Raw genomic sequence first — 60948 nt, 5'->3', positions numbered from 1 at the left:
TTGACTTTGGTCTCTGATGTACCCCCCACCTTCTCCAAAAAAAAAAAGCCAGGGCACAACCACCTTCCTTAGGAATCGCCCGAATCCCCCATAGCCCTGCAGCTCTATTCTTACTGCCCCTTGGGCACCTTCATACTCACAAGCTCCTGCTGCTTCTCACTGAAACGGCAGTGCTGTACAATTGTCAGTGCAGGGGAGGGGGTGGGACTCTAGGGCCAGGTCCCAGGTGGGTGCTCAAGTCGGGGCTGCACAGCCCTCAGCTGGGGGCCCTCAGGGAAGTCATGTCACCCGTTGCCTCGGCTCCTCCAGATTCTCCATATCAGTGCACGAGAATCACCAGACGTGTATGTGCATGCTGAGTCACTCAGTCGTGTCGGACTCTTTGCAGCTCCGTGGATTGTAGCTCACCAGGCTCCTCTGTTCATGGATTCTCCAGGCAGGAATACTGGAATGGGTTGCCATGCCCTTCTCCACCAGGAAGAGTCATGAAAACACAGGCTGCTAGGCCTGGGTATGGCCTGAGAATCTGCCTTTTTGGCAGGTGCCCAGGTAAGGCTGATGCTGGTAGTGCCAGGACCCCACTTGGAGAACCATTGTCAGAGTCGTCAGGGAAGGCGGATGGAGATTAATTCATGTAAACCAGGTAGAATCATGGGGCACATAGTAAGCACTCGGCAAAAATGTTAGTTGTTGATACCAATTCATGCCAGAAAGTCTGGCCTTCTTTAACTTCAAGAAGACTTGAGTCCAGGGTCTGGCCACACCATTTCCTGGCTCTGAGACCCTGGGAAAAATCACGGGGCTTCTCGGAGCCCCAGAGTTCTCACAGGGTTGTCCACCAAGAGGTGGGGGTTCCCTTCCCAGGATAGCCTGAGCTTCCTAAAGGGGTTCAATACACAGCTGGTGCCTGATGGATATTTCTTGATTCAAATGAGGTTTGAGAGATTGAGAATTTCCTGGTGGTCCAGTGGTTAAGAAGCAGGGCTTTCACTTCTGGGGCTAGAATTTGATCCCTGGTGGGGGAAACTAAGATCTCACAAACGACATGGCACAACCAAAATAAATACCTCATTTAAAAAGAAAGATTGAAGCTGCAGAATGCAGTATAAATGTGAGGCATGGCAGTCAAGCTGACACAGGCTCAGGAAACACTGAGACCCGGGGTCCCCCTGGGACCCACAGGGGGCCGGGGGAAAGTCAGTGAGTGAAGCCAACCGGGTGGGGACAACAGGGCATGGTGGGCACTGTGGCAAATCAGGAGCCAGGCTCCTTCTGAAGAAGCAGCCGCCATCTCTGTCAGTGAGACACGGTGGTATGGAAGTGGGAGCCTTGGGCTATTGGTCACTCTGACTGTGGCACAAGCAGGAATGAGGGTTGTTAGGTGAAATCACCCAGCAGTCAAACATGACCTCCCGTGGACCAAACCCAGCCCACAGCTGCCAGATCAGAGGAGCAACAACTTAAGAATGGCTGGCCTGGGTGCCGGGCTAGAATCCCAGAGGACCCAGGGGGAGGGCAAGGAGGTGAGTGGCAGGCTTCCCAAGGATGGGTCAGAAATCATCAGGAACTAGGTGGGTATTTGGTTTCAGGGCATTTATTTCACATCCCTCCGTACAGGTCCTGGGGCCAGGTGTGGGGGCAGGAGACCAGGCAAGGGGTAGCAATAAATAACATGGACAGACAGAGCTCCCCTCCAGACAGATGAGGTTAAAGGAGGTTAGAGGGAAGCCACAAGGTGGAGGCGGGGTGCTGGCGGGGTGAGGCAGCTGGGAAGGAGAGGGAGGCCAGGCCCCCAGAGCTCTCCGTCACCTGCCCCGGCCCTTCCCTGCCCCAGCCCCCACGACTTTGGGGAGGAAGGGAGCCCACAGCCAGTGGGGGCCAGTGAGGGTCTTGGAGGGGGTGGGTGACCGCACAGGGTGCCCCCAGCTCCCTCACTTGACGCGGATTTCAGCATACTCAGCTAGCTCCTCCGTCAGGGTATAGCTGTCCTTGGTGGGTCGTTTTCCCAGGTCCGAGTGAGAATAGCTCAGGTCCAGCTCCGGGGGTTCTCCCCGAAGACCCAGCAGCCTCCTCTCTGATCCCAGGCGCCTCTCACTCTATGAAGGGAGCCAACCCATTAGGCGGTCCTGTCCCACCTTTCCCAGCTGCAGATGCTGGGGTTGCTGGCACACCCATGGCTCTAGAGCATGTGTGAGCCTCCTTCCTCAAGGACCACCCACCCAGCCGACCCCATGGTCCTGGGTCGCCCTTGGGAGCCCTGCCCGCACCAGTGCCCCCTACACAAAACAACCTCCTCGCTGCTAAGCCTGAAAGCTGCCCACAAATTCATTGTCTCCGAGAAAACTTCATCAACCTGGGAATTTGAGGGGCACCCAATTCAACCCATAATGCCTTTCTAGATGGAAGCCACCTGGTCGGGAAGCCACTTTTCCCAGTTGTTGTAAGTGCCTGGCTCAGCAGGTTTGGGTCTGGTGTGGTCCCTCCTCAATCTGGGACATCCTCCAGGTGCAACTTCAGCTTCCCCATCACACCTGCCATCCTTGACCTCCCTCCTTCAAACACACACACACACAGGACAGTGGCCACAGACATACAGACGGGAGCAGTAGTGGGACAGAATAGACAAGGCCAGGGGCTGCTGGGCAAGGCCACACTGAACTGGGGACCAACCTGGACACCTGACGGGGACGCACACACATGCACGCCAACCCCAAGGCCCAACACGGGCCCAGTGGTGGGCACACTGAGTCCCCCGGAACCTACCTCCTGGGGTGCTCATTCCAGGGTAGAGACCTCTCTGGACTATTGGAGAAGGAAATGCAGTCATAGACCCAGGCGGGGAGGGTCAGGGCTTCTCATGGGCCCCGAACTCTACAGCCCCGCTCGCAGCCTCAGCCTGAGCGCCCTGTCCCAGCCCAGGGCCGAGCCAGTCTCAGCAGATCTTTCCTCCCTTTCTTTGGGGCCAGCTCCCCCTCCACCCAGAGCCTCCCAGGCCCTCAGTGTCCCTGGCACCCAGGATCTCCAGCCAGCTTGGCGCCACGGGGCTCTGGCCTCACCTCATATTTCTCCGGCGCCCCGGAGATGCGGAAGTCGCTGCTGAACACCACGGGGGGGTTGTCTCCCCCCGAGAAGCTGGGGCTTTCCGTCACGTTCTTTCTGCAGGGCAGGACATGTCAGCCCCAGTGCGACTTTTGGGTTCCCTACTCCTCTCTCTGCAATCCCTTCTACCTTAGGAGTTTGGCCCCATCCCTATGTGTAGTTGTTGGAGTTTATGGAACCCACTGTGATTGATGCTGTGCCCGCAAGCCAGGGTACTGGCTCTCCACATCACAAGGGAGGGGCAGGAGGAGACAGCAGAGAATGTGGGGCACCCGTGATGACTGGTGGGAAGGGTCCCGTCCAGGCACCGACACCTGTGACCCGACCACGGCGGCTCCTGTTGGCCAGAGTCCACTGTCCTCCACCCGGCTGAATTCTCACAGCGGAACCTGCCCTCTCTTACCCACGCCCAGCCTCCAACTGGTCTGCCCTGCCCTGTCCCTGGAGGCTTCCTGCACCCACCCCCTGCCCTTCCACCCCACCACACTCCAGCTCAGCCCACTCACTTTCTGCGCGTCTGGGTGATGTAGCACACGATGGCGATTAGGATGGCAAAGGCCACCACAGCTCCCACAGGCCCGATCTTGGCCCACATGAGGCGGTCTGAGGAAAGAGAAGACCCAGGCGCCCTCAGGGCTGCTGGTGGGAGGAGGACACCAGGGTTCTTAGGAGACGGGCTGGGGCAGGGGCGGGAGTGAATGTGTTTACACAGTAGGCACACCCTTGCACTGACTGGTTAGTTGAGCTATTGGAGGGGCCCGTGAAGTGTCAGCAAGCTTGGGGCAGCCTCTCCTAACTGGCTGGGAAGCGCATCTTGACCATTTGATCAACAGCATAGCAGGACCATCGCTCAGTGGCCGATAATCAGCCTCGGCGAGGGGAGCTTAGATCCAACGGGGGTCCCATCTGTCTCCTGACTCCCAGCCCCCGGCCACATCACTCACAGGCTCCCTGGAAGGGCAGCTCCAGGCTCTTGGTGCCGTAGAGGTTGTGGGAGGTGCAGATGACCCGGGGTGGGGCCTGGGCCTGCCCCCGCAGCGTCAGGATGCTGGTGAGCAGGAGGCCGCTGCGCTCTGAGTACACGAACTCGCGCTCCGTCTCGTTCACCGTCACGTTGCGCAAGGGCAGCTCGAAGGCCACGGAGGGCTCTGGGTTGGCTTTCACCACGCACAGGCACTGCACCGTGTCATGGGCTGCCGCACAGTGGGACTCCAACAGGATCACAGGAGCGACTGTGGGGGCGAGACCAAGACCTGGTAGGCTGGAGATGGGGACTTAGGGGCTTCTGGGCTGAGATGAGCTACCTGTGCCCCCTGCACTCTCTCTTGTGCATGCTTGCTCAGTCATTTCAGTCACGTCCGACTCTTTGCAACCCCGTGGACTGAAGCCCGCCAGGCTCCTCTGTCCATGGGATTCTCCAGGCAAGAATCCTGGAGTGGGTAGCCGTGCCCTCCTCCAGGGGATCTTCCCGACCCAGGGACTGAACCTATGTCTCCTGCATTTTCTGCATTGCCAGCAGATTCTTTACCACTGAGCCACCAGGGACGCCCCACACTCTCTCTAATGCCCTCTCCAATGCTGCTCACCTTGTATAATATAAATCAGATCATAGAGACTTCCCTGGTGGTCCAGTGGCTAAGACCCTGCACTCACAGTGCAGGGGGCCAGGTTCAATCCCTGGTTAGGGAGCTAGATCCCATGTGCTGCAACGAAAACATCTCCCATGCCGCAGTGAAGATCTCGAGTGTTGCAACTAAGACCTGGCCCAGCCAAATAAATAAATATATATTTTAAAAACATGAGGGGCTTCCCTGGTGGCTCAATGGTAAATAATCCACCTGCCAACACAGGAAACACAGGTTCGATCCCTCACCCGGGAAGATCCCGCATGCCACGGAGCAACTAAGCCTGTGCTCCACAGCTACTGTGTGCTCTAGAGCCCGGGACCTGCAACTACAAAGCTCATGTGCTGTAGCTACTGAAGCCTGTGCGCCCTAGAGCCTGTGGTCCTGCAACAAGAGAAGCCACCTCCGTGAGAAGCCCAGGCACCGCAACTAGAGAAAAGCCCATGCAGCAACTGAAGCCCAGCACAACCAAAAATAAATACAATTTAAACAAAAAAAACCTGAAATAAAATCTTTAAAAGTGATCATTATAATATAAATAAATAAATCAGATCACGGCACTCCCTGCTTAAACTCACCCCCTCCAACTGCTCCCCGCGTCACTTAGAATAAAACCCCAATACTTTGCCTTGGTCTGCAAGGCCCTGCAGGACTTGGCCACACTCAGATCTTCTGCTTTCACTCTGGCTCACTCTCTTCTGGCCACACCAGCCTCCTTGCTGTTTCTCATACTCGTGGAACTTTTTCCCACACCCAGAGTCTTCCGTTTCTCCCTCAGCCTTGAGCACTTCCCTGACACCTGCCGTGCTCACACCCTCACTCCAGGCAGCTTCTGTGCAGACCACGCTCTTTCTCTGACCACACCATGTAAGCGGCACCTTGCTGCACTAACCATTCACTCGGGTTTGCTCCTCAGCACTTACGTCTACTGGGGTCACATACTGATGTGACTGCTCTCTTATTTCCATCCAGACAAGTACTTGCTCTGTCTCCACTCTGTCCCCACTGTTAGAATATCCTTTTCTTTTTTCTTTTTGCCACACTGAGAAGCATGCGGGAACTTAATCCCCTGACCAGGTATCAAACCCATGCTCCTTGCAGTGGAAGCTCAGAGTCTTAACCACTGGAAGGTTTCCAGAACATCCCTTTCACCTGGCAGGAGCTCTGGGAAGACTCATGGGATGAGTGGCTGAGTTCAGCCAGCTCCGCCTCCTGGCCATCCTGCAGATGCCCCCACTCACTCCCCAGAGACCCTGCATCCTGACCCTCCCTCCCTCATAGGACACACCAGACACCACCCTCCACTCAAGATAATTTTGTTGACCTTTGCTGCCATTTGAATTACAAAAGTGATACTGGATAAATTTAAATTAAAAAAGAAAAAAGAAGTGATACCGGGATGGTTTTTCCCCTTTCATTTCCCAATATGAAATTATAATAGAACATTGAATGTTGCTTTTTAATCTATGTTCTCTTTCCTTCTGAGAGTTTGGCACTCACCTCTGCTCACTCTAGTCTGACCTTCAATTTCCATCCAAAAAGAATATGCAGGTAACAGTGATGGGGCAGGGAGCCATGAGACTTGGGTATTTGCAATAGGGATCATTCCATTTGGAATGGGTACATATCTCTAAGTCTAGTAAATCAAAAGTTAAATAGTCCAAATTCTGCTTAGGTAGACATGTATATGCTTGCTATGTTGTTGTTTAGTTATTAAGTCATGTCCAAATCTTTTGGGACCCCATGGACTATAGCCTGCCTGCCTGTCTCCTCCCTCCATGGGATTTCCCAGGCAAGAATATTGTAGTGGGTTGCCACGTCCTTCTCCAGGGGATCTTTCCAACCCAGGGATTGAACCTACGTCTCCTGCATTAGCAGGGGGATTCTTTACCACTTAGCCACCAGGGAAGCCCGATGCTTACTATAGTATTAACGAATTAAAACACCACAGAGTAAATTAGTAATGACCATCCTGAACTGACAGTGATTATTTTAAAAAGTAAAAACCTTTTCATTCTAGACTGTACCGCCAGTACAGCTGTGGCAGGGCTGCGGGAATGCTGACACCTTGCGGTGTGCTCAGCATCTTTGCAGAGTTGCCGGCAGCCCCGAGACCTGTGAAGCCCTGACTGATACTAGACAAACCCCAGGTCTCACAAAAGATGGGAGGTTTGGGGCGTGAGACAGCTTTGGCTTGAATTCCAGCTCTGCCATCTACTGGCTGGTGGCCCGAACCAGGCCACCCAGCTTCCTGGACCTGCAAGACGGACTTCTCTTCTGTGCAAACAGGGGTAATGGTTGCTTGACTTGCCAGGGGCTACAGAGAATACACTCTGAAGTGGGAGTACGAGTGTATTGAAAAGAAAGCTTAACATCCCACCTAGGGATTTAGGATTAGATAAAGCGACTGAGCCGGGCACGACTGAGCGACTTCACTTTCACTTTTCACTTTCATGCATTGGAGAAGGAAATGGCAACTCACTCCAGTATTCTTGCCTGGAGAATCCCAGGGACGGGGGAGCTTGGTGGGCTGCCGTCTATGGGGTCGCACAGAGTCGGACACGACTGAAGCGACTTAGCAGCAGCAGCAAAGGGACTGAACACGCACGCATGCACATAGAACTATTCCAGCAGAGGGCGCACGTGAGCAATGCCTTGGCAGCAGGAAGGCAGCGGATATCCATCCAGCTAGGAGTTCAGGGAGATGAGTGGGAAATTAATAGGGTGTCTAAGACTTACAGGGCACGTGGGCTCCTTGGTGTAAGATACTGTCATACCCATTTTTCAGAGAAGAGAATCAGAGCTCAGCAAAGGTGAAGCCACTCGTCTGGGATCACACAGCAAGACGGAAACAGAGCTTGGATTCAGACCCAAGTCCATTCAGTTCTGTCGGGAGCTGGACACTAGTAACACTTCCACTTCTTCATATCAAACTGGGGTGACAAGCGATCCCTACCCCCAGTCACATTGTTGTGAGAACGAAACAGGTCAATATGTGCAAAGGGCTCGGACCTGCTCGTCACAAGATCTCAGTGAGGGTGAGCGCCCTGCAGGTCCCCTGCTGGGACCCCCTCCTCAGGAGCACCCACCGTTGTCAGTGAGCATGGAAGCCCCAGTACTAGGAGACACAGACTTTGGGGACAGAAAGGGGACTGAGGGATGGCTCTGCCCAGCAACCTGGGGCTGGACTCCCAGAGCGCAAGCACTGTGACCCAGACCTCGGAGCCCAGCGATGGGCTCAGCAGGGGTGGGGGTGGGAGCACAGCTGCTTGTCCCCTTTGGCACATTGAAGGCCTTGAGTCTTGGGTACCAGGGACTTCAGGGGAACTGAAACAGCCAGAGGTTTATGAACTGGACAGACAGGGTCCAGAAGAGTCTTGACACTGGCCAGCCTCCCAGCTGCATGGCCTTGGGGAATTTTGTCCTTCCGTTTCTCCTCCGTGAAGGGAGATGATGACAATATGCAGCTGCTTCAAGAGGTGACCAGGGAGGGGGATGGGGACTTAGTGTTTAATGGGGACAGAGCTTCAGTTTAGTAAGGTGAAAAATTGGGGAGATGGGTGATGGTGAGAGTTGCACAACAGTATGGATGGACTTAGTGCCACTGAGCTGTACTGTTAAATATGGTTAAGATAGTGTGTTTTATATTATGTGACTTTTACAACAATTAAAAAAAAAATTAAAAGAAAAGAAAGAGGCCACCACAATAACACGTGCTGGGGATGCAGTCCTGGCTCAGGGTAGGCCCTTCAGCGATGTTTGCTGCTGCCACTCTTATTGTGCTTCTCTGGTGGCTCAGGTGGTAGAGAATCTGCCTGAAATGCAGGAGACCAGGGTTCAAACCCTGTTGGGAAGATCCCCTGGAGAAGGAAATGGCGGCCTACTCCAGTATTCTTGTCTGGAGAATTCCATGGACAGATGAGCCTGATGGGCTACAGTCCATGGGACAGGATGGTCTGTGACTGAAAATGTACATGAGGTAGAATTGTGTGTACATTCAGGGGCTTCCATCAGGTTCTCGAGGGGTTCTCTGGCTCTTACACCTAAGAAGCTCTGATTAAGGAAGTAGATATAATGGGGAAGACCAAGAGGAAGAAGGAGGGGCATGTATGAAGAATGCAGAGTATACACAACCCATACACATATCACATATTGATGCTGGGAGGGAGCAAACTGGGAGGAAAGATGTCCCCAAGATGAAAGGTCAGCAGAGCAGTGATGGCCATCACGTTGCCCTGGAATAATCTATCTCCACTTTGCTGACAAAGCCATAGTCAAAGCAATGGTTTATCCAGTAGTCATGTATGGATGTGAGAGTTGGACCATAAAGAAGGCTGAGCACCAAAGAACTGATGTTTTGGAAATGTGGTGCTGGAGAAGACTCTTGAGAGTCCCTTGGACTGCAAGGAGATCAAATCAGTCAATCCTAAAGGAAATCAATCCTGAATATTCACTGGAAGGACTGATGCTGAAGCTGAAGCTCCAATACTTGGGTCACCTGATGTGAAGAGCTGACTCATTGGAAAAGACCCTGATGCTGGGAAAGATGGAAGGCAGGAGAAGAAGGGGGCAACAGAGGATGAGATGGTTGGATGGCATCATTGACTCAATGGACTTGAGCTTGAGCAAACTCCAGGAGTTAGTGAAGGACAGGGAAGCCTGAAGTGCTGCAGTCCATGGGGTTGCAGGGTCAGACTCGACTTCGCAACTGAACAACAATTGACTGTGGCCACTTGCAGACTGTTGAGTATGGACTGTGCTCAACACCTTCTAACAGACTTGTGTGTGGGGACCACAGTAGGTGGAATAAGTCAGTCTGGAAGTGGTGACTTTGGAGACAAGTGCCAGAGGCCAGGCTGGGGTTGGGGAGGAAGCAGAGAGAATGGAAATATGGAGGTGACATTCCAGAAGGAGGTGCTGGAGGAGGGGAAGTGGAAACCATGACTTCGGAGCTATGACCTGAATGATGGCTGGGGTGGGAGCGGGGTGTTGCCAGTGCTGTCCAGAGAAGGGAGGTCAGGAAGGGGACTGGTTGGCAGTGGAACAATGAGCTCCATTCCCGAGACAGTTAGCTTTTTATCTGCACCCGTCTCATCTCTCTCGCTGTGCTATATCTGTTAACATGCTTGGCGTCCTCTCGGTCCTATCCCCCACCTCCCACTGAACCACACAGCTCGTGCACATAACAACGGCTTGACCAATGTATTCTGATGTCATAACACAGGATGAGGTCAGCTTTGGGCATTATAGAAGAGTGGAACCAGACTCCTGCATCTGAATCTCAGTTCTGCCTGGGTGACCTGGGGTGAGTGACATAACCCTTAAGGGCCTCAGTTTCCTTCTCTGGAAACTGGGGACAGTAATAGAATCTCCCTCACTGGGATGTCAAAGAAGTGAAAGAGTAGGTTCCTGTCAAGAGCTTCCAGCAGGGCCTGATTCCTAGCGATGCTCCACAGGGTTAGAGGTTGCGGTTTTTGTTTTAGTTAACGCATGTATGCTTCCCTGGTGGCTCAGACAGAAAAGAATCTGCCTGCAGTGTGGGAGACCCGAGTTTGATCACTGGGTCAGGAAAATCCCCTGGAGAAGGGAATGGAAACCCACTCTGGTATTCTTGCCTGGGAAATCCCACGGACAGAGGAGCCTGGTGGGCTACAGTCCATGGGGTCGCAAAGAGTTGGACATGACTGAAGGACTAACACTTCTACACTTCAGAGAAGCAGTGGCCACAGGATTCAGAAATATCCGTGGTCAAAAGCCCATCCCAGGGTGTGGGAATATTATATTCTCAGGTGGGACTTTTTTTTTTTTTTGGCCAACCTGCACGGCATGTGAGATTTTAGTTCCCCAACCAGGGATTGAATCCATGCCCCTGCATTGGAAGTGTGGAGTCTTAACCACTGGATTGCCAGGGAAGTCCCTTAGGTGGGCCTTTTCTTGCTGTGGATTTAGCTTCCCCACCCCCATCTGCTGGAGCAAAGCTGACCCTTGGTTGGGATGCTGAGTGTCCCCCATTGAGCTCTGCCACAGGGGTGGGTGGGCAGGAATCAAGCCCACCTGCTCTCATCAGGGGAAGAGGGTCGAGGAGGGGGGTACTCACACTCCACAGACAGGTTGAAGGCGGTGGCCCTCTGGCCGTACTGGTTCTCAGCCACACACCAGTACTCTCCGTCGTCCTCGGGGGTGACGGCCGGCAGCTCCAGCTGCAGCTCACTCTCATAGATAACCGTGGCCAGAATCTGCTTCTCCTTGAAGATGGTGAGAATAGGATCCGGGTTGCTCTGTGTGGAGCACAAGATGGAGACTGTCTCGCCCTCCACGGCCACCACTGTCCCGTTCACTGTCGGCTTCCAGGGTGCATCTAGGGGGCAGGACAGGGGGCCAGTGGTCAGAAGCCAGGGGGGCCTCTTCTGCCAGCCAACTCTCACCCCTAAATGTGACCCTCAACACCCCAACTGGAACACACCATGTCAGGACAGCCCGGGTAACCCCAGGCCTGGCGGTCTCCTTTACAGAGATTCTGCAGACACGGTGCTTGTGTCTGAGTCCCGGCTGTACCCCTTCCCAGCTGTATGTGGACCCATGTCTTAACCCTTCGGGGCCCCATTTTTTAAATCTGGAAACTAGACTTAAAAATATTCCCAACTTCATAGGGGGTCACTGAGAATAGACTATGACATGCGCTGCTTTGGCCTGAACAAGGCAGATGAAGATCTCTGTCCATGTGGACAGGTGCTGTATAAGGAAATCAAGTATATAGTTGGCAAGATGGGGAGGAGCACTTTGGAGAAAAATAAAAGTGGGATGGGAAGTCAGGGTAGTTATGGCTTTAACTAGGATGTGGAGGGAAGGCTCTCTCGAGACTAGAAGGGGGCTGGGAGGAGGCAACCAGCCGTGGGGATGTCTAGGGAAGGACCACTTGCATAGGGCATTCAGAAACTGCTGAGGAAATCAAACGCTGCCTGGTGCTGCCATTTTTATTATCCCCAGTCCTGGGCACTGTGCCTCAATAAATATTTGTGAGCGAATGAATGAATGAATGACCTCTCCTTGGCTCCCAGCCAAGAATCCTGTTTGACCCGCCCCCTCCTCCTGAAGCCCCATAATGTTCCAGGGTGCCCACAGGGGCTGGATCAGGCTTGGGTTCCCCTCAGCCCTCCCACTGGAACTGTAATAGGGCTCATTTTAAAATGCAGATTTCAGGGCTTCCCTGCTGGTTAAGAATCCACCTTGCAATGCAAAGGACATGGGTTTGACCCCTGGTTGTGGAACTAAGATCCCACCTGTGTGTGTTCAGTCGTGTCCGACTCTTTGTGACCCCATGGACTGTAGCCTACCAGGCTCCTCTGTCTGTGGGATTCTCCCAGAAGGAACTGGAGTGGGTTGCCATTTGCTTCTCCAGGGAATCTTCCCAACTTAGGGATCAAACCTATGTCTCCTGCATTGGTGGGCAGATTTTTTATGATTGAGCCGTCTGGGAAGCCCCTGAGATTTTAGGCCCGCATGATACAGCCAAATAAACATATTTTAAAAAATTATAATAATAAAATGCACATTCCTGGGGCCAAGCCCAGCTCTACCCCCCAGGAAACTGAATTTAACAGGCTTTCCTGGGTGCGCAGAGACCACCTCTGATTCTCTCTTCCTATCTCCATCTCCTCCTAGCCAGGAGATAGATGCCCAGTAGGTGTTCAAGAATGAAAGAACTCTTTAACCTGAAACTTCCTCTCCATCTTCATCGCAACTGCAGGCATGGACCTGACCGCCATCGCTACCCTCAGCCCCGGCCCCCCAGATCTGCCCTGGGCGAGGTTGGTTCCCCAGTGCCCGGTGTGTGGGGCGCACAGGGCGGCGACTCACACATGACGCTGAGCTCTACGGTGCGGTTGTCCTGGCCGTAGGTGTTCTCAGCCAGGCAGAGGTAGACGCCGTCTTCGGCAGGGGTCACTTCGTCCACCTCCAGGGATAGGCTCTCGGCCACGGCCTCGCGGAGCACCGTGCCATCCCGCATCCAGGTCAGCAACGGCGGCGGGTTGCTGTCGGCCCCGCAGAACAGGCTGACGTGGGAGCCCTCGATGGCCTCCACCGTGGAGTTTATCTCCACGATCACCGGGGGGTCTGTGGTGCGGTGGGAGGACACAGGACTTCAGGGGGCGCTCGCTCATTCCCCGCCCCCGGCCCTGACCCCGCCCCCTCCCTAACCCTGACCCCACCCCGCCCCGCCCCTGGCCCGCACCCAGGCTCACACTTGATGTCCAGGCTGGCGTAGCCCTCGAACTGCAGGGTAGTGTTGGGGAACGAGGCCTGGCAGCCCAGCCGGTGGCCGTTGGTCTCCCTGGTGGGCACAAAGTGCAGCAGCGACACCTGCACCCAGGTACCCTCCTCCTCGCGCAGCCGCCCCAGCACAGTCGGCTCACCGAGCCCCTCGTGGCCCAGCCAGCTCAGCTCTGGGTGCAGCTCCGGGCAGTTGTCAGGTACCATGCAGCTGACCTCCACTTCTGTGCCAGCCATCACTTCCGGGGGGACCACGATGTTGGGGGTATCTACATGAGCCCGGGAGATGGAGGGTGAGGAAGCAGCGTCGCCCACCAGCCATCCCTCACCCGCAGGCCGCTGTCGGACTCCATTCCTGGCTCCTGGTTCCCTCCCCGCCCTTGGATGCAGAGTTCCCCACAACCGGCTCTTCTCCTGGGTACTGTTCACCAAGAAGCCCTCTGCAGATCCAACGAGGGATGTAATAATAATGGAAACAGCAATATAGTGTTCTGAGTACTTCACTGGTTTTTGGCCTGCCAGTCCTTCCAGCCATGCTGAAACTAGAGGGTGGGTAATGTTATTTTGCTCATTTTACGGATGAGGAAGCTGAGGCCACAGCTGGTACCAGATAAAACTGAGCTTCAAACCCTGTGGCTCTTGCTTCATCATCTGTGCCCTATGTGCGCATGCTCAGTCACTTTCAACTCTTTGCAAGTCCATGGACTATGTAGCCGACTAGGCTCCTCTGTCCATGGAATTTTCCAGGCAACAATACAGGAGTGGGTTGCCATCTCCTCCCCCAGGAGATCTTCCCAACCCAGGGATGGAACCTGAATCTCTTGCATCTTCCTTCATTGACAAGCAGATTCTCTACCAACTTTGCAACCTGGGAAGCTCTGTGCCCCAGACAATATATTATATTCCTCAAGAAACTTTTCTCCTTCTCATGTTTGCTTTGCTTTACCTTCCACGTGTGTGTGCGTGCATGTGTGTGGTGTGTCCTGGAGCTGTGTCTGTCTGTGGCAGTTTGGAGTTGGGAGCGGGGTCTCTTTCTGCATCAGGGCTATAATCTGGCTCCTCACATGGTCTCAGAGCTGATGGGGAACCTGAATCTAAGGATTCCATGCCTCTCAGGGCCTCTCAGAAATGAGGCAGTGGACCCTACTCTGCCCAAACTGGCCCAGAGCTGCATTTTATTTGGCTTAAACTTAAGACATTAAAAAAAATATATCTGAAGTAGCAGCCTATGCTGAAAATACACAGTTCTGATTTCCCTTGAAAATTCAGAGAATTTCCTGGCCATTCAGTGGTTAGGACTCCAAGCTTCCACTGCAGGGGATACGGGTTCTATCCCTAGTCAGGGAACTAGGATCCCCCATGCCACTTGGCATGGCCCAAAACAAAACAAAACAACAAAAACTCAGACTGCCTGAGATCTATGGCCCTGCATTCTCATGCTACCCCATTTAGCTCGAGCCAGGCTCCATGTGCCAGGCACTATTTTGAGCATTTGACAACTATTCCCTTATTGAACTGTAAATGCTGTTCTTATCGCCATTTTACAGAAGAGGATAACAAGGCCCAGAGAATTTCAGCAAACTGCCTACAGTAGCCCAGCTAATACAGGGATGCAGAGGCCTTACCGCAATCCCCGAGCCCCACTGCCTTTCTCCCAGGTGTCTCTGAGGAGTAAGAGCCACTGCTTTCCTCTGGGGAGGACCACACAACTTGGGGCCCTGCTTTGCCCCTTTCTGTCATCTGCCTGGTCATGTGGGCCAGAGGCTTGGCACCCCTCCCTCCAGCCAAACCAGCAAGTCCTTGGTTCTGCCAACCAGACCTTCCCAGAAGGGCACTGGGAGGGCTTCCTGTTTCCCATGGTCCCCGCCCCCGGCACAGCCCCCCGAGACTCACTGATGATGTCCAGGACGCTGTGCTCGGAGAAGGTGTACTGGTTGTAGCCCCCCAGGTCCCCTCGAAAGTAGTATTTGCCGCCCAGCTCGGGGCTTAGGTTGCTGAGCAGGAGGGTGCAGTTGCGCAGGCCCAGGTCCCCCAGGAGGCGGCTGCGTCCCTGGAAGCTTTCGTGCACCACCTGCGTGCGTGACTTGAAGACCACCGGAGGGTAGTTTTTCGGATAGGGGCTATTGAAGTACCAAACGCCATGCACGACGGCCGGCCGCAGCTCATCAGGGAAGCTGAAGCGGCAGGGGATGGAGACGCACGTGCCCTCAAAGGCCGAGATGGACGATGGCATCCAGGCGCCCCACTGACCCCCACGAGAGGCTGTGGGTGAGCAGGACCGCTGAGGCTGAGAGACACATTCTGCCTGGGTGCCCCCAACCCCCACTCCCATCACCTCCCACCACCTGAGGGGTCCAGGGACCCCAGCCTGCTCAGGGGCCAGGACCCACAGACCTCCAGATCCCCATGCATTATTACCTGAAATCATAATCCAAAATAGAGACAGTGCCGTGAGGAATATCATTTTGTACAGCAAGTGAGCAGAGCTGGAGAGGGGAGAGGAGAGTGTTCAAGGCCCAGGGAAGTGAAAAGTAAGACTTCTGGTAAGATTTTGGGAAGCAGCCCATTCAGATGTTAGCTGCTGCTGCTATTAGTATTTATGATCACAGACACATCTATGGCATCAACCATGTACCACCCGTGGTACTCTACAAATTCATTTGAGGTAGGTGCAATTATTATCCTGTTTTTGTAGCTGAGCTCCAGCAAGATTGAGTAACTTGCCCAAGGTCACACAGCCAGCAAGCAGCAGAGCTAGGATTCAAGCCCTGTCTGCCTGTCCAGGGTTGTAGACTTCACCACCAAACTGTCCTGACTCTCCATGTGTTTGTTGTTATTCAGTTGCTCAGTCACATCCAACTCTTTGCAACCCCATGGACTGCAGCACGCTAGGCTTCCCTGTTCTTCACTATTCAGATTCACATCCATTGAGCCAGTGAAGATATCTACATGGTTAGTGATGTGCTAATAATTATCTTCATCACCATCATGCCCTTGGGGATCTCCAGAAAGTAAGGATAGAGCCAAGTTTGGATGAGCAAGAGGAAGCAGGAAAAGCCAGGAGGAAGGGAAGTTGGAACCCTCCCCCCTCACCTCCGACTCCCTGAGCTGGGAATGCCTTCTGGTCCCACTTGCAGCTGTCAGCCGGCCAACCTGGAGCAAGAATCAGACAGGTGCAAGGAAGTGGGGACCCGAACATCCCCACCCCCGTTCACAGGATCCACCATGAGTAGTGGCTGTTGCCAGGCTGCCCACACAGCCTCTGTTGCCCATGGGCTCTGGATGTTTGAGACCCTCCCACACAGCCTCAAAGCTACTCTGTGGTCACCTCCCATGGCAAGCCATGATGGATAACTCCAGGGAAGCAAAGGGGAGCAGCAGTGCTTTGGGGTGGGGGGAGGCGAGGGGTGTGAATGGGGCAAGGGAGCACTTGTCCCATGGCTGAGACCTGGGGGTGGCAGGCAGGGACCCAGCCCCATCAATGACTGGGTTTCACAGCATCAGCATTCCCAACATGCCGCGGGAATTCCTGCCGCCCTCTCCCGCCCCACAGATGGCCCCTGGTGTCCTCACCCTCCAGAGGCCAGAGCCCAGTTACAAAAGAGGCCTGTTCCCTCAGGGTGAGGGCGCCTCGTCCTGGGGGGCTTCTGAGGTAGGTGGGGTCGAAAGAAGAGCTGGGAACGCCTGGCCGGGCTCTGAGTGGAGCCAGGAAGGACCAGGGACTGGGGTTAGTGAGTCCCTGGCACCCGGCTGCTCCGTGGGTCGCCTCGGATTGGAGCCAGAGTTTCCAAGTGGCTGCTTTTTTGGCCTCTGACACTGTCTTCCCACCGACAGATGCACGTAGTCAGACACATGCTGGCATAAAATGTTACAGATCTGGACAAAACCAGAAGGAGCCGGCTCACACCAACAGCACTTGCTCAGGACCCTGCACACACCAACAGGCACCGGGACCCACGTGCAGCAGATACCCACATACACCTCACCCTCCTGCCCACCACACCCCTGCACAGCTACAGGCAGGGCCATCAGGCACACACACTGCGTGCCATGCTCCCAAAGGCACTCGGACCAGCACACACATGGAGGTGTGGCTGTGGCCAGACCCACCCAGACCCATGCCGAAGAACACAAGGCAGATGCCGTCTTTGTACCTGCCACAGGGAGGTACGGCGGGTAGACACAGGTGAGGGCCACGGGCCCAGACTTATGAACCAAGCATGTAGACCATGCATTCTGAATAAGGATGAAAACTGGTTCTTGGGGATGGGGTCCAGATAAGCCTGAGTTATTATGATGGTTTGTGGCTCTTTAAAGGGCTGTGGTACATAAACACAAACAGTCCATCCATTATCTTAAGATTTCATGGAGGAAGTGGGTTTAGGAAAAGCAAGTCTGAAAGGTTTCCTTAGTGAGATGTTAAAAAAAAGATCGAGAAACACTGACGTGGATTAAGGCTCACTCAGAGAGGTGCACCCCTGTCATGTGCTCAGTGCTGGAACTTGCCCACTCAACCCCCCCTCCCCATCCCCTCCCAGATAGCAGGATACAGACCTGTGATTACCTGGGCATCCTTTCGGTCTTCTCCTGGCCCTGGACCACTTCCACCCCAACTGCCACAAACCTAGGAGCCCCAGGGCAGAATCTCCACTGGAGGGGTCCCAAGGAGGGTGCCTCATTCTCTCTCTCTCTGTGGTTTGCTCCCAAAGCCCAGTCAGTGTCCGTGCCATGATCCCAGCCCACGCCCAGCGCGGTCCTGAGCAGCACCCTCCCCCATCCTAAATTAGTGGCAGCTCACAGCCACCATCCATGGCCCAGAACGCCCTGCGTTGCATGCGCCCTGGGTGACCCTGCCCCGTGCTCTCAACCCAGGTCCTCGGCTCTCCTCCCCGTCCCCAGCCCTCTCAGCTGCAGTACTCACTTGATGCTCTTGCTTCTGCACCCTCTGCTCCGCCGGCCCTGCTCGCAGTCCCCTGGCCTCCCAGGGTCTAGGCCCCCACTCGCCAGCCCCTCCCCTCCCCCCGGGTGCCAGGGGCCGCCTGCCTCCAGGGCCCAGCTCCTCCCTGCCCCCGGGGGAGGGGGGCACAAAGGGCCCTTGTCATCACAGAGCGAACTGGGCAGCCTGACGCCTGGGTTCCACGAGCTCCTTCCTGGAGGGGCTGGGGGTGGCTGCCTCACTCGTTCCCCGCTCCATCCCTGCGCACCCTAGTTCTGGGTCCCTGGGAGGAGGGCGGGGGGCGTGTCTCTAACATATCTGGAAGTCTCAGGCTGAGAGGCAGAATGTGTTGTCCTCAGCTTCTGGGGGATCATGGTGGCAATGCTAGTAATAACCTTAGGCCCAGGAGGCCACAGAGGCCAGTGTGACCAGAAGGAGGCAGGCTCTAGAGCTTGCTCTCGGCTTTAGTCCCCTCCATCCTCCCTAGAGGGTGTCATCTTTGGTGCCCACACCCTGGTCTATTCTCTTCCAGGCTCTTCTTGCCATTGGAAATGACTTTATGTGTTAACTGTTTCCTCCTGTGAGAACATGACCTTCAGGAGGACAGGGCTTTGCTTCCTCCCAATCTACCCTGCGGGCAGATGGACTCCTGAGTTAAACTTCCTAACCACAGAGTGGGTGCACGAGTGTGTTCCTCAAATACCCTCACTGGAGGCCTTGGCACTGTTCCTTCCTCCTGGAAATTCCCCTGCCCTATTCCACCTTCCGATCTGCTGCTGACCAGCCCCTATCCGCCAAGCTGAGCCCCGCTGTTTAAAGGCTGCCCCAGGGGCTTCCCTCATGACTTAGTGGAAAAGAATCTGCTTGCCAACACAGGAAACATGGGTTCGATCTCTGGTCCAGGAAGATCCCACACGTCACAGAGCACCCACATCCTTGTACCACAACTACTGAGCCTGTGTTCTGGAGCCCATGCTCTGCAATAAGAGAAGCCACTGGCAAGGAGAAGCCCTCATTCCACAATGAAGAGTAGCCCCCACTCACCTCAAGTAGAGAAAGCCCGCGAGCAGCAGTGAAGACCCAGCACAACCATAAATAAAATATTTAAATGCTGCCCGGTCCTTCCATGGCCCTCAGCACCTCGTTCGCCCACCTGCACCCTCAGTGAGCTGCTTCCCCACTGGTATCTGAGCTCAGGCTTCCGCCTGTCTGTCTGTCTGTCTGTCTTGTTCACCCTTGTGTTCCCTAGCACAGTGCCTGGTGCGCGAGGGTGCCCAACCCGGGCTGTGCTGACTCTCTGAGCTGGGTGGGGACCCTCTGTGTGCAGAATCCATGGGGATCCTCCTGCCGCCCCAGGCCCAGTCATGACCTTTGCCTGGTGTTGGTGTGACTAAGTGTTCAGTTCAGTTCAGTTACTCAGTCATGTCTGACTCTTTGATACCCCATGGACTGCAGCACGCCAGGCCTCCCTGTTCATCATCGACTCCCGGAGTTTACCCAAACTCATGTCCAGTGAGTCGGTGATGCCATCCAATCATCTCATCCTCTGTCGTCTCCTAAGTGTAGTAGTGGCTTGATCGTGAGCTGCTCAGCCACACTAGGGCATCTTCTGTCGTCCTTTGGGCCAGAGCAGCGGGGAGGAAGGGAGGGAGAGAGGGCCCTTTCTCCCAAGGGAGAACCCGGCCCTGAGGCACAGGGATGGGTCGAGGCGGGGAAATCCCCAGACTGGGGAGTGAGGAGTCAGAGAAGCCTGGGGCGGGGGTGGGGGATGAGGAGTCCCACCCCCACCTCAGGCTTCATGATGTCAGACTCTGCCCGTGCCTTTCCCAGGCAGGGACAAAGGCCCATTGAGAGTGGGGTGGGGCCTGAACGCCTGGGTCCCAGAGAAGAGAGGGACCTGGTGCGTGGGCTTTGGGGGAGGACACGGAGATCTTGGAGGACTCAGATGTCACAGCCTTCCACATCAACACCAGCCACGTTGGAGTTGTGCGTCTAGTTTAGGGGGTCCACCATCTCTCTGGGTGTGAACCGAAGGCTGTCCCTGGGGGCGGGCTGCACAGTTGAGTGTGTCCCACAGAGGGTGCTATTGCTGAGATCTGCACCCGGGTCCCCAGCCCACAGGAGGACTCAGGGACCTGAGAGCCTGTGCCCTCAGAAAGGTGAGGTGCCACTCAGATCCAGCTACCAGTGCTGCCCAATCACCAAGTCTTTCCAGGCAAGGCAGGTTTGCTAGGGTGATTGTGACAAAGCCTCATAAATCAGGTGGCTTAAAAAATAGAGTTTATTGTCTCATGACTATGGTTTCACCAGTAGTCATGTATGGATGTGAGAGTTGGACCATAAAGAAGGCTGAGCACCAAAAGACTGATGCTTTTGAACTGTGTGTTGGAGAAGACTCTTGAGAGTCCCTTGGACTGCAAGGAGATCCAACCAGCCCATTCTGAAGGAGATCAGTCCTGGATGTTCATTGAAAGGACTGATGCTGAAGCTCCAATACTTTGGCCACCGATGCTAAAGAGCCATCTCACTGGAAAAGACCCTGATGCTGGGAAAGATTGGGGCAGGATGAGAAGGGGATAACAGAGGATGAGATGATTGGATGGCACCACTGACTCAGTGGACATGAGTTTGAGCAAACTCCAGAAGATAGTGAAGGAGAGGGAAGCCAGAATCAGACACGACTTAGCACTGAACAACAGCAACAAATTGTCTCATGGTGCTGGAGACTAGAGGTCTCCACATCCACGTGGTGCTCTGCTATATGGGGGTCTCTGTGTCCAAATTTCCACTTTTTATTAGCACAACAAAGCTACTGGATTAGGACCCACCTAATGACCTCATTTTAATGTGATTATCCCTATAAAGACTCTATCAAAGGACATCCCTGATGGTCTAGTGATTAAGACTCCACACTTCCAACACAGGGGATGGAGGTTTGATCCCTGGTGCAGGAACTAAGACCCCACATATTGAGCCAAGCAATCAAAAGAATAATAAAAAAAAAAAGACCCTATCACCAAATAAGGTCACAGAATTGCATTGGGGGTTAAGATGCCAACATTTACATTTAATTAATTAATTTATTTATTGGTCATGTGGCTTGCAAGATCTTAGTTTCCCAACCAAGGGTCGAACCCAGGCCCCAGCAGTGAAAGCACTGAGTTGAGTTCTAACTACCAGACTGCCAGAGAGTGAAAGTCACTCAGTCGTGTCCGACTCTTTGCTACCCCATGGACTATACAGTCCATGGAATTCTCCAGGCCAGAATACTGGAGTGGGTAGCCATTCCCTTCTGCAGGGGATCTTCCCAACCCAGGGACTGAACCCAGATCTCCCACATTGCAGGCAGATTCTCTGTATCATCTGATCCACCAGGAAAGCCCTGCCAAGGAAACCCCAGCATATAAATTTCAGAGGGACCTAGTTCAGTCTGCAACAGCAAGAGTTCAGATTTCTATGTGAAATATCTCAGTCTTTAGGTATTTGCCCAATTTTTGCCTAAAATATTGTACAGACTGAGCAAAACTCATCTCAGGATAGAATCAAGCCCTTGCGCCCCCTTGCTCCACATGCTCTTGACTGGGAGCAGGTGCTTGGTCTAACCCAGAGGCGCTCTCTGCCGTCAGCCAACAACAGGAGTCTTCGAAGTGTGGCCCCCAGGCCAGCAGCAGCAGTATCAGCTGGGAGCTTGTTAGAAATGCTCATTCCAGGGCCCCACCCTGGACTTGCCAAGTCTGCCTTTCACTAGGCCTTCTGGGAGATTCAGGTGCACACTGATGTTTGGGTACCTCTGCTTCCCATCACTAGGACCACCTGGAGGACTGGCTAAGCTGAGAGAAGAGCACTGGTGTGGGGATGACTCTGGTGGTCCAGTGGCTAAGACTCTGCTCCCGACACAGGGGGCCCAGGTTCACTTCCTGGTCAGGAGCTAGATCCCACGCGCTGCAACAAAGATTACGCATATTGCAATTAACACCCAGTGCAGCCAAATAAATAAATAAAAATAAATATTCTTTCAAAAAGCCCTGGTGTCATCAAATGCCATCAGCGATTTCAAGTTTCCCACCTCCAGGGTATTTATTTATGAGGAGGGTCTGAGAGGCCTCCACCTCCTGTCAGTACGAATACTTCCCGTTGATGAGGCTTTGGATGGTTTCCAAAACCGCTTCACACTCTTCTGTTGCTGAGCATCATGACAGTCCAAAGAACTGAGGACTCTAGAAGCTTCTCTCCTTTTACAGATGAGGAGGTGGGGTTTCAGAGTGGGGCGAGGATGCCTCAGAAATCCCACAGCTGAGAGGTGCAGCCAAGCTCCCCACACAGCTCTTCCTCTCCCTGTCCTTCCATCTCTGTTTAGGAAAACTTCTGGCAGAGGACGAGCCTCTTGTGGCTTCCAAGGCAGAAGCTGATGGTGTGCAGAACCAATCTGGCTCCCAGCTGGGTTTAGTTTGGCTCCCAGAGTGTTGATTTTTAAAAAATTGGATTCCTTTCATCAGTTGCCAAGATTTTAGGAATCAGGAAATTTCACATAAAAATAAGGATCGCCACCTTCTTTTGAAAAGTAGCTCTAGTGATGTTTGGCTTGCCAGTGGGCGCAGCAGCCCTGCCTGGCAGCCCTCATTGAAGGGGGCCCCCAGCCTCCCCACTCCCTATCTTTACACGACACTGAGGCCAAGTGGCTGAGGCCCTTTATCATCGTGCTAGCGCCGATGTGCTCTCACGGGCTAAGATCATAATGAAATGCATCTTGCATCTCCTCTTCTATCAAAAGTGGGCAAATCACATAAGTTGAGAGGAATGCAGTTTTCAAGAAGAAAGGGAGGGAATTCAAGCCCTGTGGAGGTGAATGGTATTGTCCTATGGGTCCTAGGCCAAGCGTGGCTTAGCTGAGAGCATACAACTGAAGACGCTCCTGTGAAACAAATCCATCAGGCCTCACTCATTTACTGCACCTGTCTGCTCCCTGAAGGCCAGTGGTTCTCAAACTTTTTGGTCTCAGGACCCCTTTATACTCTGAAAACTTGTTGAGAACTTCAAAAATCTTTTGTTCTAGTGAGTCATCGCTATAGTTGCTTTATCTATTAGAAATTGAGACTAGGTATTTTTTATCTTTTATTATTTTTTTGGCTGCACTGGTTCTTTGTTGCTACGAGTGAGCTTTCTCTACTTGCAGCCAGTGGGGGCTACTCTGTAGTTGTGATGTGCAGGCTTCTCATTGCCATGGCTTCTCTTGTTGTGGAGCCTGGGCTTAGTTGCCCCACAGCATGTGGGATCCCAGTTCCTGTAGTAGGGATCGAGCCCGAGACTCCCACATTGGCAGGCAGACTCTTAACCACGGTATCACCAGGGAAGTCCCGAAACTGGGACATTTTTAAAGCACAAGACACAGAGCACACCATCAGCTAGCTGTCAGAAGGATAAGATCAACACATGTCATGGGGCCTCTGGAGAGCTCCACAGTCTGTTCTCAAGAGAATGAGTGTGAGAAAGATAGGTAGCATCTTTAGTTGTCTCCACTATGTGGGGCCCTGGAGGAGTCCCCAGACCTTGGTCTGAGAACCCTTGCTAGGGATCTGAATTTACCCCTGTTTTTAAGAAGATTTCAAAGAGGAAACTTGAACTTTCACTCCCTGCTGTTGCAAAGTAAATTCAAGGTCTTTTGAAGTAGGGGAAGAAGAGAAAACATATCCTTCACCAAGCTTCCTTGTGACCTCCCAGTACACACAGACCCTGCACACCCCACCGAGGAGGACTGGCCCTCCGAGACAGAGCCCAAGACAAGCCTCTGGCCTAGACCTGGGCAGGGAGCAAAGACAACAGAGACTCTGGTTTGGAAAACAGGAGCTGGAACCAGCCATTTTATTTCAAGACTATTCATCGAGTGTTGGAGAGCAGCAGGAATAAATAAGGGAGGAGGGCACGGAGGGTGGGGGTTTGGGGGGGTGGTCTACGTCCTACAGCACATCCCACACGTGCCTTTACGACAGCAGCCACAGCAGAAGATGCAGATGGGAAAGTGGGTGTCTCGTCTCCGTCTCTGGAGCACGGGCTGTGGGAAGGAAGGGCAGTGAGCTGGGCGTAGGGGGCGCAGGCACGGGAAGGCGGGCGAGGCTCAGAGGGGAGTCCCAGGGGCTCTCACCGTCAAGCCAGCTGCCGCTCCAGCTGTGTCCTTGGTTTGCAGGTCTGTGAGCTGTCGTGTCTGTGGAAAGCAAAAGGGGGTACTGAGGACGGCAGGGCACTGGCAGAGCTCTCAGTCTAGCTCCCCGGAGCAGTGCCTCCCCAGGGGTTGGCATCTCCTGGCTCAGCTGGAGTCCCAGGAGTGGCCTCTCGTTCGGACCTTTCCTCTCCTTCCCACGGGCGGTTCTCCTGTCTGCAAACATCCCAGATCTGTCTCCTCCTCTCTCTGCAGCTGCTCACTCTTCTATAGGACACTCCGTGGCCCGGAGGCCCGTCCCCACCCTGTATCTTGCCCCTTACAACCCATTCCCCATGTGTTATCAGTCAGATCTCAGCTTTCTCCATTTCCCAAGCCTGCAGGGCTTCCTCTGCACTTGCCTATAAGACTTGGCACGGCCACCCCTAGGTCTCATCCCCAATTACCATCTCCTTCCCTCACCCAGCCCTCTGCTCCTCGGGTCCACCGTGCTTGCCCCCACCTCGGTCTCTGCTGGCTGCCCCTTTCTTTTTTCCTCCCAAACAGGTCAAATAACATTTTCTCACAAAATAGCCAACCCCCACCATTACTCTCCCACCATCTTTTATGTTATTCATGGAATAGCATTTCCTAAACACAAGTATTTCCTTGTTTTAAGTTCATTGGCTGGGTTTCCTGCCCAGGATGTATGAGAATATTCATGAGAATATTCAAGCTCCATGAGACTATTACAGCTTGGTCACCGCTGTCTAGAATAGGACTTACTGCCAAGCAGGCACTCAGTAAATTACCATGGAATTAGATCAGGGCTCCCAGACCCTGCCGCTTGGTACCCCATCTCTGTGCTCTGAACAGCTGCCTGTCCCCCCTTCCCTTGCCCTGAGCTCCGCCCGCATGCTGGGGGTCTCCCACTGCCCTCTGCAGTCATCTCCCAGGGGCTGTAGCGATTCCGGCTGCCCTCCGGGGCCCCAGGCCCTGTGGGCTCTCACCTGGGGAGGGAGAACGGAGCCGCTGGTCAGGCTGAGCAGGACAAGGAGCAGAAGGCAGGTGGCCCGGATCTGCGTGTTCATTGTGCCGTCTGTCTGGCTGTCCTGCCGTTAGGTCTAGGACCTGCTCTGGTGTCTGGGAGCCCAGTTACAGTTGCTTTTATGGGTCCTCCTGGGGGAGGCGGGGATGCGAAGCCCTCTCCCCTTTGGCCCGACTCATTTCCAAGAAGGTGGTGGCGCCGAAAAGGCGGGAGAGATAAGCGGGAACAGAGGTGACAGGGAACAGGGTTGTGTCACCCTCATCCGACAGAGGTGTGTCCAGGAGGTGGGGCAGACATGACCGCAGACACATGCTTCTAGTCAGCCACCTGGGAGACACTTTCCCTGACATGACATCACCTTGTTGATTTCAGGAAAAAAATTCCCTCTTTTGCCCCTGCGGTAGAACGGATTGAAGAGCAGGAGTAAGGTTTCTTCCACCCCGCACCGTTCCTGACCTCGTCATTCATAAGCAGTACGGCTGTTACTTCCCGGGCCCCTCATCACTCTCCCACCATCTTTTATGTTATTCATGAACAGCATGTCCTAAACACAAGTGTTTCCTTGTTTTTAAGTTCACTAATTCCCTGACCAGGATGTCAGCTCCATGAGCATATTCTTCTCTCATCTACCTTGTTCACAGCTTGGTCACCACTCTCTAGGATAGGGCTTAATGCAGAGCAGGCACTCAGTAAACCACAGTGGCACTGGATTGAGGTTGGCTTCTGGGAGGGAACACCGTGATGCCCATGTGCAGGAGCTCGTGTCCACAGGAGGCCCCAGCACACATGTGGGGTTTCTCAAGGGTCAGAACCTTAAGACGTGTCCCTGTGGATCTGGGAAATGTTCCTGTGAAGTTTTGGCCAAAAAGGACAGTGGTGATGGTAACAGTGAACACCCGATGACTGCACCTCACAAGCCAACAGATACACTGGCTCACTTCTGTGTTAACTCAGCCCGTGCGACCTTGCCTCTGAGCAGCTCCTGCCTGCCCCATCCCGGGCTCTGCTCTGCTTTCAGGGCCCTAGCTGCCTTCTCAGCCACTGACCACCCTGGCTTCCCAAACCCTGCTCCTGGGAGAGGAGCCCACCATGCCCACCTAAGACTTTTTAACTAAAGATTTATTATTTATTTATTTATGGCTGCCCTGGGGTCTTTCATTGCTGCACATGGGCTACTCTTCCTTGCAGTGCCTGGGCTTCTCGATGCGGTGGCTTCTGTTGTCGCACAGCAGGGGCTCTGGAGTGTGCGAGCTTCAGTAGTCGCAGCGCACAGGCTCAGTAGTCACGAGAATGGGCTAAGTCACCCCGTGGCTTGTGGACTCTTCCCAGACTGGGGATCAAACCCACGTCCCCTGCATTGGCAGGTGGATTCTTAACCACTGGACTCCCATCAGGGAGGTCCAGAGACTCATCTTCTTCACTGTTTAGGGAGAGGAGCTGAAGGCAAAGATTTAAGACACTGCCAAAGATTGGTCAGCCAGAGGCAGAGTTGGGCCTCTGGCCTGGGTCCTGTGTCCTCAGCACCAGGCTTTCCTACCTCCAGAAAACACAAGAGGGCACGGTGGGTCTGCTGAACCACACTTGTACGGGCTCAATGAGCACACCATGTGCATCCCAACTCCAGTTGGGAACATCATGTTGGCACCTTGAAACCCACACTGGTGGGTGTACTTACACCACAGACATTGGCAAACACTACAAATCAGGCTTTTCTTTGGAGGGCTGGCTTCCTGCATATGATGGAAGAGGAGCTGAACCAAGGATGCCTGGCTGTGGCAATCTCATTGCTACGTACGACCTGAACCATCTTAGGGTGCTCACAGCCCAGGGGAACAGCAGATCGTGACTTCAGAGATAGGTCCTTGGCCATATTCTCTCTCTCACTCCCAGGCCACCCAGTGACAACCCTACGAGCCTGGGGATGGTGCTGCCAAGGAATGAACTCTTCTTCCTGGCCCTGAACTGCTGCCAAGGCCCACTCGAAAAGCATGAAAACAGGGGACCCTGGGAAGTAAGTTTCCTGCCATCTGTTAGGCTCCCCCAGCTGCACACAGCTTCACTCTCCAACAGAGGAAAGGCCAGGACAGGAGACGGGGCTCTCAGAGGGAAGGAAGAAAGCAGCCGGGGGTCTCTGGGACGGGTGCGGGGTGGCAAGCTCAGCAAGGTGACCAGACCTAGATTCTGGGAGTGGCTGGAGTTGCATGGGGGCTGCATGCTCACCCACAGGGAGACACAGCAGCACCCCCCAGGCATCACTGCATCATCTCAGCTCAGGCCAGGTTTCATCATCAACCAGGGGCAGGGGTCACAGCACAGGCGCCAGAGTCGCAGTGCAAGGCGACAGGCTGACGGGCCAAGCCTGGCTTCCTGGCCATCTGCCCTCCCTGAGGGTGGGGGGCTCAAGGCCAGGCCCCACCATTGGCTAGTGCAGAGGGGAGGGCATTAGCCCAGAAGGGCAGGGTCAGGAGATAGTCCTGTTTTTAGGAACTGGTGACATGAAAGACCCCAGCCTCTCCTTCAAAAACATGTGGCATATCCTTGACCCTGGCTCCCCCTGCCCCCCACACCACATATGCACCACCTGGGGCCTCAAAGACACTATTCATCCTTTAATTCCTCCATCTGTACAACCAACAGACTGGGTACCGGGCGGCGCGGGATGGCCGGGACTGGTACACAGCCACGAACGGAAGAGCGAGGGCCTGTCCCCGGGAGCCCTGCATAGACCCCAGACCCCCTCCCCACATCTGAGATGGACAAATACACAGACAGACAAGGCGGGGCCACATGGGGCCAGTTTATTGCAGTTAAATACCTCTCTCTCTCTATTTTTTTTGTCCATTTTTTCCATAAAGAAAATTAGAACGCACTCACACACCCAGAGGGGAGAAGGGTTCCAGAAACAAGAGGTGGGGTGGGACGTGGCCTCCCTGCTTGGGTCCAGGCCCCCCGCAGGACCCCCTCCTCCCCATAAGCACCCTGGTCTCAGTACCTCGGGAGTCCGAGGAGGCAGCGGGGTGTGGCAGGGGCTCTGTCCTCCTCCCTCTGGCCTCCAGGTGAGACCACCAGAAGTGCCGGGTTGAGTGGGGGCCGGGAGAAGGGAGACGGACAAATGGGGGAGGGGATATGGTTTCCAAGTTGAGGAGGGTGGTGGGCGCTTATCCACAGAAATGCATTATTTCTCCCCATTTTTTTGTTAAAAATCTACTATAAAAAACGCAGCTGGGGGAGGGGCGTCTGTCCCTCTCTGTGCTAAGGGCTGGGGAAGGGGACGGTGGGGGCCTGGAGGCGGCCCCCGCCGCATGGTAGGTGGTGTCACTGCCGGGCGCTCTCGCCCACCATCTCCAGGTTGTGCTGCTGCAGCTGGGCGCGGAGCACGGCGTTCTCGTTCTTCAGCTCCTCGATCTGCCAGACACGACGGGGGACAAGCAGCCAGAGCTGGCTCCCTGCGTCCTGGGGTTCCTGGGCACCCCCCGTCCCTGCCCTCCCAGCCCTGTGGCTCACCTGTTGCCGCAGGAGCTCATTGTCCATCTGCAGCCGCTCGGCCTCCTTGAAGGTCTCCTGCATGCGCTGGTTGGTCTGGCGCAGCTCCCGGATGTAGTCGCAGGCCTTTGACAGGATCCCTCCTTTACTCTGGGGAGTGGTGGGCATGAGCATCAATGAGCACTGCCTGGCAGCCGACGCCCACCAGTCGTCTCAGCCCGAGACGACTCCCGCGCCCAGCACTCAAGACAGATTCTCTACAAGGGTGTTGGGGGACCAGGGGGACACTCACCGCTCCTGTCTTGCTATTATCTGCATTACAATCTGGAATGATTTTTGAAAGCTGGACGATCCAGTTGTTGATCTTGTCCCTCCGCCTCCGCTCCACTGCGGCGAGAACAGTAGGAACAAGGCTGTGTCCAGCATGCTCCCTCTGTGCCCAGGCGAGTCACCTCCCGAGGCAGATGCCACAAGAGCCGAGGCCGCCGAGGCACAGCCAGGCCCGCCCGAGGCCACATGGCCAGCAAGTGCAGGGGCCCGACCTGAACCCAGGCAGCCGGCTCCAGCCCGCTCCACATGGTTCCTCAATAGGAACCGAGAAATTCAAGCGCCACTCTCAAGTGCCACATGTACCCTCAGGGCAGCATCGACAGCTGAGGGGCTGCGGGGTTTGTTCTGTTGGTTGGCCCAGCAGGTTTTGAAAAATTTGAGTCAACATTTAAAAGTTAGAAAAGTTCACATAACAACTGGCCTTTTTTGAAAAAAAGGAGTTGTGGTGCAGTGGGCATGTGTCCCTGGCAGGCAAGAAGGGGCCAGAGCCCCTTTACACAGGACCCGGATGAACCTTTCTGGTCCCCACAGTCCCTGAACTTGATTCTCCATGGCGGTACTCATGTATCCCGAGTTCTGGACCCCACAGTCCTGTTTTTCTCTTCATCATTAAAATCCCAGTCTGACCACATCTCACTCCACTTACACTCCTTCTCCATGGCCCCGGCAGCAAGCCTCAGCTTCCCCAGCTGGCACTGCAGTTCTCAGGGGCCTGGCCCGTCATCATGGCACTGGGTCACCCAGAAATACCGCGAACCCTATCTTGAAGGCCAGGTTTGACAAGCTACTGGCAGATTTTACTTGGAAAGTCCAGATGTGTGATTTACTTTATAACACTCTGTCTGCTCTGCCTCACTCTGTCTGCTGAGTTGAGTGGCAGCTGCCCCCTGCACTTATGACAGTGGCCTGAGGGCTGCCTGCCCTGCAGCCTGAGACCCCTGGTTTAGGGCTCACTGAGAAAGCTGTCCCAGCCTTTCCTCACCTTCTGAGCACAATACGAGGCACTGCTAGGGACACACAAGAAAGCCCAGTTGGCCCCACAGTCTCACCCTCCTGCCAAGGCAGTTCATGGACAGATGCAGGTGGTCACTATAGGGAGGGGAGACTGTGGGTGGGATTTGGAAAGGAGGGTATTTTCTCAGGTTTGGGTGACTGGGGGAGAGGGTCCGGATGTGAGTGAGAAAAGTAGGGTGGGCCAGAAGGCTGCCTTTGACCCCCTCTCCTCCTGAGGCCAGCACTGCCCCTCAACCCAGCTGTTCCCTCAAAGAACGTGCCTGGCCACTAGAGGAAAACCCGACTGTCTTCCCCTGGCACTTGCTTTTGTCCTCTCGCTGCTGACCAGTCCTTCCAAGTGCCCCCACTCTGGCCTGGGTGACAACACCCTCCCACATGGACTTGCTTCCTCCCTCATTCTCCTCTCTTGCCGCCCACAACCTCCCTTTACCACAGGGATAAGAATACTGCCTGGTATCGAGCTTCGCCTGACCCTGGCCCTGGGGTCAGTGAGTACACAGCCACGTGCCCCATCACTACCCTGGTGAGTAAACCTTCCCAGCCAGGGCGGCCATCTCTTACGGTCTTTGGGGACTCTGTGGCCCCGAACAGCAGCTGAGCTAAGAGTCTGGCCCAGCCTCCACATCCATTCTCAGGTGCCAACTGAGGAGCTTGCGAGCAGACAGCTGCCCTTTGCTACCCTCCTGCAGTCTGGCATCCTTGAGCCTGGGTCCCATGCTGTAGCCGCATCCCATGCCCACTCCTCGCTTCCTCACTGGGGGCTGGGCAGGGGGTAGGGGACACCTCTAGCTCGTATTCACTTCTTCAAAACTTACTGCTTGCCCTACTGTGTGCAGGGCACTCTGCGAGGCCAGTCCATGGCGGACTCAACCGCTGTCGTGCCAGCACTCACAGCACCAAGGTGAAATTCACGTGAATGGGAGACACTGACACCACAGACTGGGGAGTTACCACTGAAGACAGTACCCAGTGCCTGGGGAATGCCAGGGCAGAGTACTGCTTTCAGCGTGGAGTGGGGTGGACTGTCTCTTCAGAGAAAGGTTTAGAACGGAAAGATGGGGCTGGTTTCTGAGAGGAAGGGCAGTAGGCAGACAGGCATCATGAACCCAGAACAGGCGACATGGAAACACTTTGACGGGCGCAGGAGTTGGGGCAGGGGGATTGGAAAGGGTGGCAGAAATAGGTTGTGAAGGCCTTGAATGCCCTCTCAGTGGGTCTGGACCTTGTGTTCTCTTCCCCGAGGGGTCTAGGCCCTCGAGTCTGGGGCCCTTCTTGGCATGCGGTCAGGCCTGTGGCTTGGGGAGACCACTTCGGCACAACTGAAACGGAGGAAGACCAGTCAAAACCAAGGCCACGTCTGTTCTTCAGAAGGCTTAAGTCACAGCCATACAACATTTAAAACACAATTTAGAGCAAAATCTGCCAGGACTGATGGGAGAAATGGGCAAATCCACAAATATAACTAGGGATATCAACACTCCTCAGTAACTGACAAAACAAGTAGACAAAGAAATGAAGACAGAAAATCTGAACACTGTCAGCCAGCTTGACCTAGTTACCACTGATGGAACACTCCACACACATCAGCAGATACGCCTTTTCAAGCACACACAGAAACTTTCACCAAGATACACTGTATTTAGGGCCATAAAATAAAGTCTCAATAAATTCCAAAGGACTTAAGTTATATACAGAGTATGTTCTCTGATCACAACAAAACTCATTTACAAATCAGTAACAAGAAGATATCAGGGGACTTCCCTGGTGGCCCAGTGGTTAAGAATCCGCCTGGCAAATGCAGGCGAGGTGGGTTCAACCCCTGCTTGGGGAGCTAAGACCCCACATACTGTGGAGCAACTAAGCCCTCACGCCACAACTAGAGAGTCTGGGCACCGCAACTAAAGATCCCACATGATGCAACAAAGGCCCAAAGCAGCCAAATAGATAAATGTTCAAAAAAAAAAAAAGATATCCAGAAAGCCCATAAACATTCATAAGTTAAACAACACATTTCTAAATAATCCCATGGGTCAGTGAAAAAATAATCAGGAAAACAAGAAACATTCCAAATTGAATAACAAGAAAACACAAGTATCCAAATGGGATGATGCTAAAGCAGTATAAGACTGAAATCTGCAACTATAAAGGCTTGTATTGAGAAAAAAGAAAGGTTTAAAAATCGTCTTAAAAAGCTGGGGGAAGACACCCAGCAAACTAAACCCCAATTAAGCAGAACAAATAAATTGGTCATAGTATGAGTAGGAACCAAGAAATAGAAAAAGCAACTAAGCAATCAGTTTTCACGTAAAGATCTGGATTTCTGGCTTCTTCAGAGGTTGAGTAGTGAGCCCAAATTCTGACACAGCAGCAACAGCGGGCACTGTGAGATCACCCTTCAGGCAGGACAGACACACTGGCCCCCAGTCACTGCTGGGGACCACCACTCCCCTTTCTGCTACACCAGGTATACTGACTTCCTTGGGGCCCTGAAGACATCTGCCTGCGGCCCAGAGATGGGCCCCTGTGGTATCAAGAAACATGGCAAAGAGGGAAAAGCAGAAAAGGTCGACTGGAGGTCCACTTTGGCACAGTGTCTTGGGTCCTGTGGCTGTGAGGGACGAAGAGGGCAGAGTTGAAGTGGCCTGGCTCTCAGGACTGGCTTGGGTAATCATGACAGGGATCCCTCTTGCTGCTCTGGAAGAAGGAGGCTTTGGGAAGGAGGGAAAACGGCAGGTTCTGGTTTGGACAAGTTGAGTGTGAGATGCTTCAAGAACAACCAGCAATAGAAATTTGGAATGAGCATCCCAAAATATGGGTCTGGAGGAGCACGAGAGAGATGGAGCAGAAAGACAGCTGTTGGCAGTGCACGGGGTGGCGGAGCCCTGGGAGGACATCAGGGAACAGTCACATCTTTTTGGAGTCACGTACTTTTTTGGAGAAAGCCCACAGACCCTCTCCTGGGAGAAATGACACACACCAACATCTGGAGATAGGGACTAGGGGAGACTGACTGTCCCCGGGCCTGATGTTTCACTCTCCTGACCACTGGAAGAAGGGGCTGGACCCCAAGAGATACTAACAGAAAAAGCAGCTTCCCAACTTTACCCATCATGAAGAGTCACCTGGGGAGCTGGTTTTAGTGCAGACTCCCAGACACCCTCGGACCTACCCATTCAGCATCTCGTGAAGATGACCTAGAGATGGTGATCATTAACAAGCCTTCCAGGTGACCAGGAAGCCCTGCCCTCTGGAACAGGCTCGGAAGGAGAACCAGGGCAAGGAGAGCAGAAAGGAACGTTCCCGAGAGGAGGGGAACGGGCAGGGCCAGATGCTTGGAGTGCAGGCAGGAAAGGAAGCCAGTGGATTTGGCAATGAGGTCGTCACGGGTGACCTTAAATGGAGCCGTTTTGGTAGAGAAATGAGCCAGATTGCCAAGGGTACAGGGAGGCTGCCGGGCAGAGGGTGGGTCAAATGTTCTGCAGGTTAGGACAGAGTGGCTGGCTGCAGCTGGTCAGAAAGGGCAAGGTCATGAGCAGGACTGACTTTTATAGGATGAGGAAGAGTCAAGACTTTGGAGCTGGATTAACCCAGTGAGAGGCACAGTGACAGCAGGGTGGAAAGTGACTGGCTCATCTTCTACGAGTTGTTTGCTGTGGTCTTAGCAGGTAGCACACTAGCCTGGGGGTAGCTGAGGGCTCACGTCTCAACGCGCTGCACCCTCACCATGAGCCTCTGGGGTAGTCATGTTAACACATTTGTACACAGGACTAAACAGGCACAGAGATGAAGAGCCAGTCCAAGGTCACACGACTGGTATGTAGCAGAGCTGGGACTGCCTGGGAGCCAATAGGAGACCCCTCAAACCCACCACACCCCAAAAGCAAGCTCATGCTCACTGCTTCCCTTTAAATGAACCTGACCCCATCATAAAATCCTGATTCTTCAGCCTTGGCCTCTTCTCCCCTACAGCTTGTCCCCTCCCCTGACCCCCTTTCATGCCCTGTCCTGTCTGAGGCCCACAGGTGCAGTCACCTCCTATTTTCCTAGCTTCTGGCATCCCGTCACCCTTAGTATCCAGTCTCCATAAACAACCCCTCTGTTGACTTCCCCTCGAACCAGCACAAAGATCCAGGAGTGGGGGCCCTGGGAGGGCCTGTGACAAGACCCATGTGATCTGGCCCTGGCCAGTCCTCCCATGACTCTGCCAACTTCCCCTTTCCTTTCCTGAATTCTGCTCTTCTTCAATCACACCGAGTCTGTTCCAGCTCGGGCTGGGTGTTTGTACTTGCTTATCCCTCGCTGTCTGGGACTCCTCCTCAGGATTGTGGCCAGCCCATTCAGGCGCCTGCTCAAGCGTCACTTCTAGAGAGACCCACAAAGCTCCCTGCCACCATAACCCTCCAAGTCCTTACCAGCCTTATCTTCCTTCATATGACACATGACTTACGTTCCCTGACCTCTTATTGCACCTTTGTGTAGTTTCTGTCTCTCCCACCAGAATGAACACCCTCTGAGAGCCAAGGTGCCTGTTCCATTATCTGGGTGTATTTGAGGCCTAGAACAGGGGCTGGCACCTAGCACATATATGCTGAGTAAAGGTCTGAATTCACTGAGCCGCTCAGAGCATAGCTGCGTCAGCCACCCCCCATCAAACACAGTGAGGACTCTCAAGGCCTCACCCTGACATTCAAGGCCCTCCTTGGCCCTCCCAAGCACTCCACAAGGAACCTCTGCTGCAACCAAACCAGCACCCCCGGAGCAACCCTTCTCCACCCTGACTTCCTGTGCTTCCCTCTGGTGGACAGGCACTCCCAAAGGCCACCTCCCTGGGGAAATATCACCTGCTCCTCCAGTCCGTGTTCAGTCACACACTACCTTGAGCCACCCTGAGTTTCCTAAACATTCCACGCTAGGTCCCGTACCTAGCACAGGGCACATACTGCCCAGCCTAGAATCCTCCTTAAGGATGTATCTGCCAAATGACGGCTATTTGGGTGGAAGTGTTCCCTGGACATGTTCATGCTCCGGCCTCAGCCAGAGACACAGACTGCCTGCAATTTCATTTCAGATGTACTTTCTCTCAGATCAGAGCTACTTCTGGAAGCCAGGCCAGCAGTGGGGTTGGGGGGCTTGAGCAAACCAGCTGCCACATGGGAAGGCAGGTCCAGCTGCGCCAGAGCAGCCCAACTTTCCCAGAGGAGCAGAAAATCCACACATGAATGTGAAACTCGCCATTTAAACTGCTGGTCATTACTTTAGAGTCACCAGCCAGGAAGACAAATACACTACAGCTCACGCCTCCTGCCTATATCTGCTCCTGACAAGTAGCCTCTCTGCTTCTGCCTTCCCAGCATTCAACCAACACCTCTCGAGCACTTGGATCAATAACCCGGCCACTGATCTGTGACTCCAAACACCCAGCTGGGGTTGAGCCCATGAGGCCCAGCAGCTCCTGCCTGACCTTACCTTCATTGTGCTGAGCTCTCCTTCTCTCATCCCGTGGCGTTCTCGTCCCGTCGATTTTCCTAGAAGAGTATGGAAAAAATGGGTACACGTTACCTCCAGCCCGTGTGTCCAAACATTTATTAAGGAGTCAGACTTAAAAATGATCTCTGCAAAACAAATCGACATGTAGAGACAAAGAGAGGGAGAAAATGGTATTTTCTTTACTTAAACTAGAAAAGCAAAAGCTGACCAAAAAATACACCAACTGCCTGCTGTGTATTCAACTGCCTGGTTCCCATCCCAGGAAAACCTCCTCTTCCTTGGGTGCCCACGACAGGCCCTCCCAGCGTCCCCTATTCCTGGGACCAGGTCTCCTGCACATACGGGGAGTAGGGGTGTGTCCGAGGTGCAATTGTCCTCTGCGTTCCTGTCTGAAGCACGTCCTGGGGCGTCATCATGACATAGAACTGGCCTGCAGGGAAAGTGGGGGTTAGCACTAAAACTGGGGGCAGAGTCAGAACTGGCTAGGGGTTGGGGGGGAGCTTCCCTCCCTGCTAGACCTGTTGCCTCCCCTGCCTTCCGCCCTGGCCCCTTCCTTCCTTTACCTCCAGCCTGCAAGCTCTGGTCTGTGGTCTGTACGGACACAGCTGTGGTATCTCCCACACTGGACGCTGGGAAATAGGCAAACCGGGCCTCCCCACTGACAGCCTCAGCAGCCGGGCTGCCACCATTGCTGAAGGGATTTTGGATAACAGCCTAGGGAGCAGGAGGACAGAGGCCACCCTTAGCCATCTTTGCTTCCCAATCCATCCCCTAGCCACCATATTTGATGTTTACTGCATTCTCTACAGAGAGTGGGGAACCCCTGTGTCCCACTCTGCCCTGTGTCTCACAGCCCTGGAACTTGACAGATACTAAGCAATCACTTGGGGAGCTGACCCACTTTTAACTCTAAGAGAGTGCCCTGTGACCATGATTCCCATTTCACAAAACAAACAGAAAACGATGTTCCGAAGGTCTTGCCCTAGGTTTCACCGTGCAGAACAAGAGATCTGACCTGAGGGCCTGAAGGCAGCATCTTAGTCCCACGTGCCCCACCCCCTTGGCGCTCCCCAAGAACAAAGTCAGTGTCCAGGGCCCCTTCTCCATCCCCCCAGAGGATGCTGGGCACCTACCAGTGGGAAGGGCGCTGCGGGACCTGGGGGCACAGAGGCAGCAGCGGGGCCGGGGCGCTGGGTGGCCCCATCCACACCCACCTGGGTCACAGCCTGCTGCCCCCCTGCGAAGGCAGCCGTAGACACGACGCTGACGGCGCCTGCTGTGTCGCCCTGGCCGTCCAGCTGACCATCAGTCACCTGGACTACGCGGTACGTCACCTGCAGGGGGCGGCAGAGCAGCGAGACCCGCGCTGGGGCCCGGGCAGGGGCCAGGTCCGAGCCCCTCCCAGCCCGCTCGCCTGCCCGCCCGTCCGGGACTCAGCCCTCCACTTGCCCGCCGGGCTCCGGGCCCGTAGCCTCACCTGTCCTCCATTATTCTCTGTGCGGAACTGGTACTGGATGTTGTGGTCGCCGAACGCCGCCTGCTGGACGCTGGCGATGGCCACCGCCGTCTGCTCCTCCGCCCCAGGCCCGTCCCCGCCTGCGGTCGGAGGGTCGCAGGGATGGTCAGAGGTGGCGCGAGCCAGGGCGCCCCCAGTGCCCTCCCGGGCGCAGTTCGCGGCCCTGGTGGGCCCCGCGAGCACTCACCTTCCTGCAGTTCGACACCCTCCTCTGCCTCGGGTCCCTTGTCGTGACTGCGGGAAGCACAGGAAGAAGAGGGGATCAGGGCTGCCCGCGCCCCCGCCCCTTCGCCCAGGTGCAGGGCCCCCATCCCGCCCAGCCCAGTCTGCGACGGCGGCCCCTCGGGGACCGGGGACCGGGGGTATATGTGCCGGTTCCCCCTCCCTCGCGGCCTCCATTTTGAGCTGGGCCGGGCGGTCGCTCGGGATCATGGCGGCCCGGTCGCCAGGCCGAAGGGCCGGGGCCAGGGCGCGCGGGGGCACGGGCCGGCCGGGCTCCCTTACCTGGCGGCGGCAGCAGCGGTGGCCGAGGCAGCGGGATCCAGACCCGGGTCCAGCATGTCCATGGGGGGGGTGGGGGTGGGGGGGGCGCCGGGCCCGGGGGGGAGGGGAGGGGAGGGGAGGGGAGGGAGGGGAGGGGGCGGGCGGCCGGGGGGGCCCCGAGCCCGGCGCTCACGCCGCGCGGCAGGAGGGGACGGAGGAGACACGGGAGCCGCTCGCGCTGATCACGGGGACAAACAGTGGGGTCATGTGAGGAGGAGATGCCGCCGCCGCCGCCGCCGCCGCCGCTGCTGCTCCAGCAGCCGCCTCCGCCTGCTCGCCCGCCGGCCGGCTCCCGGCGGCTCTAGGCTCCGGGACGCAGCGCAGCCGCCCCCTGCCCGCTGCACGCGGCCCTTGGGCCTCCTTCTCTGAGTAGCCGCCGCCGCGACTTTTTTTTTAAACCCGGCCCGCCCTGGATGGCCTCCGCCTCTCCCCCAGATCGCCGGCTTGCGCGTCCGCCGCCCGGCCTGGCCCAGTACGGCGGCGGATCGCTGCTGCAGCCGCCGCCGCTTTCTATTTTTTCCCCCTTTTTTTTTTCCTCCTTTACTTGAGCTGCGCGCGCGCGGCGGCAGCGGCGGCGCGAGCCCGGGGCCGACGCGCGCGAGGGGGGAGGGCAGCCCCTGGGGAGCGCGCGCGCTGTCTGTCTCCGACGGAGGGCGGGCGCGCGGGCCCAGGTCTCGGCTGGGAGCGAGGTCGCCGCTGCCGTTTCCCGGCACCCGCCGGCGGGCCGCCCGAGTGGAACGTGGGCCCGGATGGAACAACGGGGGACCTGGAAGAAGGCCTCTGGTCGCCGGGGACGAGGCAGGCGGCTAGGTTTGGAGACAGTAAAGTAGGTCGGGGGGGGGGGCGCGGGGGAGGGGGCGTTGGGTGGCTGGGGGGGAGCGCGCACGCGCGCCCCCGTCGACCGGACTGAAATGCGCGAAAGCGGATACCCCGGGCGCATGCGCACGTCTGGGCGGGGCCGGAGCGCGCACGCAGGGCGGGGCGGAGCTAGCGTGGGGCACGTACTCCGGGCGGTGGAGAGTCGGAGAAGGCAGAGCCGGTCCTCTCCTCCTGGCTCAGGACACAGGTCCCATGAGAGAACTGGACATGCGGCCTTTTGCAGACACACACAGCAGCTGTCCGGGCTCCCCACCTCGCGCGGCAAAACAAATGCTTTCCTCCAGACTCAAGACTTGTGATCAGAAGTTTTATTAGTTTTACGAGATCATCAATGATCCCTCCAATTAAAAAAAAAAAGTACAAAAACTACATACAAAATGTTGAGATCAGACGACTAAACTTTCCCGACTCAGGGCCAAGTTCTGCAAAGGAAAAAGAAAGACGGATGTGAGCCAGGGAGGACTGGAGAAGAGTCCAGGAAGGCTTTTAGGGCCTTATCACTCACCTTCTTAAGCCTCCGCTCCCGTGAAGCCTGGGAGTCAGTCTCAGAGTAAGGGGGAGGCGCTGGAGGGTAGTAGGCCTCTTCTTCCTCTTCCTCCCTGTAAGGCCTCCTCTCCGCTGGCCCCTTTTTCCTCAAGGCCTCTTCTAGTAGCCGCCCGTCATAGGGGGGGTCCCTGGATCTGGAGCCATCATCCCGAGGGTCCCGGGAGCGCTGGTAGCGGGCCCGAGGGTCAGCATGAGGTTGGTCCCTAGACCTGAAGTCATCGTAGTGGGGATCCCGGGAGTGTGGAAAGTGCCTGGAGTCGTCTTGGTCTTGGTCATAGAGGTCATCGCGGCTGCGACTTCGCGGCGGTGCATAGGCCCGGCCTCTCCTCCCACTGCTTGGGGGAGATCTCCTCCCTGATTCAGCAGAACCCGGCCGGGTAAAGTCATCCAGAGCATCCACAGAGCGGGCTCGGGGCCGCCCCGCACCTCGGCTGTTCCCTGGCCGCTCCAGGGGGGCCTCTTGCTCCCACCGCCTGGAACTCCGGGGGGAGTGGTGACCCCATTCCTCATCCCTGATGGGGGTGAGGCCAGGGCCCCGTGAAGGCCGGGATCTCCAGTCGTCTTCGTGGAGAGAGGTGACTTCACTCATGGCTGTAGGGAAGGAAGGTGTCTCTTACTGGTGGGAGGCGGTCAGGACCTAATGTCAGGAGCCCGGGGGCCCAGTAGTGTCATTCATTTGGCTCATACATTCTCAAGGGAGCCCCAGGCTTCTCACCTATTTAGTGATGATCTGCAGGGTTCTGTACACTTCACTGTGGCCATGGTAGGGAATGAGGGATTGTGTTCAGGATGTGGAGCAAGCGTCCCTGGGCAGTTATCAGGGAGACCTGCTTCCCCCAGCCCCCTCAAGAATCCCTCAGATCCTAAGGCTTACCTCGTTCTACACGGCCATTGGGGGGCCCGGGTCGAGAAGGGTCGAAGTTGGCCAGCTCCTTCTCCATGTAGTATAGGACCCGCATGGAGTCGTCCTGCTGGTTGGCCTGAATCCTGTAGCCACTGCGGATCTCTAGGGACAGGAGTTGGAGGTGATCAGTTCCAGAGGTTGGATGCTGACCACCCCACCTCCCCTATAGGCATGTTCAACTTCGTAAGGATTGGTTCTCACCAGAGGTCACGCTGCTGTCTGTGTCACGAAGCAGGGGTACCCGGGAGCTGTGGCCGCCAACTGGGGGAGACTGGCTGTCAGGAGCAAAACCCTGCATTCCCAGCCCCCTGCCTTCTGCCCCCAATTCCCTCTTCCAACTCCAGACCCCTTAATAGCCAAATGCCCAGCCTCCCTGCATCCCTCCACATCCCACCAGCTACTCCTGGCTGTCCCCAGGGCCTCACCTGAGCTATTCCTGTCGAAGTCTCCAGAGTACCCATTGTAGAGAGGGCCCATGGGGATCATGGCTGGCGGGGGCGGGGTCTTGGCAGGGGAGAGGTGGGCGTAGGTGCTGGGGGCGTAAATGCTTGGGACGCCAGAAGTGGCAGCTTTGCCTGCAGCATATACTGGGGAGAACACACACAGCATGAGAAGAGCCCCAGGGCCACAGGTCTTCTCCCCAGTCCCCTGTTGAAGAGCTTCCCTGGGTGCTTGGTTGGTTGCTATAGGGTCCCTGAGGTCAGAGGACATGAGCTGCATTGAGTCCACACCTCCTGAGCCATTCTCACAAGAGTTTTAGGATGGGAGGGTGTACGCCGGCGGCCCCAATCAGGGATGCCAGTTTGTTTGACAGTACAGTGGTTTCCCAGCATCTGACAAGGTTTTATGTCAAACTCTGCTGCCAACTTATAGGACACGGCCACCCTGGACCTGCGTTCTTACAGAGCGACAGGGACAGAGGTATCTTGTAGATAAACACCAATGTGTTGGACCCACAAGCCAGAAATAAGTGTTCCCTTTGACATCCGAGCCCTTGCGCTAGAAAAATGGATCATCTGGGGGCAGGGATCCCATGCCTGCTCCCCTTTCATGCCTGCTGGGTCCTCCCTGCAGGGTCTTCCAGACCCCGAGGTGATGGGAAGCCGTCTTGGGAACCTCAGCATTCACTTCCTCAGCCAACCAGCAAAGCACCTCCTCTAGTGTTTCCACCTTGGGGGCCGCACCCATCCCGCCCCCGCCCGGTTCTAGGCTTGACAGCTCAAGGGCACATCCTCCCCAGCACCCTCCTCCCCGGGCAAGAGCTGGGGTCTGGTGGCTGCTCTGAGGCAGAGTCACGGGCCTAGGCAAGTTGCTTCCGTCCCGGAACTCCAAAGATGATGTAACGCTCTGTGTAGGCCAAGCCCCACTGGGAAAATGGAGTGGGGCATCGGGCTTAGAAAGCTCCCTTCACCCCAATTCAGCTGGGCAGCAGAAGGCTCAGTGCTTACCCCACCACACCGAAGAAGCCCCTCAGCAGTTGGCGGATGTGCTGTTTTATAATTAGCTCTGGGAGTTGCTGCTCTAGGACGGCTCAGGAGGGCTGTGGCTGTGGCAGAAATAACAGGGCCTCTGGCGGGGAGTTAATGGGATCTCAGTTTGGGGGAGCAGGGTCTCAGGATGGAGGAAATTGGGCCCTGGGACTGGCATTCACAGTCCTGGTCTCTGCCTTAATTAGCGCGGTTAACTGCAAACTTGTTTGCACCCCTGGGGGGAATCCCACCCCACCTGTGAAATGGACTAACACCCACTCCCGCAAGTAATAAGCAAGATGCCCACAACTAAAAATGTTGAGAGGGAGGAGATGGCCAGTGCGGGCCTCCAGAGAGCAGTGGATTTGATTTCTCCAGGCAGCGATGAAACAGGTTGCCCACTGCTGAGTTCAGTCAGTGACCAGAAAATTAGCCAGCATGGTCTGAGCTGTGCCCCGTGCTGGGCCCTGACACACAGCATTTCCCTTAATGCTCATGACACCCCATGATGGCAGGACCCTGCAGAGGAGGAAACCAGCTGCTCACCTGAGGTCACATGGTGTGAGTGGTGGGGGCTCTAGTTTGCATCCTGGCCCTCGGTCATTACCGATGCTGACAGCAGCAATGTCTGGCAGCTGTGGGCGTGGAACGCTCTGTGTAGGCCAAGCCCCACTCTAAATGCGGGACACACCAGTTCACCGGATCCTGACTCATGCTGTACAGCGGGCTCTGCTGTGGCCCCATTTTACAGAGGAGGAAACTGAGGTTGAGAGGGCAAGTCCTTCAGTGGACTTCCCAACAGGTAAAGAGGTCCAGCCAGGCCTCAAACCTCCACCTGCCCAAGCTTGCGATGACTGCCTATGATTTTAACCTGGACTGTGTTAATTACACTGGAGTCATGGCGCATGGAAACCTTAAATATCAGGATGCTAACACACATCCATCTGAGCCACCTGGGTAATTCTTTCTACCACGTGTTCACTCTTGGCCTAGAAATAAGCAGGTGCCATGAGAGAGGGCAGGGCTGTACCTCTGTTGGTTTCCCAGTCTAGGTGCTCCTAACATATAAAGTTATTTCTTTCTAGCCTCCAGGGTCATCTGTCTGTCAACCAAAGATATGCTAAACTTGACAATGACAAAGGAAAAGTGAGGCACCCTCACTGAGAACTAGTAGAGAAGTATGTTTTCACAGCCTACTTTCAGTATAAGGAACAAGAGAGCAGGTATGTCTGGGTCTAGAACTTCCATGTCAGAGTTGATAGAAACTTCCCAGTAACTGAGTACAGAGGTGCTCTTGGGAAGGTAACCAGGGAACTGGCAGCACTGACGTCCCCAAGGGGGGAAGTGGGGCAGCAGGAGGGAGGCGGCTCTCTCTTCCTTTCCCGCCTCTCCTGTTTGCTTTTTCCCCCTCTACCTCGGGTCCCATGTCTAATCCCAGACCCTCTCTGATGTGCTCAGTTCAATTCAGTTCAGTCGCTCAGTTGTGTCTGACTCTTTGCGACCCCATGAACCGCAGCACGCCAGGCCTCCCTGTCCATCACCAACTTCCGGAGTCCACCCAAACCCATGTCCATCGAGTTGGTGATGCCATCCAACCATCTCATCCTCTGTCATCCCCTTCTTCTCCTGCCCTCAATCTGATGCGCTGGATGGTCCTTACACAGCATCCGTGGAAAAATCCAGCATCCTTATGTGGCTGTGGGTTGTTAAAAGGTGCTTAAATTTGGTGGGGCTGTAAACCTCACTTGGTTTCTGACCTTTTTCACTTCAGATTTTGTTTTTAAAAGGACTTTTACTTCCTGGTGAACAATGTTTTGTACTATTTGAAATTTTTTTTTTACCTTGTGCATAAATTATACCTTCAAAAGGAAAGACTTGAAATAAATGAAAAGTAAAAAAATAAGTGAAGAGTTGAAGTATGTAAATGATAATGTAAAAGAGCAGGTCCTCCTTGGCCCACTTGTCCCCAAACTACTCCCCTCATGACCTCCAGAGTGACACTGTCCCAGGAGGCAGGCAGACGGGCGCCTCCTCCCCTTGGACCCAGGACAGACGCCGAGTGGGAGTGGACGTGCGGCGGGTGAGGGGTACTCACGGGCCTCGGGGCAGCAGCACTTTTCCGGGCAGCAGGGGCACCTGACGTAGCAGCAGCAGGTATGGGGGCAGCACTGACACCAGCAGATGCCCAACAGGAGGACGACGAGGAAGGCCGCCAAGCAGACAACGACCACAAACAGCCAGTCTGCAGGGACACAAGAACTGGCCCTGAGCCAGGAGGCCTGGGAGGGAATAGGGATGTGGGCACTGGGGGCGGGGTGGCGGGGGAGGGGGTAAGGGCAGCGCATGTCTGTAAAGCCCATCGGGGAAGCTGCAACCCCAGCCCTTGTTGGAGTCTCCAAGCCAGGGGCTGGGGTGCAGCGCAGAGGGATGCCCGCTCCACTACAAGCCAGGTCCGCCCCAAGGTTAGGGAACCCACCCTGGGCTCATCTGGACAAGGCAGTAAACAAGAGCAGACCTAGCCAGAAGAAGATGGGCTGTAGCCTTGAGAGGGGACAGAGCCAGCTGCCCAGACCCCGAGCGCTAGAAGAGCACCACAGGCACCAGTCACGGGAGCCCTCTGTCTACACCCCAGGCCCCTCGCCAGCCAGCCCAACCCACAGCCCAGAGCCAGGCCGCTAGACGCCCGGAATCGGTGGGGTTATTAGTGGGGTCCGAGCAAACTGTGTTTAGAAAAGGGGGAGAATACTTAGAAGCAATAGGTGGTATGTAGGGGGACTCCACCCCCGTACCTTCCATGGGCCCCGCCTGAAAACCAGGTAAGAGCTCGGCCACCCCCGAGGTCCTGCCTGGAGGGACAAAAGAGAAACAGATTATGCTGACCAGGGCCAGCCCAGGCCATCCCTGCCCTGAAGCCCAGCTCCAGGCGCATTAGGGTGGAAGAGATGGGATAGGTGCCTAGGAGGGTCCTAGCATGCGGTTCCTGCCCTCCACACCCCCATCCCCTGTGGGTGCTGTCTTCGAGAAGGCTTGTGTCACATGATTCACTCACTCACTGTCCCCACAGAGGATTCTGTTGCCCAGAAGGGTGCCAGGACACATCCCATGAGCTCAGGAGGTGGGACCTCAGTTTGGGATTCCATCTCTTCCAGAAACACACGGTCCTACCATCCCACGTAAGAAGGACAGTCCTAGTTCATGAGGCTCAGGAAGACAGTACACTAGGGCCCAGGAAAATGTCTTAACTGTTTTGTAAAGGCTGAAGAAGAAAATGTAACAATACTGAATACATAGTAATGAATGGTCTTTGTAACAATCTAACTGTAAAAGAATTTTTGTTTTTAATCTGGAGGAAGAAGCCCTTGAAAGCAAAAGTGCCTACAGTCCAGGGGGCCTCCTCTGGTGGTCCAGTGGCTAAAACTCCATGCTCCTGCTCCCAGGGCAGGGGCCCTGGGTTCAGTCCCGGGTCAGGGAACTAGATTTCACATGCTACAACTAAGAGTTTGCAACTAAGAAAGACCCGTCGCAGCCAAATAAAAATAAATACAATTTTTAAAAGTGCCTTACAGCCCATAAAAGTCACAGTATGGCCCAGGTTCTCTGCCCACCAAGGTCCCCTGTGCAAGTTTCATGGCCCAGCTGGTGCCTCCTTTAGGTGCCACCCACCACTCGGTGCCGCACAAGTGCTGTATCTCCAGGGGTGTCCACACACCTGGCTGTACATCAGCACTCCATGCCGCCTGCCCCCAGGAAGGGGCGTCCAGCAGGTAAAACAGTGGTTCTCAAAGTGTGGTCCCATCCCGGAGGCCAAGCCATGTTCCAGATAACTAAGCCACTGCCCTTTTTACTCTCCTTCAGTAGAGATACAGCGGAGCTTTCCTGAGGCTCCATCACACGTGATGATGTCATTTGCTCTGATGGTAATGCTTGTGTGCCAGTTTCAATTTCTAACATGTCAAGCAACTGTAAATGTAACCCACAAAAACTTAAACAAACCTTCTTTGAAATCCTCAGTAACCTGAGTGTAACTGGCTCCTGAGACTAAATTTTGAGACATGCTGATATAGACTGCATTTTACGGAAGAACACGCACGAGTTCTGTGGGCCGTGGGTGCATGCATTCTGTCATCCAGACATGAACTCTTGTCACGTGATCTGAGCACCCTGGGGCGTGGTCCCCCATCGTGTGCTCGTTCACACGTGGGTCACCTTGCATCATGCGTGTGATGATGGCAATGTGTGGCCCAACAGCATGTCACATATAGCACGTGCCACATGGGACTATATGTGTCGACCGAGAACAGAGCATCTGGCTAACAGCAGCATCCCTTTCACACGTGGCTGGGGGCCTCACAGTGGGGCAGGGGCTGCTGGTGGGTATCCCAGCCCACTCCTGGGCATGTGGGGGGAGGGTTTGCTTGAGGGGAGCACTAACTATGCAAACCACACAGCACCATCCCAGCAGGGCAGAGGGACTACGGGGTGAGATGTAGCCTTGGTGGGAGGGGGAGTTGTGGGGTAAGGGTGAAGCAGCCTCTCGGTTACACACGCCATTACCCCTCCTGGCTCAATGCGCATCCACTCTGACCATTTCTGTGCTTAAGGACTGAGGCCAGGAAGGGGTAGAGGCCCCATTCCTCTCCACTCCTGGTTTGGCTCTGGCTTATTTGAAATGTTGCGGGGTGGGGGAGGGGGTCCCTGTCTGGGGTGGAGGATACAGATAAGCCCAAGTGACTGGTGGTGCTGTGGGGGGAGAGCGAAGCAGGCAACAGAGCACAGAGAGAGAGCAGGAGGGCAGAGGGCGGACACACAGGAGTATCAGGAGAGGCCCATCCCCAACCCCGTCCCTCAGGGCCCAGACTCACCCAGGACGATGAGCTCTGCATAGGCCTCGTTGTTCCCCTGGAGGTCCTGGGCTGAGACCACAGAGCAGTAGTACACACCGCTGTCCCCCCAAGCTGTCTGGTCGAAGGTCAGGTCAGCATCTGTGGCAGGGGGTAGACGGGTGAGGGCCAAGCAGGTGAGGGGCGCCTGGGGGGAAGGGGGCGGGGGGATTCAATCCCTCATCCTGAGGGCCTGACACCTCTCAGGCTCTGTTCTAAACCCTTCACATGGGGAACTTCAAGCAGTCTGTGAGGTGGGACTGTTATCTTTCCTGTCTTGGAGAAAAGAGCAGTCTGCTGAAATTACTAATGAGCTGTATAGCTGTGGGGAAAACGGGGGTGGTGGGCCGGGATGGTCTGACTCCAGTCAGCTTACGGCCTCCACACCCCCCCCATGGCCCCTCCCCTCCCCTCCCCATCCCACCTCTCAGAACAAAAGTCAGCCCCCTGACACGACCCGCCATGGAGCTTAGGGCAGACCTAGGGACTGGGGCCTGGGTAAGGAGGCAAAGATAAACAGGTCAGATTCCAGGAAGCAGGAGACTTCCACACCCAGCAGAAGGCGGGGGTGTGAGGGAGAGACTTAGACCAGTTCCCTCCTCCATCCAGCTATCAGTCCCCACATTCCAGATCAAGGCCCAGGGCTAGGGACGCTCCTGTGACACAGCCCCAGGCAAGGAGCCTGTTAATTACAGCAATAATGAAAGTCTTTCCGAATCATCCGGTTTCCTCTCTACTCCTCAGGCCCTAATTAGTTAAATCCCTCAGCCATTCTGCGGGGTGGGCCCGCTGGGCAACTCCACCTTGGGCCTGTGGCACACAGGAGGTAGTAACCACAGGAAACGGCCAGAGACATCCTCACAGAGCATCCTCACAGCCTTTCTCCCCAGCTGCTCTGGCTCCCGGGGACCTACCCAGCACCTGCCCCACGGACCTCCAGCCCTTCCCCAGGACGGCTCAGAGGGCAGCCACTGTGTGTGCCACACTCTTCAGTACCCGGGCATCAGTCAGTTGCCAAAGGAATGAAACAACCAGAGCCTTCTTCCTTCTTTGGAAAGAAGACCTCACATCCATAGTAAAACCTCCTTTCAGTGCCTATCTACACCGTTCCAAGGGCTTCCCGGGTGGCTTAGCAATCAAGAATCCGCCTGCCAGTGCAGGAGATATAGGTTCGATCCCTGCGTCAGGTGGATCCCCTGGCAAAGGAAATGGCAACCCACTCCAGATTTCTTGCCTGGGACATCCCATGGACAGAGGAGCCTGGTGGGTTACAGTCCATGGGGTGGCAAAAGGGTTAGACACAACTTAGTGGCTGAACAACAACGACAGCACAACATTCCAACGCCTTACCCTGGCCCACAAGGCCTTTGGAGCCATCTGACCACTGGTTACCACACCAGCCTCATCCACACCGTCCTCCTCTACTCGCCAGATCCCAGACACGCCGGCCTGCTCATTGTCCCCCACCACGTGCTGGGCTCACCCTGCTTTGGCATGCACTCCAGCTGTTCCTCTGGCCTGGCTCTGTGTTCTCAGACCCTCCCAGGGCTGGTTCCACCCCCCTGACACAGCTCCCCTGCCCTACTGCCAAATTCTATCAGCCTGCTTAGGGGCTGATTGGCCGTGAGCCCACCCCCAGGGTAAGGTGGGCTCCAGGTGAGCAGAACCTGGAGTCCCAAGGCCGTGGTCAGTATCAGGAAAACGAACCCCTTTCCTCCTCACACTGACTTTCCTCAGTGTTCTAGACACGTGGCTGTCCTCAATTAGGCACATGATACAGTCATTCAGTATCTGACGCATTGAATGCATCTGATGTTTCAGGCAGTATCTGAGGTACTGCCATACTAGAGAGCAACAGTTCTCAAAAGTGTGCTCCGTGAAGCCTGGGGTTCCCCAGACGTTTTCACAGAGGGTCCCTGAGGTCAAAGTTATTTTTACCATAATAGTAAGATATTTGCCCTTTTCACTTAAATCTCATGAGTGTAGTGTGGAGTTTTCCACAAGTTACAGGCATGTGTTATCACAATATACTGAATGCAGAAGCTGCTTTGAGAATCCAGCTTCTATGCAGCCAGACTGTAAGGAGATGTGCAAAAATATAAAAGCAACACCATACATTTTCATTAAAGTTTTTTTGTTTTGGGAAATATAGTTATTTTTTTCATAAAAGTATGTTATGGAGACTATAGTTTACTAGGGCTTCCCAGGTGGCGCAAGTGGTAAAGAACCCACCTGCCAATGCAGGAGACAGAAGAGATATGAGTCCCATCCTTGAGTCAGGAAGATCCCCTGCAGGAGGGCATGGCAACCCATTCCAGTATTGCCTGGAGAATCCCATAGACAGAGGAGTCTGGCGGGCTACAGTCCATAGGGTTGCAAAGAGTTGGACACTTAGCATAGCATGTGAAGCGGCTTAGCACAGCACGCATACTTTATTATCATCATTAAAAAAATGTTTTTTAACTTTTCTCAATTTTCTAGTTGTAAAAACAAAGTTCTTTGAGGACCTCAGTAAGCGTGTAAAGTGACCCTAAGACCCACATGTTTGAGAACCACTGCTCTAGAGGACAGCTAGGAATCCCCACCCAGACAGGGCTCACGCTCCTAACTGGAAAGAGAGACAAATAAAAAATTTAAACATATTGCGCTTCAGATGGTGACAAGCAGTACCGAACTCAGACAGGAAGTGCCTCTGTCGTGGAGGTGGTGACTGAGTTTAAAGTGACGGGAAGGCAGGGTGACCTTGGGCACTGACATTCTCCTTTATGGTCAAGCATCCAGCCCCCAGTTATTGATTTTTTACTATGTGTTAGGTACCTTTGTATATATTCTTTCATGGAATCATCCTAAAACTCTAACCTACATTCTCCCAAATCCTCTGAATTCTCTATAACGCCCTCCCAGCCCATCATTTTTTCCACTTGTATCTTTGAATCAGACTCCGAACGCACCTCTCTAAAACCAGAACCCTAGACCAGGGCCCTGCCCAAAGCTGGAGTGGGGCCTGAAGGCAGCCCCTGCCCACTCCAAGAGCTCCTAGGCCAGGAGCTGATATCTGGTCCTGTGGGCCAGATCTGGGCCTCAATGCGTTTTGTTTGGCCTATATGATGTTTTCAAAACTCACAAAAAACATGGCTTTCAGGCTTCTTTTGATCCTTTCTAAGGCCTGAGTTCACCTCCTTCCTCCCGGCCGCACCCTGTTCCCAGTCTGGGTCTGGTCCTGACATCACCTGGGCTGGGCACTGCTCTAATTGTTTTAGATACAGGGAGAAAATGCCAGGTCTCCAGCTGGGCACAGGAGCTGGGCTTCCCTCCACCTCCCTGGGCCTCTGGTTCCTCATCTGCACAACGCAGAGGCGGCCCTCGTGATCTCAGAGGGCTCTCAGGTCCAGCGCTACCAAGTTGGGGTGCACATGGTTCCCAAGCAGCCTGAAGAGGTAGAAATAGGGCCCCGATCTAGGTGCCCCATCACCCAAAGCGGGGAACAACGGAAGTGGAAGCGGAACCACCCAAGCTGAGGCACACCACTCTGGCTTGCCCAGGACGACTTTCACTTTTAAAACCTGGGTGGCTGGTGACCCTAGGAACAGCAGAGGCAACTCTGCTTTTCTCCATCCTCAAAGCTGAAATGGAGGAAGCTCCCGTGGCTACTGGGCTTCCTGAAGGGACATACACACAATGGATGTTTATAAATCACAGCCTGTATCAAACCCGGACCCAGGGCCTGTGGGCCTCTGGAGCAGGAAGAATCTGCCCCAGATGGGAGCCCGAAGGTCACTCCAATGATGGACTCAGCAAAGGGGACACGATTCCAGCCAGCCTTCAAGGGCACTCTCAGTACGGGAGTTGTCCTGACAGTGCTGGCCGGTCATACCTGATCCAGGCTGGAGAAGCCCCTGGATTATGGGGTAGGGACTTATAGAGGCTGAACCCCAGCCAAAAGTCTTTTATCCACATGAACAGCTGCCCAAGGAAATTCAAGGCCAGCAGGGCTAGTCCCTCCCCGAAGCAAGACTGAGAGGCTGGGTCCCTGCCCATGATCCAGACAGAGAGGGAAGGGGTGTGCTCTGAGGCCTGGTTTCCTGGGGTCTACAAAGGGATGCCCCCTTCCCTCCTCTGCCCCCATGCCCATGATTAAAATACTCATCCTTTATCCCTTGCCCACTGCTGCCCATCACCCTCCTCTCAGCCCACTGGATTCTTTAGGGCCCAGTCCCAGTTCCTCTTCAAATTATATTCACAGCAGTCTTGAATCATGATCACCTATCACCCAGGTGGGGTTTCTTTGTAGCACTCGGCAGCACCCTCTGAAATCCTCTTACTCTTTTGCTGCTTATTTGTTGCCTATTTCATCCCACGAAAGTATCGCCTCCTTGAGAGCAGGGATCACCTGTCCTGATCACCTCTCTAGCTCCAGCAACTACCATAGCTTCTGGCGCTTAGATGATGCCCAATAAATGCCAAGTGAATGGATCAATGAATGAACAACTTCCCCATCCCTAACCTGGTCCCAAGAGGCACCTCTTATGAGCAGGGAGCATGACGGTGAAGGACAAGGGCTAGGTTCAAATCTCAGTGCCAGACCTTTACTATGTGTGCACCAAGATGAACTATTCGATTTCTCTGTGACTCAGTTGTCCTGAGTGTAAAATGGGCATAAAGCACCTGGCAAGATGTAGGCTTTCTCCATTAATATCCCTCACTCCTTCGGTTCACTCCTGTCACCTCCTCCAGGTGGGTTCTTTGCTGACCTTCCTGGGTAAGCAGAGGGGTTACTAGCTTGGAGACTAGGCCCCAAAGGGCTGACTTATAATCCCACTAGCTATGTAACCCTGTGCAAGTCACTTTAACTCTCTGGGTCTTTGTAAAGTGACAGTAACAGAAGCTACTTACTCCATTATTATCATCTAAGTGAGCTAATTCACATCAACCTGGATTAGAGCCTGGCACACAGGAGGCCTTTTATAGGTTATTAGTTATATGCATGCATGTGTGCTAAGTCGCGTCCTGCTCTTTGTGACCTATGGACTGTAGCCCACCAGGCTCCTCTGTCCATAAGATTCTCCAGGAAATACTGGAATGGGTTGCCATGCCCTCCTCCAGGGGATCTTCCCGAGCCAGGGATCGAACCCATGTCTGCTGTAGCTCCTGCATTGCAGGTGGATTCTTTACCACTGAGCCACCAGGAAAGCCCCTGTTACTTATATAAATTTTACTTATTGTTGCTGATATTACAAGTATTATTACAGAACCCCTGCCTCTCTCTCCATTACCCACTTTTCTTTACCTTTAAGCACTTGAAAGTATGTGTTTATTATTGTTGTTTAGTTGCTAAGTCGTGTCTGACTCTTTTGTGGCACCATGAACCATAGCCTGTCAGGCTTGTGTTTGCCTTATTTGTCTGTCTCACTGGAATTCAAGCTCCAGGAGGGAAGGCATTTGACAATTTTGTTTACTGCTGTATTTCCAGGGCCTCAAGTGGTGCCTGGTATACGTTAGGTGCTTGATAAATCTTTGCTGTTAGAGAAAGGGATGGATGGATGGGTAGAAGGAAGAATTCATCCCTTGGCCAGTGCTTTCAGACACCTATGCTGATGAACTTCTAAGAGGGAGCCAACACCAAAACTCAAGCCCACCCCGTCCAATCCCCTGCCCACATACTTCCTGTGATGGTGATCCTTCGGCCCTGATAGTAGTCTCCCAGGGTCACGGCATTGCCCTGCTTGGTGGCCACAACCCTGACGGTGCGTGCGCTGTCCTGGCACTCCACGTAGGGGTTGTAGCCTGGGTTACCAGCCGCCAGCTGGGCGTTGAGCTGGTTATCAACACTGGCAGGAGAGAAGGCATCAGCGATGCGGTCCCGGCAGAAAGACTTGTACTTCCAGATCACGATGGGCGCCGTGGGGGTCGTGGTCAACTGATAGGTGCAGGGCAGGGTCACGGGTTGGAATAGGATCACCACGTGGTAGGGGTCTGACACAGTCACCTGGATGGCGCTGGTGGGGGCTGAGGACAAGAAGACAGTCAGCAGAGGGACCGCTATGAGCGCAAGGAAGTACTTCAGTGGGAAGAAGCCACATTACTTGTCACATCACTGACATTTACAAGTGTACGGTTTTAGAGAGTGCCTGGCACACATTGTTCCTTAATCCTCAAGGCAGCTCTGATAATCATGCCCATTGAAGAGACCCAGGGGGTTGAAGTGGCCACTGCAAGGTCACACAGCCAGATTCCTTGGAACATCCTGTCCATTCATCTAACCAAAGTACAGTCTCTGCAGAGTGCAGCTTCCAGTCCCCTCTTCCCTTGGCCACCCTCTCATGGAAAGGGTCTGTGGCCTGCACAGACAAGTTCAAATGGCCCCCCCCAAAGCCCACAGTGCTCGAGGCCCCCTTTCAAAAACAACCAAGTGTTCCAAGTTACTCCGGGTTTTGTGAATTTTGGGGGGGGGGGGGGCGGGGCGGAGGGGAGGGTGATTTTGGAGTTGTTTGGATTGCTTCACCATATAGTAGCTAAACTCCCAGTTATGTCACCACCAGCCTTTCACCTTGCCCTACCCAAAGCCATCTCAAATGAATATGCCAAAACTGCTTGCTGAAAGATAAAGTCCCCCTGAAACCCCCTGCCCAAACAAACATCAGATCCAGCAGAAGATGGTTTCCAAGTTAGGTCATAAGTCCGTTTCACCAGACTCTTACGCAGATATTCTTACGACATGACTGGGTTAGGGGGTGGGGAATTTTCAATACCGCACCCACCCGACGCCTGGGCGCTGCTTCTTGATCTCACCCCCTAGGAATCGTCCGATCCAGCCCTCAGGTGCCTTCTCCCTGTTACCCCAAGACTCAGAAATCTCGACCTGCTACCGAGTCCTCATCCCCGCCTTTGTCAGTGATCGGGTGGTCCTTCACCCCCACCCCACAAACAGTCCCATTCTCCCTGCGGCTCCCGGGTTCGCTGTCCCGGGAGTTTCACTTCCTGTTATCTCTGAACAAGGGCGGAGGAGCGCTCTCAGGCACTAACAGAGAATTCTTCTCCCTCTGGCACACAGGGATCTCCGGAGACCTTGGGGATCAGGAGGTCTTAGTCTCTGCGCTCCCCCTCCCCCAGTTCTCCTGCCTCCCGGGTGCTGTGGAACTCCAGGCATCGCCCTTCTATAGTGCCCTCCCGGCGTCCTGCAGCACCAGGGACCCCGCGCTCCGTACCTGTGCACAAGGAGCTCAGAAAAAGCCACACGAAGACCACCGCTCCCCAGCTCAGGGTACCCGGGCAGGACTCCAGTCCACTGGAGAACAGGCGGGCCAAAGGCGCCATCGCGGCCGTCTGGGCGCGTCGCGCCCGCATGTCCCCTCCCAGGTACCGGGAGGGTAGGGGGCGCGGCCCCCACCAAGACTGGGAGGGGTGCCTGCTCCTCCCCTTCCCGCTTCCGCTCCTTGTCTCTATTCCAAGCCCACTCTACCCTATTCTAGGATTTTTAACTAGAGGAAACATAGTTGATGAAGAGCACGCGTCCAGCTTGCAGGGAGAAACTTGCTTGTCCCACTGTGGCTCTGCGAGCCACTCCACCCCCCGTGGGTCCGGGGAATGGATCGGCCCAGGTACACAGGGTGAGAGCAGAGGGCAGGGCTAGGGGGTGGGCGACGGGGTGGGGCTCCTCCACCTCCCTCCCCGGAAGTGGGCTGACCCAGGTGCGCGCCGGCCCAGAGGGTTGGAACCAAGTGACCAGCCCGCCGGGAGGGCGGTTGAAGACCAGGGATCGCGGTCCGGCCCTCTCCTGCTTCGGTCATGCCGAACAGAGTGTGAATCACGAGAACAGAGACTCAACGGCGTTGATTCACCTGTTGAGAGAGGCGGGGCGCGCCGCGCACCTGTTCCCTGTCTTCCCACACCCCTCTCCTCGGCTGGCGATGGACCCGCCTAGGTACACACTGCGGGGAGGGGCGAGTCTGAACGAGCTTTGGGCTGGAAGAGGCTTGTTAGTTGCCGCGCTTGACTTTGTCACTAGCCCTGGGGGTCCTCCCGTCACGGGGGACGGAGGTGCCGCAGCCCTCGCGCGCCTTCCACTTAGGTGATATGAACAACCGAGCCAAGTTCTCGGAAAGGAAGTCTGCCGCCTTTAGGGAACGCCCGAGGGGAATCGAGCCCAGGAAAAGTTGGAATTCTACTTTGGAAGTTTTCTCCGCCTCTACACCCCCCCGCCCCATTTCTAACTCTTGGTTTGGCCTCCGGGCGTCCACCGCCCCAGGGTCAGGCCTCCGGAAACTATGGCTCTTAAAGGGGCCGAGCAGAGGCAAGGGACTAGGGACGGGTTTCCGCCTAAGGATTCCTAGAGACTGGGCCACCTGCGCCGAGGGCGGGGCGGGCAAGGCCAGGCTCCTGGAACGCGAGGCGCTCACGCGGCTCTGTTGCCCCCCGATGGCGGCTAGGGGAAATTCATCTGGGGAACGAAGAGCTTCTGAAGAGACTCCCCGGGAGGCAGGTTAGGTACCCAGGGATGCTTTGTTCGACGGATCTTCTTAAAATCCAAGTTGGATCCCGACCCTCTGCTCTAAACTTTCCCAAGACTCCCTTTCCCAGCAGAAGTGGCCTGATTCCTCTGTGAACCTCTGCACTCACCCGGTGGCTTACTCAACTGGACACCTCAGCGTTCGGGAATGACTCACCCTCCCAGTTCAGGCCCCTTGCCTTCACTATTTTGGGAACACCTTGCCCTCAGTTATCCACCTGATCCTCCACATCCTTTAGGGCTTTACTTAAAGGTCACTTTTGCGGTGACACCTTCCCTGACCACTTTTATAAAATTTCTACCTCACATGCCTCGGTCCACCCACTTCTTTTTTTTTTTTTTTTTTTAGTGTGGTAAAATATACATACCATAAAATAGTTTAATCATTTGCGAAGATACAATTCAGTGGCAGTAATTACATTCACATGGTTGTGTACTCATAACCACTGCGTGCCTGCTAAGGTGCTTCAGCCCTGTCTGGCTTTGTGACCCTATGGACCATAGCCCACCAGGTTCCTCTGTCCATGGGATTCTCCAGGCAAGCATACTGGAGTGGGTTGCCATGCCCTCCTCCAGGGAATCTTCCCAATCTGTCTCTTATGTCTTCTGCATTGGCAGGTAAATTCTTTACCACTAGCTCTGACTGGGAAGCCCACTCATAACCACTAGGTATACCCTAATCTTTTCATCACCCCCAATATAAATTCTGTACCTATTAAACAATAACTCCCCATTCCCACCTGCCCCCAGCCCCTGGTAACCTCTATCCTACTTTCTTTCTCTATCAAATTGCCTATTCTAGGTACCTCATTTAAGTAGAATCAATGACATTTGACCCCTGTGTCTGGCTCATTTCACTACATATGTTTCAAGATTCATCTACACTGTAGCATATATAAAAATCAAGATTTCTCCCTTTTAAGTTACTGAAAATATTCAGTGTTCTTAATATTAGCAAATGTTAGTTGAGGTAATTTAAATAGTTCAATTATGCAGCTTAAATTTGAGCTGTGGCTTATATTACACATGTTGTTTGTATACATTGTTTCTAATTATCTTATATGGTTTAAAAATCCTACCTCTAAAAGAAATTCAGAAAATTCGCCTCATGTAGGTACTTTGACCCCCCCTGAGAAATGTACACTTGTATCAGTATTGAATTTTGACCAATGCTCCAATATAAGGAAGTTGTTGTTTAGTCAGTAAGTCCCATCTGACACTTTTGTGACCCCATGGACTGTAACCCTCCAGGTTCCTCTGTCCATGGAATTTCCCAGGCAGGTATACTGGAGTGGGTTGGCATTTCCTTCTCCAGGGGATCTTCCCAACCCAGGGATTGAACTTGTGACTCCTTCATTAGCAGGTGAATTCTTTACTGCTGAGTCACCAGGGAAGCCCATAAAGAAGTTCAGTTCAGTCGCTCAGTCACGTCCAACTCTTTGCGACCCCATGAATTGCAGCACGCCAGGCCTCCCTGTCCATCATCAACTCCTGGAGTTCACTCAAACTCATGTCCATTGAGTCGGTGATGCCATCCAGCCATTTCATCCTCTGTCGTCCCCTTTTCCTCCTGCCCCCAATCACTCCCAGCATCAGTGTCTTTTCCAATGAGTCAACTCTTCTCATGAGGTGGCCAAAGTACTGGAGTTCAGCTTTAGCATCATTCCTTCCAAAGCACACCCAGGGCTGATCTCCTTTAGAATGGACTGGTTGGATCTCCTTGCAGTCCAAGGGACTCTCAAGAGTCTTCTCCAACACCACAGTTCAAAAGCATCAATTCTTTGGCGCTCAGATTCTTCACAGTCCAACTCTCACATCCATTCATGACCATTGGAAAAACCATTACTACTTTCAAATAAAGTGAAGTTTTATTTTCAAAGAAAACAAAATTTATTTTCTTTTTATGGCTGAACAGTATTTCATTGTATATATACACACACACGATATTATATGCATCTACTTCTGTTGTTAGATACTTGGGTGGTTTCCACCTTTTGGTTATTGTTAACAATGCTGCTGTGAGCATTTGTATACAGATATTTTCTTTCAATCCTTTTGGATTTATACATAGGAGTGGGATTAGCAGTTCATGGAAAATTTCTGTTTTTAAACATGAGGAACCTCCAAATAGTTTTCCATATCCATGCACCTTTTACATTCCCACCAGTAATGCACAAGGGTTCACATCCTCACCTACACTTGTTTTTATCTTTCTCTTTTTAAATTTTTATTGGACTATAGTTGATTTTACAATGTTGTGTTAGTTTCAGGTATACAGGAAAATAAATCAGTTATACACATATCCACTCTTTTTTTAGATTCTTTTCCCATATAGATCATTACAGAGTATTGGGTAGACTTCTGTGAGCTGTACAATAGGTCCTTATTAGTAATCTGTTTTATATATAGTAGTATGTATATGCCCTGCTGATCACCCAGTTTATCCCTCCTCTTATAACCGTAGATTTGTTTTCTGCATCTGTGACTCTGTTTCTTTTGTAAATAAGTCCACTTGTATCTTTTGTTTTTAGATTCCACACATAAGCCATAGGATATTTGTCTTTGACTTCACTCCATTTATCTGTTTTCTTGATTAGAGCCTTCCTAGTTAGCATGAAGTGGCATCTCATCGGGCTTCTGATATGCATTTCCCTAATGACCTCGAGCATCTTTTCGTCTACTTCTTGGCCATTTGTATGTCTTCTGCGGAGAAATATCTATTTCAGACATCTCCCCATTTTTGACTTGTGTTGTTTGGTTTCCTGTTGTTGAATTGTAGGAGTTTGTTTTGCCATGCAAAACACAGCTTGCAGGATCTCAGTTCCCTGACCTCGGCCTGAAAGCCCAGAATCCTAACCACTAGCCACCAGGGAACTCCTTGTAGGAGTTCCAGGAGTTCTTTTTAATATTCTGAATATTAATCCTTCATCAGATATATAATTTGCAAATATTTGTTCCTATTCTATCAATTTTCTTTTCACTTTCTTGTTAGTGTCCTTTGATTCACAAAAATTCTGAATCTGATGAAGTTTAGTTTATCTACTTTTTTTCGTTGCTTGTGCTTTTGGTGTCATATCTATGAAAATGTTGCTGTATCCAAGGTCATGAATATTTTCACCAGTGTTTTTCTGAGAGTTTAATAGTTTTAGCTCTTAAGTTAGGTCTTTGATCAATTTTAAATTATTTTTTTATATATGGTATAAGGTAAGTGTATAACTTAATTCTTTTGTATGTGATTATCCAGTTTTCCCATCACTGTTAAAAAGATTGTCCTAACTGATCTTGACACCCTTGCCAAAAAATCAATTGACCATATATATAAGGGTTTATTTCTGGGTTTTCTATTCTATTGCATTGGTCTGTATGTCTACACTTATGCCAGAGCCATACTGTTTTAATTTCTGTAGCTTTGTAGTAAGTTTTGAGGTTGGGAAGTGTAAGTCCTTGAACTTTATTCTTTTTCAAGATTATTTGGGTTGTTAAGGGTCCAGTGCAATTCTATACAAAAGGTTTGCTTCCATTTCTTTGAAAAAGGCTATTGAAATTTTGGCAGGCAGCATGTTGAACCTGCAGATTGCTTTGGGCACTGTTGACATCTTAACAATTTCAAGTCTTTCTATTCATTCATGAACACAGAATCTCTTTTCATTTATTTAAATATTCTTTCATTTCTGTTAGCAATCTTTTGTAGTTTCAGCATGTAAATCTTTCACCTACATAGTTAGATTTGTTCCTAAACATTTAATTCTTTTAGGTGCCATTGTAAAATAAAATTGTTAATTAACAATTTAATAAAATTTCCTCTTGGTATTGTTCAATACTGGTGTATAAAAACACAATGGATTTTTGACTGTTAATCTTGTACCCTGCAACTTTGCTGAGTTCAATTGTTAGTGGATTCTTTTTGATTTTCTGTATGTAGAATCATGTCATCTGAGATTAGGGATAGTTTTACCCCTTCCTTTCCAATTTGGGTGCCTTTTACTTCTTTTTCTTGTTTGATTGCTGTGGTTGGGACTTCCAGCACAAAGTTGAATAGCAGTGGTGAAAGTTGGCATCCTTGTCTATTTCCTGGTCATAGGTAGAAAGCATTCAGTCTTTAACCATTGTGAATGATGGTTTTTTAAATTTTCATAATACCCTTTATCATGTTGAGGAATTTTCCCTCTATTTTTAGTTTCCAGAAGTTTTTGTCATTAAAGAATGTTGGATTTTGTCAACTGTCTTTTCCTTATCAACTGAGACAATCACGTGATTTCCCCTCTTCATTCTATCAGCATGATGTATTACATTGGTTGATTTTCTTATGTTTAATCACCCTTACATTCCTGCATAAATCTCACTTGGTCATGACTTCTGCCATTTTGCTATTTGTTTTCTCTATGCCGTAGAGTCCATCATTGCCCCATTACTCCCTTGCTTTTTTAGTTAATGTTTTTGTAGTGAAATATTTTGATTCCCTTCTCATTTCCTGTTGTGTATATTCTATGGCTATTTCCTTTGTGGTTACCATGGGATTACTTTACATACAATTTCCTAAGGTTATAACACTTCAGTTTGAATTTATACCTGATTAACTTAATAGTGGGCTTCCTAGGTGGTTCAGTGGTAAAGAATCCACCTGCCAATCAGGAGACACAAGTTCAATCTCTGGATCAAGAATATCCCATGGAGAAGGAAATGGCAACCCACTCCAGTATTCTTGCCTGGGAAATCCCATGGACAGAGGAGCCTGGCAGGCTATAGTTCATGGGGTCGCAGAAGAGTTGGACACAACTGAGCAAATAAATGACAACAACTTTAATAGCATGTAAAACGCTGCTCCTATACATCTCCATCATCTCCTTTCCATTATTAAGGTCACAAACTATACCTTTATACATTGTTTTCCCAATTACAAAGGTTAATAATTTTTTATGCTTTTTAAGTCATGTAGACAAACTAAAATTGGATTTTAGTATAATAATGTTAGCTTTTATAATTGCCCATGTATTTATAACTACTGGAGACTTTTATTTTTTCAAATAATTTCAAATTACTGTCCAGCATCCTTTCATTTCAAACTAAAGGAGTCTCTTTTGGATTTCTTGCAGGTAAGTCTAATGGTAACAAACTCTCTAAGCTTTTGCTTATTTGGATATGTTTTCACTTCTCCCTCATTGTTGAAGGACAGTTTTGCCGGTTATAGAATTCCTGGTTGAAGGTCATCTCTGATCTTTTCTGAGCTTGCATCTTCCCCTGGGTTTGTACAATGACTTTCTAAATCCCCATGTATTGTGTATGTATCAGTTGTTTTTGAATGTCCTAATCCTTAAATGTCTGGCTCCCAATAGCAGGGAAACCCTTTACATTTCTGGGAAGTCACATTAGCCAATGGAGCTTGAAACAATGATGTCCTGCCTTTATGCCTGCATATCTGTGATCAGAAGTAGTAATCAGCAATCAGAACACAAAACCCTGACATTTGGAGCTCCTTATTGCCCGTCCCTCAATAATGACAGCTTTTTCACTCTCCTCTTTATCCTCATCATGAAGCCCTTTGGCTCCTCTTTGCGAGAGTGAAAAAGTTGGCTTAATAAAACTAAAAGTTTAATTTTTGGACTCTGTGGGAGAGGGAGAGGGTGGGATGATTTGGGAGAATGGCATTGAAACATGTATAATATCATATAAGAAACGAATCGCCAGTCCAGGTTCGATGCAGGATACAGGATGCTTGGGGCTGGTGCACTGGGATGACCCAGAGGGATGGTATGGGGAGGGAAGTGGGAGGGGGGTTCAGGATTGGGAACATGTGTACACCCGTGGTGGATTCATGTTGATGTATGGCAAAACCAATACAATATTGTAAAGTAATTAGCCTCCAATTAAAATAAATAAATTCAAATTTAAAAAAAGAGAACTAAGTGAAAAAAAATAAAACTAAAAACAAAACTTTTAATAAAACTAAAAGTTGGCTTAATAAAACAGCATTCATAAAACTAAGATCATGGATTCTGGTCCCATCATTTCATGGTAAATAGAAGGGGAAAAAGTGGAAATGGTGACAGATTTAATTTTCTTGGGCTCCAGTATCACTGTGGATGGTGATTGTAGCCACGAAATTAAAAGATGCTTGCTCCTTGGAAGAAAAGCTATAACAAACCTGCTGCTGCTGCTGCTAAGTCACATCAGACATGTCTGACTCTGTGCGACCCCATAGATGGAAGCCCACCAGGCTCCCTGTCCCTGGGATTCTCCAGGCAAGAATACTGGAGTGGGGTGCCATTGCCTTCTCCATAA

General features: G+C 53.2%; 4 protein-coding genes across 11 annotated transcripts; all 4 read right to left on the bottom strand.

Annotated features, from left to right (window-relative positions):
- Positions 1 to 1578: 1578 nt before the first annotated feature.
- Positions 1579 to 18016, bottom strand: MAG (myelin associated glycoprotein). 6 transcript variants are annotated; one of them, XM_044932226.1, is made up of 12 exons: positions 17917 to 17932; positions 17550 to 17619; positions 16089 to 16148; positions 15414 to 15481; positions 14889 to 15257; positions 12968 to 13264; positions 12582 to 12839; positions 10822 to 11082; positions 4044 to 4331; positions 3606 to 3702; positions 3057 to 3156; positions 1579 to 2096 (listed from the first exon to the last, which is right to left on the bottom strand). In XM_044932226.1, exons 4-12 carry the CDS (start codon positions 15457 to 15459, stop codon positions 1932 to 1934), a joined length of 1881 nt encoding a protein of 626 aa, XP_044788161.1. In that variant the 5' UTR covers positions 15460 to 15481; positions 16089 to 16148; positions 17550 to 17619; positions 17917 to 17932; the 3' UTR covers positions 1579 to 1931. The 6 variants fall into 6 exon arrangements, with proteins under 6 accessions (XP_044788161.1, XP_006068880.1, XP_025125638.1 ...); XM_006068818.3 differs by lacking the exon at positions 17550 to 17619 and having other exon boundaries at positions 17917 to 18011; XM_025269853.2 differs by lacking the exon at positions 17550 to 17619 and having other exon boundaries at positions 14889 to 15282; positions 17917 to 17938.
- Positions 18017 to 23760: 5744 nt separating this feature from the next.
- Positions 23761 to 25232, bottom strand: LOC102390433 (hepcidin antimicrobial peptide). Its single transcript, XM_006040433.3, has 3 exons — positions 25075 to 25232; positions 24071 to 24130; positions 23761 to 23980 (listed from the first exon to the last, which is right to left on the bottom strand). The coding sequence occupies exons 1-3, from the start codon at positions 25153 to 25155 to the stop codon at positions 23879 to 23881; spliced, it is 243 nt and encodes an 80-aa protein (XP_006040495.1). The 5' UTR covers positions 25156 to 25232; the 3' UTR covers positions 23761 to 23878.
- Positions 25233 to 27883: 2651 nt separating this feature from the next.
- On the bottom strand, positions 27884 to 38083 carry USF2 (upstream transcription factor 2, c-fos interacting). 2 transcript variants are annotated; one of them, XM_006065307.3, is made up of 10 exons: positions 37447 to 38083; positions 37130 to 37176; positions 36904 to 37022; positions 36641 to 36760; positions 35990 to 36140; positions 35769 to 35856; positions 35406 to 35464; positions 28888 to 28982; positions 28617 to 28745; positions 27884 to 28517 (listed from the first exon to the last, which is right to left on the bottom strand). In XM_006065307.3, exons 1-10 carry the CDS (start codon positions 37506 to 37508, stop codon positions 28428 to 28430), a joined length of 960 nt encoding a protein of 319 aa, XP_006065369.2. In that variant the 5' UTR covers positions 37509 to 38083; the 3' UTR covers positions 27884 to 28427. The 2 variants fall into 2 exon arrangements, with proteins under 2 accessions (XP_006065369.2, XP_025125727.1); XM_025269942.2 differs by having other exon boundaries at positions 36560 to 36760; positions 37447 to 38077.
- A 574-nt stretch (positions 38084 to 38657) lies between these two features.
- Positions 38658 to 53757, bottom strand: LSR (lipolysis stimulated lipoprotein receptor). 2 transcript variants are annotated; one of them, XM_006065303.4, is made up of 10 exons: positions 53369 to 53757; positions 51825 to 52169; positions 46146 to 46265; positions 44073 to 44129; positions 43379 to 43525; positions 40240 to 40401; positions 40016 to 40075; positions 39785 to 39916; positions 38870 to 39501; positions 38658 to 38786 (listed from the first exon to the last, which is right to left on the bottom strand). In XM_006065303.4, the coding sequence occupies exons 1-10, from the start codon at positions 53505 to 53507 to the stop codon at positions 38751 to 38753; spliced, it is 1830 nt and encodes a 609-aa protein (XP_006065365.1). In that variant the 5' UTR covers positions 53508 to 53757; the 3' UTR covers positions 38658 to 38750. The 2 variants fall into 2 exon arrangements, with proteins under 2 accessions (XP_006065365.1, XP_006065366.1); XM_006065304.4 differs by lacking the exon at positions 44073 to 44129 and having other exon boundaries at positions 53369 to 53755.
- Between the last annotated feature and the right edge of the window lie 7191 nt (positions 53758 to 60948).

The sequence above is a fragment of the Bubalus bubalis genome, chromosome 18 (assembly GCF_019923935.1).
Source record: "Bubalus bubalis isolate 160015118507 breed Murrah chromosome 18, NDDB_SH_1, whole genome shotgun sequence".
Lineage (NCBI taxonomy): Eukaryota > Metazoa > Chordata > Mammalia > Artiodactyla > Bovidae > Bubalus > Bubalus bubalis.
The sequence above is the reverse complement of the archived record's forward strand: the minus strand, read 5'-3'. Positions and strand labels throughout refer to the sequence as shown.

Excerpts from the sequence above, each read along its gene's own strand:
- MAG (XM_006068818.3), bottom strand. The coding sequence starts at position 15,459 with ATGATATTCCTCACGGCACTGTCTCTATTTTGGATTATGATTTCAG. Across the intron at positions 15,258-15,413 it reads ATTTTGGATTATGATTTCAG|CCTCTCGTGGGGGTCAGTGG; the intron begins GTAATAATGCAT and ends GCTCACCCACAG. Across the intron at positions 3,157-3,605 it reads ATCACCCAGACGCGCAGAAA|AAAGAACGTGACGGAAAGCC; the intron begins GTGAGTGGGCTG and ends CCTGCCCTGCAG.
- LSR (XM_006065303.4), bottom strand. The coding sequence starts at position 53,507 with ATGCGGGCGCGACGCGCCCAGACGGCCGCGATGGCGCCTTTGGCCCGC. Across the intron at positions 39,917-40,015 it reads AGACAGCAGCGTGACCTCTG|AGATCCGCAGTGGCTACAGG; the intron begins GTGAGAACCAAT and ends TCCTGTCCCTAG. Across the intron at positions 39,502-39,784 it reads CAATGGCCGTGTAGAACGAG|CCATGAGTGAAGTCACCTCT; the intron begins GTAAGCCTTAGG and ends CCTTCCCTACAG.
- USF2 (XM_025269942.2), bottom strand. The coding sequence starts at position 37,508 with ATGGACATGCTGGACCCGGGTCTGGATCCCGCTGCCTCGGCCACCGCT. Across the intron at positions 35,857-35,989 it reads CCAGAGCTTGCAGGCTGGAG|GCCAGTTCTATGTCATGATG; the intron begins GTAAAGGAAGGA and ends CTTTCCCTGCAG. Across the intron at positions 28,746-28,887 it reads ATAATAGCAAGACAGGAGCG|AGTAAAGGAGGGATCCTGTC; the intron begins GTGAGTGTCCCC and ends ACCACTCCCCAG.
- LOC102390433 (XM_006040433.3), bottom strand. The coding sequence starts at position 25,155 with ATGAACACGCAGATCCGGGCCACCTGCCTTCTGCTCCTTGTCCTGCTC. Across the intron at positions 24,131-25,074 it reads GCTCCGTTCTCCCTCCCCAG|ACACGACAGCTCACAGACCT; the intron begins GTGAGAGCCCAC and ends TGCTTTCCACAG. Across the intron at positions 23,981-24,070 it reads GAGCGGCAGCTGGCTTGACG|CCCGTGCTCCAGAGACGGAG; the intron begins GTGAGAGCCCCT and ends TCCTTCCCACAG.